The sequence below is a fragment of the Antennarius striatus genome, chromosome 11 (genome assembly GCF_040054535.1).
Source record: "Antennarius striatus isolate MH-2024 chromosome 11, ASM4005453v1, whole genome shotgun sequence".
Lineage (NCBI taxonomy): Eukaryota > Metazoa > Chordata > Actinopteri > Lophiiformes > Antennariidae > Antennarius > Antennarius striatus.
This window is the reverse complement of record NC_090786.1, coordinates 846287-915727: the sequence shown is the minus strand read 5'-3', so window position 1 is coordinate 915727 and position 69441 is coordinate 846287. Positions and strand designations below refer to the sequence as shown.

The 69441-nt window shown below is 42.4% G+C and overlaps 7 protein-coding genes and 1 long non-coding RNA gene across 12 annotated transcripts in view; 6 read left to right on the top strand and 2 right to left on the bottom strand.

The window, feature by feature from the left end:
• Positions 1–5383, bottom strand: part of LOC137604094 (high-affinity choline transporter 1-like) — an 8321-nt gene extending 2938 nt beyond the window's left edge. For all 4 annotated transcript variants that reach the window (XR_011037380.1, XM_068328030.1, XM_068328028.1 and 1 more), the window contains exons 1-5: positions 5284–5383; positions 4506–4661; positions 3687–3835; positions 3467–3610; positions 2813–2966 (exon numbers count right to left, since the gene is read on the bottom strand). Coding sequence is in view for 3 of the 4 variants with exons in the window: in XM_068328030.1 (XP_068184131.1) it covers positions 2813–2966; positions 3467–3610; positions 3687–3835; positions 4506–4661; positions 5284–5359 (679 nt within the window). In the remaining variant the exon portion in view is untranslated. The remainder of the gene's footprint in view (positions 1–2812; positions 2967–3466; positions 3611–3686; positions 3836–4505; positions 4662–5283) is intronic.
• A 3110-nt stretch (positions 5384–8493) lies between these two features.
• Positions 8494–16845, bottom strand: LOC137604080 (high-affinity choline transporter 1-like). The gene is made up of 8 exons (XM_068328015.1): positions 16632–16845; positions 15572–15688; positions 14332–14487; positions 13828–13976; positions 13598–13741; positions 13192–13345; positions 10545–10762; positions 8494–9366 (listed from the first exon to the last, which is right to left on the bottom strand). Exons 1-8 carry the CDS (start codon positions 16813–16815, stop codon positions 8845–8847), a joined length of 1644 nt encoding a protein of 547 aa, XP_068184116.1. The 5' UTR covers positions 16816–16845; the 3' UTR covers positions 8494–8844.
• A 7384-nt stretch (positions 16846–24229) lies between these two features.
• LOC137604069 (high-affinity choline transporter 1-like) lies at positions 24230–30678 on the top strand. The gene is made up of 8 exons (XM_068328003.1): positions 24230–24630; positions 25851–25967; positions 26324–26479; positions 26600–26748; positions 26861–27004; positions 27585–27738; positions 28645–28862; positions 29462–30678. Exons 1-8 carry the CDS (start codon positions 24447–24449, stop codon positions 29993–29995), a joined length of 1656 nt encoding a protein of 551 aa, XP_068184104.1. The 5' UTR covers positions 24230–24446; the 3' UTR covers positions 29996–30678.
• Positions 30679–35852: 5174 nt separating this feature from the next.
• LOC137604201 (uncharacterized) lies at positions 35853–37827 on the top strand. Its single transcript, XR_011037390.1, has 3 exons — positions 35853–36474; positions 37030–37101; positions 37180–37827. It is a non-coding gene; the product is annotated as an uncharacterized lncRNA (long non-coding RNA).
• A 400-nt stretch (positions 37828–38227) lies between these two features.
• On the top strand, positions 38228–44780 carry LOC137604134 (high-affinity choline transporter 1-like). The gene is made up of 8 exons (XM_068328071.1): positions 38228–38456; positions 39353–39469; positions 40594–40749; positions 40863–41011; positions 41106–41249; positions 41412–41565; positions 42657–42874; positions 44087–44780. Exons 1-8 carry the CDS (start codon positions 38273–38275, stop codon positions 44609–44611), a joined length of 1647 nt encoding a protein of 548 aa, XP_068184172.1. The 5' UTR covers positions 38228–38272; the 3' UTR covers positions 44612–44780.
• A 361-nt stretch (positions 44781–45141) lies between these two features.
• Positions 45142–51682, top strand: LOC137604139 (high-affinity choline transporter 1-like). Its single transcript, XM_068328083.1, has 8 exons — positions 45142–45354; positions 46251–46367; positions 47496–47651; positions 47765–47913; positions 48008–48151; positions 48314–48467; positions 49559–49776; positions 50989–51682. The coding sequence occupies exons 1-8, from the start codon at positions 45171–45173 to the stop codon at positions 51511–51513; spliced, it is 1647 nt and encodes a 548-aa protein (XP_068184184.1). The 5' UTR covers positions 45142–45170; the 3' UTR covers positions 51514–51682.
• A 361-nt stretch (positions 51683–52043) lies between these two features.
• Positions 52044–58597, top strand: LOC137603871 (high-affinity choline transporter 1-like). Its single transcript, XM_068327694.1, has 8 exons — positions 52044–52256; positions 53153–53269; positions 54390–54545; positions 54659–54807; positions 54902–55045; positions 55208–55361; positions 56453–56670; positions 57883–58597. The coding sequence occupies exons 1-8, from the start codon at positions 52073–52075 to the stop codon at positions 58405–58407; spliced, it is 1647 nt and encodes a 548-aa protein (XP_068183795.1). The 5' UTR covers positions 52044–52072; the 3' UTR covers positions 58408–58597.
• A 163-nt stretch (positions 58598–58760) lies between these two features.
• Positions 58761–65452, top strand: LOC137603872 (high-affinity choline transporter 1-like). 2 transcript variants are annotated; one of them, XM_068327695.1, is made up of 8 exons: positions 58761–59137; positions 60035–60151; positions 61254–61409; positions 61523–61671; positions 61766–61909; positions 62072–62225; positions 63323–63540; positions 64755–65452. In XM_068327695.1, the coding sequence occupies exons 1-8, from the start codon at positions 58954–58956 to the stop codon at positions 65277–65279; spliced, it is 1647 nt and encodes a 548-aa protein (XP_068183796.1). In that variant the 5' UTR covers positions 58761–58953; the 3' UTR covers positions 65280–65452. The 2 variants fall into 2 exon arrangements, with proteins under 2 accessions (XP_068183796.1, XP_068183797.1); XM_068327696.1 differs by having other exon boundaries at positions 59036–59176.
• Positions 65453–69441: the final 3989 nt, after the last annotated feature.

The following is a 69441-nucleotide window of genomic DNA, read 5'->3' as shown; positions in this document are numbered from 1 at the left end:
CCTCACCACGACTACGCCTCGATATCCTGTCCATGAAAATCACAAACAGAATTGGTGATAAAGCGCAGCCCTGGCGAAGGCCAACAGCTACTCGGAACAAGTCCGACTTACTGCCGATAACCCGAACGCAGCTCTCACTTTGGGCGTACAGGGATTGGATGGCCCTGAGAAGAGGCCCCCTCACTCCATACTCCCACAGTATTTCCCACAGTATATCCCTGGGGACACGATCATATGCCTTCTCCAAGTCCACAAAACACATGTAGACTGGATGGGCATACTCCCAAGCCCCCTCTAGGATCCCTGTGAGAGTAAAAAGCTGGTCCGTTGTTCCACGACCAGGACGGAACCCACATTGTTCCTCCTCAATCTGAGGCTCCACAATCGGCCGGACCCTCCTTTCCAGCACCTTGGAGTAAACTTTCCCAGGGAGGCTGAGGAGTGTGATGCCCCTGTAATTGGCACACAGCCTCTGGTCCCCCTTTTTAAAAAGAGGAACCACCACCCCAGTCTGCCACTCTTTCGGCACTGTCCCAGATTTCCACGCAATGTTAAAGAGGCGTGTCATTCACGACAGCCCCTCAACAGCCAGAGCCTTCAGCATTTCCGGGCGAATCTCATCAATACCCGGGGCTTTGCCACCGTGCAGTTGTTTAACTACCTCGGTGACTTCGCCCCGAGAGATTGACTCTGATCCCCCATCATCCTCCAGCTCTGCCTCTGCAACAGAGGACGGGTCAGTTGGGGTAGTTGGATTCAGGAGTTCCTCAAAGTGTTCCTTCCACCGACCGACAACCTCCTCAGTCGAGGTCAACAGTGTCCCATCTTTGCTGTATACAGCTTGGATGGTTCCCCGTTTCCCCCTCCTGAGGTGTCGGACAGTCCTCCAGAACAACTTTGGTGCCGTCCGATAGTCCTTCTCCATGGCCTCTCCGAACTCCTCCCACACCCTCTGTTTTGCCTCCATCACAGCCGAGGCTGCAGTCCTTTTGGCCTGTCGGTACCCTGCAACTGCTTCAGGAGTCCCCAGGGACAACATGCCCCTGAAGGCCTCCTTCTTTAGTCGGACGGCTTCCCTGACCACCGGGGTCCACCACGGTGTTCGAGGGTTACCGCCCCTTGAGGCACCCAAGACCTTGAGACCACAGCTCTCAGCTGCAGCTTCAGCAATGGAAGCTTTGAACATCGAGCATTCAGGTTCAATGCCCCCAGCCTCCACAGGGATGCACGAGAAGCTCCTTTGGAGGTGTGAATTGAAGGCCTCACGGACAGAGTCCTCCTCCAGACGTTCCCAGTTCACCCGCACTACTCGTTTGGGCTTACCAGGTCTATCCAAAGGTTTCCTCCGCCAACAGACCCAACTCACCACCAGGTGGTGATCAGTTGACAGCTCTGCCCCTCTCTTCACCCGAGAGTCCAAAACACACGGTCGAAGATCAGATGATACGATCGCAAGATCAATCATTGACCTCCGACCCAGGGTGCTCTGGTACCAGGTACACTTATGAGCATCCTTGTGTTCGAACATGGTGTTAGTTATGAACAATCCGTGACTAGCACAGAAGTCCAACAACATAACACCGCTCGGGTTCAGATCAGGGAGGCCATTCCTCCCAATCACGCCCCTCCAAGTGTCTCCATCATTGCCGACGTGTGCGTTGAAGTCCCCCAGGAGAACAATGGAGTCCCCTGCAGGGATCCCTTCAAGGACCCCATTTAGGGACCCCAAGAAGGCCGAATACTCTGAACTGATATTTGGTGCATATGCACAAATAACAGTCAGAGTTTTCCCCCCCACAGCCTTAAAGCGTAGGGAAGCGACCCTCTCATCTACCGGGGTAAACTCCAACACAGCGGCGCTCAGCCGGGGGCTTGTGAGTATCCCCACACCCGCCCTGCGCCTCACGCCTGACGCAACTCCGGAGTAAAACAAGGTCCAACCCCTATCCAGGAGTTTGGATCCAGAACCGAGGCTATGCGTGGAGGTAAGCCCCACCAGATCCAACTGGTAGCGCTCCACCTCCAACACAAGTTCCGGCTCCTTCCCCGCCAGTGAGGTGACATTCCACGTCCCCAAAGCCAACTTCTGCCGCCCGGGTCTGGTCCTTCATGACCCCCTGTCATCACTGCCACCCATATGGCAGCGCACCCGACCCCATCGGTCTGCCCTGCGGGTGGTGGGTCCACAGGGGTGGGAAGAATCCACGTTGCCTTTTCGGGCTAAGCCCGGCCGGGCCCCGTGGCAGCCCCGGCCACCAGGCGCTCGCTGACGGGCCCTCCGTCCAGGCCTGGCTCCAGACGTGGGCCCCGGGCTTCCTCCGGGCAGGGTCACAGTTTTCCCTTTTCCGTTTTTCATGGGATATTTGAACCACTCTTTGTCTGGCCCTTCACCTGAGACCTGTTTGCCTTGGGTGACCCTACCAGGAGTACAAGACTCCCGACAACATAGCTCCCAGGATCCTTAGGGCACACAAACCTCTCCACCACTATATAAATAAAACTTGATTGATTGAAGTATTTCCTTGACACCCAACTGAACTCAACTGAGCTTTGGTAGCTGATAGGTTTGATACCATTTTCATAGTATTGCAGTGTAATGGCTGGTTGTCAAAGTACAGTAATCTCTCATTTGTTCATGCTTCAAGATGCACAGCTTCACTATATTACGGATTTTTAGTAGATAGTTGCATGATACCATACGCACATGCTATTGGCTAACAGCGTCCGTGTGTGCGTTGCGTTCTGAGACTCAAGAGATACAACGAACACATGGATGCATTTGGGCCAGAAACATGAGGTTCATTACTAGTACCTGTGGATGCAGCAGCTGCTCCAATGAGTACAGGAGGAATTCCAAATATGAGTACTGCAAAAGCTGCAGCAAAGCAGGAGGTCTTTGCTGAAGCAGTAGAAGAAGCTGACAAGGTCCTCTGGTGGAAGGCCTGGTATCCCAAGCCCCCCAGGGCCTGAAAGGTAGACCAAATCATTTGTTAATTTGCATCTACATCCATCTTTATCTTTAAATATACAGTCAGTTAATAGTTAAATTTACTGTGACACTAAAGCAGTTCAGTCTTCAAATATATCTGACATTATTCACTATTGTACATACAGTGGAGAAGGCGAATAGACCATCACTATTCTACATACAGTATTCCCTCGCTTATTCACGCCTCAAGATTTGCGGCTTCACTACAATGCGGATTTTCAAATTGTATATAAGTGCAAATTTAAATGGATTTCCCAAATCCTCAAGAGGTGACACAGCGCGGGAAAGATGGTTTAATATCAGTATGGGGAGGTTTCATAAACTTTTAAATTATACGTAAATAATAAAATAAATATTTGGTGGCCATATCATGGATTTTTGCCTTTTGAGGGTTGTCCTGGAACGCATTAACCACATGTAACGAGGAAATAAAAGAGTGAATTCTATTCATTGAAGGACATACTGTAGTTTACTTACAAAATATAACAAGTCATCAATCATGATCCAGATGTTCTTCAGCTCTGGTTGACCAATCCAGGGAGCGTTTAAGGTGTTGTTCATCAGAGTCTGACTGATGTCCAAGGTGTGAGGATTGGTCAAGACGAAGGGGACACAGATAGACTGAGAGACAAGTGAAAATAAGACACACGTGTCTCTGAAGTTCTTTAATTTTCTGTTTGATTGTCTGATAACTTACTAAACCAGTGAATACGAGGACCAGCTGTATAATATCTGTGTAGGCCACAGAGTAGAGACCTCCCATCAGGGTGTAGATAATGATGACAGCAGCAGAGATCCAGATACAAAGAGAGAACGGCAAATCCAAGATCACACTGATGGTTCCTCCTGTCAGATGTACAGAGGAACACAAGTACATCAGCAGTGATACTTTGAGTAGTACCTTCAGATCAGAGTTGTTTGAGTTCTTTGTGATATGAGACATCGCTCTGTCCATGTTTTTGTTGGACATACAAGCAAAAATCTGAGATACAAGCCGTGCTTTGGGACACCACCACCAGTCTGTGGATAGATACTACATGAGGTGAGACCGGATCATTCTCATTCACGGAGTAAAGACGTAGCTCGTGGGTGTTTGACTTTTGCGTTTCATTTCATACATAATTAAACTTCCTCTAGTTGCCGGGAAATATTTCCGCCTGTCGATGTTTCCCAGAGACTATCAGTAGTCTCACTGCAAGATCTCTACACTCCAGCGAGAAGTACACCAATTAAAGCATCTAAGGTATTCCTTGATGTCACCTTGGACTTTTTTACCCTCCAGGCCATAGGAATGATGACTCTTTTTATTGACATTGGCATAATTAGCTCAAAGCATGTTTTTATGTCAATAATTCTGGTCACAGCAAAATCTTTGATACCAGGGCTCATTTTTGATGACATTTCCAGCAGCTGCCCTGCCCTGTGTATGTTTATATACATGTGTAATATACATACATGTATATCAACATGATATACGTACATGAGAGAGAGGGAGAGAGAGAAATAAATATCATACCCAATCCAGTGAGTGTTGTAGGTATCCAGGTGACGTCAATAAACAGTGAGAAGAGACTCATTCCAGCCATTGTTACTTTTCCATACTTGATGTGGAAAGAGTCCAGCATTGTCATACAGTTTAATTCTCTCAGTGGTTTTACAAACAGCAGACCTCCTTCATTGGAAAAAAACACAAGGGGAAGAAAAATCTGAGCATTTGGAAATTTTAAAATGTCAAAAATGGTGAAACTCCAAATTTCAGTAAATGACCTGTGTTTACAGAAGTCAGACCTTCAACTTTTAAATCAGTCTGTGTCTACTGCTGTATCCATCACACAATGTCACAATGATGTATACAAAACAATATTAAAGTTTGTTGTTTCAGTGGTAAAATTTGCAACAAACTTTCAGCTCATGCTCATTCATCTTATTGTAAATCATCTCTTTAGCTCAGGTCGAGGGGTTGCAGGAGCTTATCTTAGTTGACTTCAGGTGAGACGAGGTGGAAAATTCCGGGTGCGACGCCAGAGTCAGGCCAAAGATAAACAACCACTCACGCACAGTCATGCCTATGGGCAACAGGCAATCTATTCACTTGTAATGAATGTTTTTGGAGGAGGGAAAATCCTGGAGAGAACCTTCACAGAGACGTGGGACGAACATGCAAACCCCACACAGAAAAGACACCTGGAGCCTTCTGGCTGTGAGGTGTCAATGGTACCCACTGTGTCATTATGTAATCAAATATAAAAATTATATTGCCCTCACTTCAGCCTCCAGAGAACAGGAAATCTTACCAAAGGTCATAGTCAAGCTGTATGACATGAAAAGAAGAAGGACCCTGACCAGTCCCATGGATGGAGTACACATCATCTCAGCACTGCCAACGATGGAGCCTCCTCCAATCCACGTAGCTACAGGATGCATTAACAAACATCGAGTCAATTAATAAACATAGAAAGAAATATCAGAATGAACATCTAAGTTGACAGAAGTATTTTCCTTTTCTCTTGATCACTTCAAGGTCAGGGTTTAGTTTCCAGATCTGTAAAAAATTCTTTCTAAATGTAAAATGCGATTCCGTTAATTTTGCAGAATGGTCTCCTCACCTGTCATGGTGAAGACCCCCACCACCACGTTAATGCTCCGGTTTCCCAGCAGGGCCATCTCCATCCCAGTGGCTCCACTTTTCTTCTGTTTCCTTTTGGACTTGAAAGAAGCCCAGATTCCGGTCCCAAGAACCAGCAGGTAGAAAACCACCATCACTATCACTCCTGGGACGTTAACAGCCATGATGTCCTTGTTGAATGTCCTCACCACTGGCTGAAGTTGGAGTATAATTATAAAAGAGAACAAACTGGTTGAAAACCAATTAGATTGACCTGACATTACAACATGGTGTTAAAACTGGTTTTATGTTGACTTGGAAAGCACGTAATTTCTACATAATTTCTTCTTGTTGTTGCACTTGAGGGTAAGATATACAGTATTCAACAAGACTCACACACTAAGACATACACCATCTGCAACATAGTCACTTTAATATTGTTCAATCAATAAACATTTTTTCAGTCTGATTTTGGTCCCTATACCTTCAAATGAACCTGACTTACACACCTTAGATCAAAGGGGATTTTCATGTACCTGGAGAATACCTACAGTATACAACACAATGGGCGAGAGGCAGGGGTGCACTCTGGAAGTTTTGTCAGCACATCGCAGAGCCAAATGAAAGACAAACAACCACTCACACACACTTACACCAATGGGCAATCTGGAGCCGATAATCTGATAATGATAATAATTATAATGATAATATTGCTAATAGTATGTTATTAATTACCATATTTTCCACACTATAAGGCGCACCTAAAAGCCTAAAATTTTCTCATAATCCCGTAGTGCACATTATAATCCGGTGCGTTTTATATATGGATTAATATTCATATTAATATTGGTTAAAAACATGATCGTTGAAAAAAAGCCGGCAGTCTGGCCGCCAGTCATGCCGCACTCCGCCACCAGAGGAGCCCCCTCACAAGGCACTCGGGCCTACGCCCTCTAACAACGGTAGTCAAGGGGCATCACCTGAAGTCCCGGCTCTGACTGAGCTGCTCTCAGACGGTAGAGCAGACTGTAGGAGCACCGGTGGTTACATAGAAAAACATAAGGAACTTTCAACAATTCTATTAGTAAAGTTTGACTGACTGACTGATCTCAGTATTTCCTAACTATTTGGCGTCAGAAATAACCCACTTTAAAGTCAGTTCTAGGAGTAAAACAGCGTCACGTTTGACAGTAAATTATCAGCCTGACATTAAAAACTAGATAAAAATTGTTTAGGACACACAGTAGCAAATAGCTGCACCTCACCTCCGACTGGACTACCGATCGATCGAAACAATATTTAATTAATAAACGAAGACGAACGTCGGAGCTTAAATATCTGCTTCGAACTTCAGATCAGGAAATAATCCGCTCTGTTCACACTGACTGCACTCGTAATGAATTTAACCAGTTTTAATGTCAGGTTTTTAATATGTGTGTTGACTTCTTTCTATGATGGCAAAGTGATCAAGTGATCAGGTTTCCTTGATGAGGCTCAGAATGGCTTATTGACATAACAATAGGGGCCATTCAAAGGTAGTCAGGAAGTCATGAATGCAATCATGACTGTCTGAGCAGCGCGGCTCTATCTCGTGGACGGATTGCGCAACTACAGCCGCTGCAGTTTATCAAATAATTTTTATTTATTTTTTATTGTGTGCGCCTTATAATCCGGTGCGCCTAATATATGAAATAAATTATAAAACAAACAAATTATTGAGGGTGAGCCTTATAGTCCAGTGCGCCTTATAGTGCGGAAAATACTGTATTTGTAACACAATGGAAGTGATTGATTTCATGGTTGAGGCATGGCTAAATGTCAGCCCCAAAGACAAAAAGATATGGGTGCAGCTTGCAAAGACTTGTGCAGAACCCTGCAATAATCAATAGTCATAAATCAGTTTCCTATTATGTGTGGCTACAGTATAGCAAGCAAGGATTAACAACTTTATTTATATTCAGTTTTATTCCAAAATATATAGAATTCAGAAAACTCTAAAGCGCTGCTTTCTTGGGTCATCGACCTTCGTGTGGCTGCAGATCAGCCACCCTGCAGGACACCCACATTCTCAGTGACTGAAGCTTGGAGTATTGAACCAGTTATCTATCTAATCTATCTAATCTATCTATTGTGACTGACATAGTTGAGCAGAGGTGTGTTGTGGAAATTTTCCTTTTGATTAAATTATGAGGCAATGACCAACCCTGAAGCCAGAATATAAATTTAGAAAACTAACATTTAGTTTTGTAATTTTACTTACAGCTTTGGACTCAGTTCACAAAAGCAGCAGGCTGGTTGGCAGAAGTCAGTGAAGAGTGTAGAGTCTGTGTGTCCTTTATACAATTGTGGCATTTTGACCTCTGGCACCTATGCATACGTGTGGACTTGAGCCCGCCTCTGGACGAATGATTTGCTAAGGAAAACAGTTAAGCGATGGTACATTGGAGATAATTCAATGCTAATGGGGGTATTTAATTTTGATGACTGAAATAAATTACATTGTAAAGTTTCTCAACTAACCTCAAAGATTAACACAGGCTATCATAATGGTTAATATAGGCTTTTACAAGCAATAACAAGGTTTCCCAAACAAAGGCTTTACTCTCACAGAGGGGTGAGTGGAAAAATGTTAGCATGACATAGTGTAAATTAAGATGATTGGTAAGAAGTATTCACCGGTTACATCGGTATGTTTGCTGTTGTCTTGCTCCTGATATCAACAGAGTTTTGTGTTCTGTTTTTACCCGAGTTATTGATTAGTAATTTTGTTTTATTCAGATTATCTGAGTGATAGTAAGGTTACCAATAAAGTTCTTCATTGATGATTATGAATTAGGGTGGAAGAATTTGACATATACCACAGAAAAAAACGCTATGTCCTGAGAAAGATTGCTATTAATGGTTTCTTTAATGTCAACATAAGAAATAATCCCACATTGTTTTTCATGGAAAAGACCCTATCATGAGGATTGTAAGGGTTTTTCTCTGAACAAACACCTCTCAACAGACCTTAAAGAACAAAAAGGGTTATCTTCAATGGTGAGGTACATTGCTGTACCTCAGCAATGTACCTCAGTTGGGGTAATGTTTTGGGGCATTCACTGTCTCCATTTCAGCACCAAGTATTTTTGGATTAATTTCACTGTTTTATTAAGTCATGGAACAGTAACTGTCTGAATTACACACACCTGGCTTGACCTGCTATAGCCTCTTTATCCTGGCTTTATCAGTGTGCAACAACATGCACTAATTACATTAGATCAATTCTAGAGTCCTGCCCATTTATTGTCTCCATGGCGCCACCTCCTGGTGACAGTGGTACTGGTGAGTGCTGGGCTTTCACTTTGAACACATCCCACTTCTCAGGTAGAACACCTTTGTTGAAGAGGACAGAAGCCAGGTAGGAGAACAACAAGATGGCAGCAATGGTGGACAGCATGGAGATGGTCTTAACTGGAGCATACTGGACATAAACACCATCCTCCAGAGTGCATCCTGGGAAATGTAGGACTGGTTCTAATCCTATTGTTGGGTCTCCACTAAGCAGTGTCAACACCAGTCCCACGAGAATGCCCATAGTAGCTCCATAACAGTTGGAGATGTTAAAATAGAGGATACAAAGTAGTTGAGGGAAGATTATGATGAAGCTTATATCTGCACCAATGAACCAGAACAATATGACGCTGTTTCTCAGGCTGGTGAGAGATGTTCCAACCACACCCACGACCACCACGGAAACACGGATCACCCACTGAATCTCTCTGTCTGATGCCTGAAAAAGAAAGTAGGAGGAAGAAGATCATGACAAGAGTCAATGACTGAAACTACTATCAAAAACCTCTACACAAGTCGAGTGTTTGTGCTATTTCCTTTCTCCAAGTAAGTTGTTTTTTGACAAATATTATTTACCAGAATCATGACTGTGAGTTGTATGTTAGAGCGGTGCAGGACATGTATGAGGACTGTAAGACAGTGGTGAGGTGTGCTGTAGGTGTGACAGAGGAGGTCAAGGTGGAGGTGGGACTCGATCAGGGATCAGCTCTGAGCCCGTTCTTGTTGCTATGGTGATGGACAGGCTGACAGAAGAGGTTAGACAGGAATCTCCATGGACTATGATGTTTGCAGATGACATTGTGATCTGTAGTGACAGCAGGGAACAGGTGGAGGAGAAGCTAGAGAGGTGGAGGTTTGTCCTGGAAAGGAGAGGAATGAAGGTTAGCCGCAGTAAGACAGAGTACATGTGTGTGAATGAGAGGGACCCAAGTGGAAGAGTGAGGTTACAGGGAGAAGAGATCAAGAAGGTGGAGGATTTGAAGTACTTAGGCTCAACAGTCCAGAGCAATGGAGAGTGTGGAAAAGAGGTGAAGAAGCGTGTCCAGGCAGGATGGAACGGGTGGAGGAAAGTGTCAGGTGTGATGTGTGATAGAAGAGTTTCAGCTAAAATGAAAGGAAAGGTGTACAAAACTGTGGTGAGACCAGCGATGTTGTTTGGTCTAGAGACAGTGTCACTGAGGAAAAGACAGGAGACCGAGCTGGAGGTAGCAGAGATGAAGATGCTGAGGTTCTCTCTGGGAGTGAGGAGGTTTATGGATGTAGTGAAAGAGGACATGAAGGTAGTTGGTGTGAGAGAAGAGGGTGCAGAAGACAGGGTTAGATGGAGGCAACTGATTCACTGTGGTGACCCCTGAAGGGAAAAGCCCAGAGGAGAAGAAGAAGAACAAGAGGACTGTGAGTTGTGTGGCTGTGGTATCATGGCAAGTTTGCGTCACTGCAGTCTCATTGGTCCAATCTTGGTCCACCTTTACATGCTGGGTAAGAACCCTACCCTGGAAAGACCCTCATTAGATCTACATATTAAAGTACCCTTCACCCAGATTAAACCATTGAGATTGATGGCACTGTGCCATGGGCAAAAACATAGAGCATGTAACAATAATAGTTGTTCCTTACCCGGGGCCTCAGCATGTTCTTGTAAATGTTGGTGGTGAACACGGAAGCTGCTGAAAGCAACGGGGAGTCGGCTGATGACATCACAGCAGCAGCTACACATCCAATACCAATAATGGAGATGAAGGTGGGGGCGAGGTGCTGCAGGACGATGGGTAGAGCCATAGCTGCTTCTCCACGTTCATAAGGAGATGGAGAACCATAGGTGGTCTGGTTCCAGTCTGAGGGACAAACACAGAAGAAAGACGGTGTTTCTTTTTTATTTCTGGTTCCTGCTGACAAGTGAATACTGGTGCAACTGGCTTTTGCTGCTTGCCAGTCAAGTTCTTCACTCCTGCTTAGTTTTATGTTTTTATGACCAATCAGACCCTGCTTCTTGGGGAAACTAACGAAATGATGGGACAGGCAACAGTGACATATTTTCTCCAGTATGCAAATGCTCACCAGCTCCAGCTGCACTGTCACCTACCTGGACCTGCACCAGCGGTAATACACCTCCACCCATCATTTTCAAACTCTGCCAGCAATCCATCCATCGAGTCCTACCGGAATTTCCCCTAGCGGCAATACAATCTTTTGACACCACCCCCACTTCACCAGCTGGAATGTTGTCCACAGTGTGTCAGCCTGTCTAGCTCAGTCGACTAGCACCACTACCTGCGACAACACTGCACTCCACTTTGCTCTGCTCAGCTTCCGCTCACTGACAGGCAAACCAATCGTAAGCTAGACTTTCTCTTTTTAATCAAAAGATGGCAAAAACCCAAAGACTTCTCACAGCTGAACAAATCCACTGCACTTGGCTTGTTTACATGTGTCAACATGTGATTGAGGTAATTCACCACAATAAGTAGGAAGTCTCATTAATGTCCGTGCCCGTCTACTGCTTTTGAATCGACTGTCTGCGAGTTGTCTAGAAGCACTCCAACCATCATCGCCTCCGTCTACAGCCCCCCTAAACCATAAATTAGTATGATTACATCAAAGACGTTGAACTCTTTCTGTCATTAACCACTCGTTAAATAAGGACTATTTATGACGACTTCACGGTTTATACATTTTGTTGCCACACCAGAAGTGCCATCCTATTGGTTGTTTGTACGATCGTCTTATTGCCAATACTTGAAGACATCTGTGATCTTGCTATTGATACTGATGAAGCCTGCTATGAGAATAGAAATACATTTACATTAGTTGACATAAAAGTAGATTTCATATTACTAGGTCTGTTTTTTTTAAAGAAATGTCAATTGCTGTGAAAAGAACATTTTGCACTCAGAAAAATTTGTGTTCCAATCATCGCCTATCCACTTATCCACTGTTTCTTTGTCATTGAGATAAATTTCCTCCAGTTTTTTTTTCCTAACAATGAGTAAAGTCATTTACTGACTATTCTTGGAGCACCTTTTATTGTAATATACCAATTATTTTTGAAAGAATATCCATGTTACTAATTTCCCTGCGGGGATTATAATCAGTATATTAAAAACAATTTAAAAAATGCATACCTCTGGATTTGCAGAATGGAGTGGTGGTCCCTCTTTTCAAAAGCGGGGACCAGAGATTGTATTCTAACTATAGAAGGATCACAATCCTCAGCCTCCCAGGGGAATTCTATTCCAGGGTACTGAAGAGGAGGATTAGATCTATAGTTGTACCGCGGATTCGAGAGGAAAAATGCAGTTTTTGTTCCAGTCGCGCAACACTGGACCAACTCTACACTCTCTGCGAGTGCTCGAGAGTTTGTGGGAGTATAGCCAACCAGTCCATATGTGACTTGTGGATCTGGAGAAGGCATTCGATTGTGCCCCTCGTGGTATGTTTTGAGGAGTGCTCCCGGAGTATGGGGTTCAAGGTCCTCTACTGAGGGCTGTCCAGTTCCTATATGACCAAAGCCGGAGCTTGGTTCACATTGCCAGCAGTAAGTCAGACCTGTTCCAGGTCCATTTTGACCTTCGGGAGGTCTCCCGTCTATCACTGGACTGGTTCTCTACATAATCTTTATGGATAGAAGTTCTATATGCAGCCACAATCTGGAGGGCGTCCTAGGGGACCAAAGGATTTAATCTCTGCTCTTTGCAGATGATGTTGTTGTATAGATCTGTCGTGGTAAAGAAAGACCTGAGTCGTAAGACAAAGTTCTTGATTTTCTGGTCAATCTACATCTAAAGGATACCCGGATCCCGGATACAAGAGGCCGAAATGAGTTTCCTCCGTAGAGTGGCTGGGTGCAGGAGCTCAGTCACCAGGGAGGAGCTTGGAGTAGAGCCGCTATGCCTCCACCTCGAGCGGAGCCAGCTGAGGTGACTCGGGCATCTGTTCTGGATGCCTCCTGGACGCCTCCTTGTTGAGGTGTTCTGGGCATGTCCTACTGGGAGGAGACCTCGGGGAAGACCTAGGATACACTGGAGGGACTATGTCCCTCGGTTGGATTTGAAACACATCGGAATCCCCCCAGAAATGCTAGAAGTGGTGTCTGGGGAGAGGGACGTATGTGCATCCCTGTTGAGACAGTTTCCCTCGCGACCGAAACCCCGGATATGTGGTTAAAGATAGATGGATGGATGAATACCGATATACGTATTATTATGTATAATTCTAAAACAAGCTGTAAAAGATTAAGGACGCAAACAGAACATTTCATTATTACCTGTGGAAGAAGCTGCTGCCCCAATCAGTAAAGGAGGTATGCCAAAGAGTAATATAAAGAAGCAGGCAGCAAAGCACGAGAGCTTGGCCGTAACTGGAGAAGAAGCCGACAAGATCCTCTGGTGGAAGCACTGATATCCTACACCTCCCAGGGTCTTAGTAAAGCACATAGGAAATATAATGATTAATATGGCATCCTCTTGACTTTGACTAACACTTTATTTGCTGTCAGCTCAAAAGCACATGTTTAGTTTGGAGGTAGACTCCCTTTAACTTTACAGGTACGGGTCAATTCCTCACCTCAACCAGACACATGCTGTTTCACATGATTGGCTCTGTCAATAGTGTAAAGATGTATGATATGAAAGTACCATAAGCAAAAACAAATGCTCTTGTAGCTTCCTCACCAACAACAAGAAACCATCAATCATAATCCAGGTCTTTTCCAGTCCCGGCTGTCCAATCCAGGGAGCGTTTAAGGTGTTGTTCATCAGCGTCTGACTGATGTCTAAGGTTGAAGGATTCATCAAAACAAATGGAACACAGATGCACTGCAGACACAAACCAAAATGACAAATCATTATTTACAGGAATTGTTGGTGGTATTCTAAAAAATTAAACAGAAAAGAAAATTCACCATGCCAACGAATATGAGAACCAGCTGTATAATATCTGTGTAGGCCACAGAGTAGAGACCTCCCATCAGGGTGTATATAATGATGACAGCAGCAGAGATCCAGATGCAAAGAGAGAACGGCAAATCAAGAACCACACTCATGGTTCCTCCTGTTAGACATATCATGAAATTAATATTTTTTTTGATTTTGTGTTTGTGTAAAGTGAGAGAGAGACAGAGAGAGACAGAGACAGAGAGAGAGAGCAGTCGGATACGACAGCTTTAACACTGTCGTATCCGACTGCTATCCCACCGCTGAACACACATCCACCGCCGAGCAGCTGACAGTCAGTGCTGGTTTGATACCGGGTCAGCGGGTGAGCCGTTTGAGTTCGGCATCCTTGTTGGTTGCCCCTGTGGGATGCCAGATTGCCTCCTAATCTCTGCAAAATCCCCAGAAACTCCCGTGAGAGAGAGAGGGAAAGACAGAGAGAGAGTGTGTGTGTGTATGTCCTTGCGATGTACCTAAACAAATTAGTGTTGCGGGTACCCAGGTCAGGTCAGTAAGAAGTGAAGCCAGGCTCAGTACAGCTGTTATTTCTTTCCCATACTTGAAATGGAATGGGTCCAGCATCGTCAAGAAGTTCCTTTCTCTCATTGGTTTGGCAAACACCAGACCTCCTTCAATGGAAAAAAGATCAGATTTCATATAAAAATATTTATGGCTTTATATAGAGAATTGAAAATATATACAGTATATATGTGTATGGTGTAGTAATCAGATATGTAGTAGCTTTAAATTGAATTTGCAAGTTTTTCAACTTTTAACCTTATATTACAACTTTATTACAAAGTATAAATGATTGTAAGATACAGTAAATAATTATTAAATAATAGACCAAGTGTGGTGAGAGTGTTTTGTCCAGCAAAATACCAAAATAAAACCAAAGTACAACGAGGATGATGTTACAGCCAAAACGGGAATTCTTTTATTGATACGCAGATCATCAGTACAGATCAATCGGCAACAGCCCCTGGATGCATGTCTCCTGACACTTTTATAGTCACAGTCCTCCATTTGTGTGTGCGTGAGCTTTGTACGTGTCCTATTCATGAGAAAACAGGAAACCAATTGTTCCCTGCAACTGTCCAAACCTAAGTAACCAGCCCATGTCAGGTTGACCCGCTTCCTGTCTTCCTGTTTTTCGGACAATCTGGTTATTCGCTGCCAAACTTGAAAATGTGTTTCCTCTGATTTGAAATGTGACCTACACATACATTATTTTGCTTCCACACAAGTCATCCTCGTGAACAATCCATATCCTGCTTCTGCCTAAACAATAGCAGTTTCATTAGGGTGGCATGAAGATTCTCTCGTGCGAGGATGTCGGGTTTGTTCCATAAATCCTGTTGTCTGCGGCACACTGGCGTCGCGCCTGGAATGTTCCCTGCCTCACGTCCTCAGTCGACTGGTATAGGCTCCATCACCCCGCGACCCACGACAGCAGATGAAGCAGGTTTTAGAAGATGAATGAATGAATGAATCCTGCTGTCACTTCACATCATTTGGAATTCCATCCATCCATTTTGTTAAAGACTAGCCGACCATAATTGTCTCACCTTCTGCCTCTTTGCGGGTCACTAGTGAAGCTGAAGCTTATTCCAGCTGGCTGAAGGCGAGAGATGGGCTACGCTCTGAATGCAAGGCTATCTTTAGTTGTTTTTTAGATTTGATAGTTTTGTGTGATTTCATTTATTTTCTTACCAACGATGAAAGACGAGCTATAACCCATCACCACCACAATCGTCCAGGTGAGTCCCATGGAGGGGGTGTGCATCATCTCAGCTGTGCCAGCAATGAAGGCTCCTCCAACCCAAGTAGCTACAAGATGCACGAACAGTTTTTAAGGGACGAAAATCACTACACACATAATCATCGATGCTCTTTTACATTAGCAATTGTAGTTTCGGTTTCCTTTATAGCAGCTCTCTCTAATCACTGGCTCCATCAGCAGCTTCATTGTGTCCCTGCCACACTCCGTTTTCTTATTTCTACCATCTCTGTCCTTGACTCTGTCTCTCCATCTCTGCATTACCTGTCTGTCTTTCTACCTCACCCTCTGTTTCCTCGCAACCTGTCAAGGCAGATGGCTGTACACTATGAATCTGGGTTCTGCTCAAGGTTTCTGCCTCTTAAAGAACTTCCTTGACTTTGTCACCAAGGTACTTGCTCATATAGGACAATGTGAGTTCTAAAAAATCAGACCTTTCTCTGTTTTACCTGGAAATCTCCTTGACTTTTCTTGTGCTACACAAATAAAATTGAATTGATGAACCAGACAGGGAGTTCAGTCACAGGCAAGGAAATAACAGCAACTCGTCAGACACAGCAAAAACTGAGGTGTAAAAGTACTGGAAGGGCATGTGGGAAAGAGAAGCATCACAACATACTAAACCGCCAGTGGACCGAAGGACTGACCACAATGCTGACACACATTCTGGCTTTAAATAAGCTAATGGTAGACTCTGTGCACCAATACACCGTCAAGTCAGCTGAAATACTTCCACCAACTGACAGCAAATGTGTCACAGGTTACATGCAACACAGGATACCTGTCTAAAGGTGGATTGTTCATCAGGCAGTGGGGAGTTTAGCTAGAGCTTGGTGATAGGACAGAGAAAGAACTGTGGATATTCATGTACAGTTAGTGATGTCTGGCGTTTTGTTTGTATTTATTGGTCTCTCCTGCTCATACAGGGATGCCTACAGCCTTAAGATGAGGTCAGAACATTTACATACCAGTTCTATAAGCTTCTCTCCTCACCTGTCATGGTGAAGACCCCCACCACCCAGTTGATGCTCCGGTTTCCCAGCAGGACCATCTCCATTCCAGTGGCTCCACTTTCCTTCTGTTTCCTTTTGGACTTGAAAGAAGCCCAGATTCCGGTCCCAAGAACCAGCAGGTAGAAAACCACCATCACTATCACTCCTGGGATGTTAACAGCCATGATGATGAACTGGTTGACTGTCTGCACCGGTTTCAGACGAATGAGAGACTGAGTCAAAAGAGAATAATTAATTGGATATAAACCACTACCCTTCCAAGTAAAAACTAGTTACTTATTGACTAAATTCGTGAGCAGAATGACTTGTAATGCATGTGTGTACTTTTGGTGCACACATGTTTGCTGGAAGTATTTAAATAAAAGGACAAACACTTGACCTTGTTTTTCAGGAGATGTTTTACGGAGTCATGCAGTAACAGCGTAATGTCAGTGTGGGAATTTTCCATTTTCTTAGTCACTACTTAATATTCAAAGTCAACGTTGTTGTTGACTCTACCAGGTGTAAAACAAACTTTAAGTTGCTTCTCTGTGATCCACTGTGCAAACATAAAAGGAACTGTAATTCAGAGTATTCTGTTTTCTTAAATGTCCTGAATCCTATTTATATCATATATTTTGATCTATTTACAAAATGAAACTTGCTTAAACGGAAGAAGATATGAATCAGATCAGTTTTTTGTGATTATTCTGTACTATCATTTTTCTTTTTTTGCTGAGGATGGTGGTGCGTGCACAGCCAGCGGCTCCTCTCTCTCCTGATATAATGGGGGTTTTTTGGTGTTTTTTGTGTCTTGTCTTTCCATGTGTTTGTCCATCTTTGTCACGTCCATCTTCATCATGTCTACTTACCCCAAGGCGCTCATACTCCCGTAAGTTTCTGCTCGACAGGCGCAGAACATCTTTTTTGGACTTGGACCCAGCTGACGCATTAGTGCTGCACAAGTGCGGTCTGCTCCGGAGGCCTGCTCAACCACCGACCCCCCTGCTCAACCCCCGACCGCTACTCCTGCTCCCAGCTGGACCGGCTAACGTGCTACCGGGCTGACAGAGCGCTCTTTGGGGGGAAGACCCGTGGCGGGGGACCCTGTGTTTACATCAGGGATGCTGCTGTGATCTGCACAGACTGCTCTCCTCTGGTGGAGCTTATGATCATCAGATGCCGGCCATTCTACCTGCCCAGGGAGTTTTCAGCCATATTGCTGGTGGAAGTATACATCCCTCCCCCCTCCAGCAACAACAGGAGTGAGGCACTGAATGATCTCTACCATCTCATCAGTGAGCAGCAGACAGCCCACCCAGATGCCTTCCTCATTCTGGTGGGGGACTTTAACCATGCAAACCCCAAGAGTGTGTTTCCAAAATTCCATAGACATATCAACTTTGCCACCAGAGGAGCTAACATCCTGGACAATGTCTACACGACACATAAAGATGCCTACAAGGCCCGCGCCCTCCTCCACCTTGGGGCGTCAGACCAGACCACTGTTATGCTAACACCTGCATACAGACCGCTGGTTAGAGTCGTTAAACCTGTGAAGAGGCAGATCCGGGTGTGGCCTGATGGGTCGTCAGAGGCACTCCAGGACTGCTTTTTAACCACAGACTGGAGTGTCTGTGCTGATGAGCTCACAGATGTCTTCAGACATCTTCAACATCTCCCTGAACCAGGCTGTTGTCCCCACCTGCCTCAAAGCCACCACCATCATCCCAGTCCCGAAGAAGTCGCCCCCATCCAGCTTCAACGACTACCGCCCAGTTGCACTCACTCCCATCCTCATGCAGTGCTTCGAGCCGATAGTCATGCAGCACATCAAGTCTGCCCTCCCTTCAACCCTGGACCCTTTTCAGTTTGCTTACTGGTCCTACCGCTCGACCGAAGACGCCATCTCCACTGCACTACACTCAACCCTCACCCACCTGGAGACCAAAGACTCGTACGCCAGAATGCTGTTCATGGACTTCAGCTCAGCATTCAACACAATCATCCCCCAGCAGTTCATCCATAAACTGGACCAGCTTGGACTCAACACCTCCATACTCAACTGGCTGCTGGACTTCCTGACAGGGAGACCACAGGCAGTTCAAGTTGGTAACAACACCTCCAGCACCATCACGCGGAACACGGAAGCCCCCCAAGGATGTGTTCTGAGCCCCCTCCTCTTCACTCTGTTGACCCACGACTGTACACCAACTTCCAGCTCCAACCTCTTCATCAAGTTTGCAGACGAGACGACTGTGGTGGGTCTCATCAATAACAACGATGAGACAGCCTACAGGAATGAGGGGGGCCTCCTGGCTATGTGGTGCATTGCCAGGCCTCTTGCCTGGCAGTTCAAAACTCAGCATCCTTCTACCAATATATTCACTATCTCTCCTCTGGACATGTCCAAACCATCTCAGTCTGGCCTCTCTGACTTTATCTCCAGAACCTCTAACATGTGCTGTCCCTCTGATGGACTCATTCCTGATCCTATCCATCCTGGTCACTCCCAGAGAGAACCTCAGCATCTTCATCTCTGCTACCTCCAGCTCTGTCTCCTGTCTTTTCCTCAGTGACACTGTCTCTAGACCAAACAACATCGCTGGTCTCACCACAGTTTTGTACACCTTTTGTATTAAAGATGATATACAAAGAATTGTATCTGCTTTGTATGTTGGTGGATTTAGAGAAGATTTCTGACTGGGTAGCAAGAGAAGAGATGGTTGGACATCTGCAGAGGAGGGACCTATAGGTCATAGAGGGGGACAGATGTGGAGGATAGAGCCAAAAGGCAGAGAGAGGCGGCTCATGGAGTTAATGAGGCAGATGGCTGATGTGAGGAGGAGTTAGAGGACAGAGATGAAGATGGATGATCTGCAGCAGAAATTATTAACAAGAGCATCTGGAAGACAACCAACAAGTTAAAGTTGTGTCTTCAGCTGGGACTGACCACACACCTTCATTATTGATAACTTCAGCATACTTCTATCCAGATGTAAAGGGATGTGGCTCTTTTCTTGATCAGTGATTACCTTTTTTACACTTTCTCCTGTTTTGGTGTTTTCAGAATTTTTCGACATGTCCAGTCTCTTACGTAGTGTTGTTCTGTTAATGATATTTGGTGCAGAAATGCACATGTATATATTCACATTGACCACAATAATAATTGAGATAAAATCTGATCTTGGGGCATCCTTAATGTTCAATAGACTCTTTCACCCAGCTCATAGTGTGCAATATGGATAAGATGCATGCGTTATGACAGTGGATGTAGTGTTCATTGTAATTAATGCTGCTCAAAGGCTTTGGCTTTAATCAATTATCAGAACAACTGCCAGATGTTTCCAGTTGAATCATCAATCCTATCTGTAGAGTCAGCATCTCCATCAGCATCCTGTTTTCAGTTTGTTGTTTATTGGTTTGTTTTTAATTTTTCACCAAGAGCAGTTTCAGCACTTCAAAAAAAATCCATTAAATTTTCTGCACCAATTTCTCTGCCTTTGAACCATAAGAATGATCTGATCACTATGGTCACTGCAGACACGACAGACATATGTTAAGAGTTTGATGAACTAAAGATGCTTAGCAATCAATCAACCAGTGTCCAAACCAACCTCATAGAGACTTCCAACATGGTGCTGTCGATCTTGCACATACAGAATCACTGCCTGAGTGGAGGAGGATTATTTTTGAACAACCCTGCCCAGCCTGTGCCCAGTCACATGAGTATTTTCAGTCTACTACATGTCTGCCAGCTCTACCCCTCCTACTCAGTCAGCAGGAAGTCAGCTCCCCTCCAGCCAACCCAAACACCTGTGGGTTATCGGTTCACTTCAGGGCTTCTGTCTTTTCTTTAGGGGGTTTTCTGTTTTCTTTCATACTTCAGGTAAATATCCTGCAGTGGACTCTTTGCCTACAAGTGGTATATATTTTGTTCTTTTTAATAACTGGAACACAACACTATTCTTCTTTTTCTCTTTTTGTTATAGAGTATAGATAATTATATTCAGTAACAATTATCACCATTCAAGCTGACAGTAATAACCTCCCTCAAAAACAAATAAAAAGCTCTCCTTTCATTCTACTACTGCAATTATATTGTTGTATAGTGTCCTCATTGCAAAGTTGAAATTGATAGTTTGATTGTAAGTCATACTAGATGAGTCATATAAGTCATATAGATGACACTTGAATCAGGGTTAGCTTTGAGCTGCCTTATTGTATTGCCATGCCAAGTAACAGTCAATCATCAGTAAAATTGCAACACATAAGAAATATATTTAAATACAAAGCTCTGATTCATCATCAAAATAATGAAAGCAATCACATAATTTCAAAGCAAAAGTACGGGGCCAATCTATTGAAAGAAGAACTACCATTGCTGAAAAACATTAATCAATAAACAGAGTTTAAATCCATTATCAAGTACAAACTAATACTCTGTCTCATACTACTAAACAGTATTTGTAGTAATGTGACGTTCCGTATGGAGACTTACTAGCGTGTTTCGAGTAATCCAGGTAGTTCTATGTGAAAAGGGTATCGATGCCACATTCCGTGACATCCCAAGGCTCGCAGAGTGAACACACCCTCTGGCTGCTCTGGAACTGGTTTGTCAATTTATCTCTAGCTCATTGTATCAGTGTTCAAGGTGAAGTCTGTTTGGTGCCACGTCAGTCAGAAGTGAAGCCACGCTCAGTACACCTGTCATTAAATCCCACTGATGTAATGACAGGTGTCATTACATCCCGCTTCAAAGCGCTGATGTGTTGTGAGCGTCAGCGTTCGTGTGTTTGTCCGTCCGTCCGTCCGTCCGTCTGTCCGTTAGTCCACCAAATATCTTCACAACCGTTCAGATAGAAAGGTGAAACAAAAAGCACATGACTCAGGCAGCAGAGGGCATGAAAATGAGATGATGAAATCAAATTTCAACTTTTGTACACTCAGGAACCGGATAAGATAGAACGAAGAGGGAGAAGGCCAGTGTGAATAAGACCACAGGTCAAGGCACTAGCTTTGATCTTTGACCTATGCAAGTAGGTCAGGGTAAAATTTTGAATTCAGGGGTGTCGTGGGATGTTGCAGTCTGTGACTACATTGGTTCTAGAATAGAATACAAAGTCACTATACATGGTATAATGAGATTCGGGCAACTCCTCACAGTGCAATAATGTAACAGTAGAAATATTAAGAATAATTACAAATACAAGTACAGTATATACAAACGTTATGCTAAATACTGACTATTTACAGGTGTATACTTCGAAATACAATAAGCTGTTGTGGAGCCTGTTTGTCCTAGTTTTGATACACCTGTATCGTCTGCCTGAGGGCAGCAGGTCAAACAGGCCTGAACCGGGGGGGGGTTGTCCTTTACTATGTTCATTGCCCTGCTGAGGCGTTGGGAGGAGTAGATCTCCGACAGGGAGGGCAGAGAGCAGCCAATGATCTTCTCAGCCAGCTTCACGACTCTCTGGAGCCTCTTCCTGTCCTCCATGCTGCAGCTGCCGTACCACACTGTGATGCAGTAGGTCAGCAGGCTTTGGATGGACAAGCAGTAGAAGGCCAGCAACAGCGAGGGGTTCAGGTTGTATTTAAGAACCCTCAGGAGGTGGAGCTGCTGCTGTGCCTTCTTGACGATGGCAGTGGTGTTGTCAGACCAGGAGATGTCTACATTAAATTGTAGCTGACAGCTGCACTTGTTGAGTGTCTCTCTCTCTTTCTCTCTGTCTCTTTCTCGGCCTCGTTCTCTTGTCTTGTATTTATTTTTCTTATATTTTCTGTATAGTGTATGTTTTTGTGTTTATTTTAGACTTCCTCCCCACCCCCACACCTCTAAGAGTCACTGCTCTTAGCTCAGGCAGCATTTGTAAATAAGAACCTGTTCTTAATTGCTTGCCTGGTTAAATAAAGGTTAAATAAAATAAAAATAAATGTCTGAGGAGATGAGGACGCGGAGGAACCGGAAGTTTTGGATCCTCTCCACACACTCACCATCGATGTAGAGCGGGGCTGGGTCCGTGCTGAGCCTCCTGAAGTCGATGATGATCTCTTTGGTTTTGCTGGTGTTCAGAGCCAGGTTATGCTCTGAACACCAGGCTACCAACTTCCGGACCTCCTCCCTGTAGGCTGTCTCGTCACCTCCGGAGATGAGACCGACCACTGTGGTGTCGTCAGCAAACTTGACTATCAAGTTGCTGTCGTGGGTCGGGGGGCAGTCGTGGGTGTAGAGACAGTACAAGAGGGGGCTCAGCACGCAGCCCTGTGGGGAGCCGGTGCTCAGTGTCCGTGTGGTGGAGAGGTGGGGGCCGGGTCTCACAGTATGGGGTCTGTTTGTCAGGAAGTCCTTTATCCAGCCACGTGTGAGAGGAGGGAAACCGAGGGTAAAGAGTTTATTGTTGAGGATGTCTGGGATTATAGTATTGAATGCAGAACTATAATCCAAGAAGAGCATGCGGACATAGCTCTGCTGCTACTCCAGGTGCGACAGCGCTGAGTGGAGGGCTATGGCGATGGCATCCTCAGTCGATCTGTTTGCCCTGTAGGCAAACTGGTGTGTATCAAAGCCAGGGGGGAGAAAGTCCTTGATGTGCTGGAGGACTAATCTCTCGAAGCACTTGGTGATTACTGGGGTGAGGGCTACAGGACGATAGTCATTTAGGGTGGTGGCTGGAGTCTTTTTTGGTTCTAGTTTCATACTTGAAATGGAATGGGTCCAGCATTGTCAAGAAGTTTCTTTCGCACATTGGTTTGACAAACACCAGACCTCCTTCAATAAAAAAAAAATCACAACATTCTATAAAATATTCTATATAATATATATATACAGAATATACACTGAGGAAAAGACAGGAGACAGAGCTGGAGGTAGCAGAGATGAAGATGCTGAGGTTCTCTCTGGGAGTGACCAGGATGGATAGGATCAGGAATGAGTACATCAGAGGGACAGCACATGTTAGAGGTTCTGGAGATAAAGTCAGAGAGGCCAGACTGAGATGGTTTGGACATGTCCAGAGGAGAGATAGTGAATATATTGGTAGAAGGATGCTGAGTTCTGAACTGCCAGGCAGGAGGCCTAGAGGAAGACCAAAGAGGAGGTTTATGGATGTAGTGAAAGAGGACATGAAGGTAGTTGGTGTGAGAGAAGAGGATTCAAAGGACAGGGCTAGATGGAGGAAATTGATACGCTGTGGCGACCCCTGAGGGGAAAAGCTCAAAGGAGAAGAAGAAAAAGACGATACAGAATATATACGTATGTATACGTATACATACTGTATATACACATACAGTATATTGTATTCTGACAGGAAGTTGCAGGTAAAGGAAGTACTACTACCTTAATAGGGTCTAGTAGAAGAGTGATACTGTACATGACACTATCCAAACAGTCAAAGTCCCCTTTAATGATAATGAGATGAGAGTTCAGATCGGAAAGCATGCCCAAAACATGTTGTGAAAAAATTACTTTTACCTCATGTGAAACCTGTTGATATTTGCATGACATATAAAAATTAACCTTTTATTGTGTTCAATCTGGGGAAAGAATGTCTTGGAGGGACCAGGGCTTGTGGCTTTTTTTTTTTTTTTTGTGGGACAGGAAATATTCATAGCAACCTGACCAATAACAGTGTAACTGATTAACATAATTTCTAGTGAAACATCTCAGTGGGCTTTGGTTCCAAGAAAAATACAGAACTGGTTAAAATGAGTTTTCCTTCAGAGGACGTTGGTGTACATCAGGTTTATGATTCTCTTTTGACTCAACCAGCCTCTCAGACATCAGTAGCCAGTGCCCACAGTCAACCAGTCCATCATGGCTGTTAACATCCCAGGAGTGATAGTGATGGGGGTTTTCTACCTGCTGGTTCTTGGGACCGGAATCTGGGCTTCTTTCAAGTCCAAAAGGAAACAGAAGAAAAGTGGAGCCACTGGAATGGAGATGGCCCTGCTGGGAAACCGGAGCATTAACGTGGTGGTGGGGGTCTTCACCTTCATTGGTGAGGAAGGAATAGCTGACAGAACTAGTATCTAAAGTGAATGAGTGTAAATGCAGTCAACTCATGAATCTTTAAAAAAAAACATGTCTATACTGACTGCTGTAAAATGAAAATTTGTTAGTCACCCTCTCAAAGTACTCTATGTATCTCTATATACCGCTATGTATTATCGAGATCTGATTCACAACACCAGGTCCGACATTTTTCAGAGAATTATCAACTCTCATTCAACCAGGAAGAATTTCCCTGACAATCTTCAGCTTTGTAAAAATCCAATGTGTCCTCTAAAAGCTAATCCTGGTGTGTCATAGTTTGTGTTTGTGTGTCATAAGAGAACAAACAGAGTTAACATAGGTTTGTGTGAAACAACACAACAATTTTTTTCTTGGTCCATGTCCAAAGTCAAGTCATCATCAGATGATGAAAATGTCTCACCAGGGCATCAGTATGGTCACATTTAACAATGTGGATTGCATGTGAGACTGATCATGACAGCAGCCTCCTCCTGGTTACTGTATATAATCATCTTCCTCTGACAATCTTCATCTCAACATATTCAAAGCCTGTTGATTATTTAATGATTAAGGTAGCGTGAGGACAACATGAATATTTGACTGGACAGGTAGGATGGCATTGGCAGAGAGCAGAGCACCACTGAAACCTGAGGGTGGTGCACCAGGTGATCCAAATTAAAACAACTACACCCACAGGTGTAGCTTCGGCCTTCATAGGAAGTACCAACCTACTCAGACTATCATATGGTCTTTCTGTAAAGACTCTATCTTTCACAGTATCAGACACTTAACAAGCTAGGTGGGAGCATCTGGATCCTTCACAGGAAAGGAAAACTTCAACTGGTTATAGTTTTGGACTTGAAGAATCTCTGGAATATCTGAAACACCAGTTTGAGGGTTCTGGAAGTAAGTATGTGGTACTTAGTCCAGAAGTATTGGTAAATGTCACACTACACTTCATTATGACTTAATATCCATCATGAATTTAGAGACAGATGAAAATAAATGAATATTTATTTAACATCTGCCATTGACTTCCTGTTTTGAAGACCAGACATGACACAGTCATCCTAGCAGTCAACTTTATGCGATTTTTCCAGACAACTTATGTACAACTTAAATTAGGTGATGTGTGCTTGCTATATTTTTATTTTAGACAGGCTCCATTAATGAGTGTGAATGTCCTGGTGTTCATCTATCCTGTAGCAACATGGATTGGAGGAAATAGCGTTGTTGGCAGTGTTGAGATGATGTGCACACCATCCATGGGGCTGATCCGGGTAATAGTTCTGTTCCTGTCTTACAGCTCAACGTTTACAATTGGTAAGAGTTTTATGACACGTCATAGAGTAATGTTTGTAGGAATATGTAATTTAACTACTGTGGTTTTACAGTAACATAGTTAGTCAGTTGTTTTGTCTTCCCTTCAGGTGGTTGAGCTGCATGTTTTGCTCCAACGGTCACTTTTTTACATTTCCTCAGGCGGAGCGAGGGACTGTCTTATCACGTTATGATATTCTGATAGGAAAAACAGTCAGACAGTCAGACATTTAACTTCGGAATGTTTGCATTCAACAAGACTATTGATTAAGCTGCTGTATTATACGTCTTAAAATAAAATCCCCCTGTTTATGATTAATTTTTGCCTTCATAATTTTTTCAAATTTGTTCCAATGAAGGAGGTCTGCTGTTTGTTAAACCACTGAGAGAAAGAAACTGTGTGACTCTGCTGGACCCTTTCCACATCAAGTATGGAAAAGTAGTGACGACTGGAATGAGTCTCATTTTGCTTTTTCTTGATGTCATCTGGCTGCCTTCAATATTCACAGCTTTAGGTAGTGTGTATATTGTATCTTCAAATATTTGCATATGTAAAGCCTTTTATTTAACGCCATATGTCACACAGTCAATGTGTGCGTCCTAAAACATAGTAAAACAGTTGTTACATCTGACAGGAGGAACCATGAGTGTGGTTCTGGATTTGCCGTTCTCTCTTTGTGTCTGGATCTCTGCTGCTGTTGTCATTATCTACACCCTGATGGGAGGTCTCTACTCTGTGGCCTACACAGATATTATACAGCTGGTCCTCATTTTAGGAGGTTTGGTGAGTTATGAAACAGTTTAACAGGCATACTGTCCATATTTTGCAAAGGTATTAATATCAGTTGTGACAATTGATTTAAAATTATGTATCATTTACTTCATTTCTCTCTCAGTCCATCTGTGTTCCCTTTGTCATGACGAGTCCTCACACCTTGGACATCAGTCAGACTCTGATGAACAACACCTTAAACGCTCCCTGGATTGGTCAACCAGAGATGAAGAAGATCTGGATCATGATTGATAACTTCTTTGTTTTTGTGAGGAAACTACAGTATGACCTATATCGAAGAAAACTTACTTTTGTGTCTATATTTGTGTCTATATGGGGCGGCAGTGGCTCAATGGTAAAGCGGGCGGTAGAGCAGGTCGTCCTATGATTTAAGATCGGCGGTTCGATTCCCGCTCCCGCCCCCCCCAAAATATACCCGGAGGTGAGCTGACAGTGGGAGGTGTCAGCTCATCTCCGGAGCACTGCCGAGGCACCCTTGAGCAAGGTGCCGTCCCCTTTACAAATTGCTCACTTGAGGCGCACCAAGAAGGAGCTGCCTGCCACTCTACCTCCCCTGCATGCCTACAGGCCCCCTTGTGTGTGTGTGTGATACAGGGGCCTGTACTCACATATATGTATGCATGTGTTTGTAATCAGTAGCTAGAGTGTGCTTTCTTAATTTCCCTTCGGGGATCAAACCAGTATATAAAATTAAAAAATATATATATATTTGTAGAATAATAATCAGCTTTAGTGTCAAAGTGAAAATAATTACCTGCCTACTTAAAAATTTTAAATTTAAAATGGATCTAAATACAAACTATTGAATTAACTGGTTTACTTCTCAGAGCCTGGGGGGTTTGGGATACCAGTCCTTCCACCAGAGGACCTTGTCAGCTTCTTCTACTGCTTCAGCAAAGATCTCCTGCTTTATTGCAGCTTTTATTATACTCTTATTTTCAATTCCTCCTATACTCATTGGAGCAGCTGCTGCGTCCACAGGTAATTATGTGAACCTTAAGTTTCGGTTCCAAACCTTTCACAACCTAACATCATTTAGAAATCTTTGCAAAGCCTGCTCCATGGTTCTGGTCTGTCCTGGTGGACCCCGGTAGGGCCTGTCATTGTGCTACCATGATCAGCGCCTCTGTGCTGCCTGTCTGTTCAGCATTTGTCAGACATTGACGTTTTTGTGATCTCAGCTATGGTGTATCCCATTATGGTGCCTGGCCCTCCTTGTTGAATGCTCCCCTTCATTGTCACTTTCATTGGGTTTCTTGAGAAAACTACAGTAGGTTGAGGTCAAATTTTAACTTTTTTACATTCAGGAACCAGATAAGATAGACAGACGAGGGAGAAGGCCAGTGTGAGTACGACCATAGATCAAAGCTAGTGCTTTGACCGATGACATTATTTTGTTTTCATTTAAATAAAGTAGGTCAGAGCAGTAGCTTTTATCTTTGACCTATGCAAGTAGATCAGGGTAACATTTTGAATTCAGGGTTGTTGCAGTCTGTGACTGCATTGGTTCTTCTTTGAAATGTGATACATATGATAACCCACTTTCACAAACAAACCACATGTCGCCAAACATGACCGATTCAACCTGTTGCTAATAATCCACATACAAAAGTCCCCCCTGTCCAGATGAACTCCTGTAAATTAGCAGCGACCACACCGATCACTTTTCCCGGCAGGATTTAGGCCACAGTATCAGGGGCTTTCGTCCGGATTTAGACACTTTTTGTCAACACGGTTTATACCCAAATTGTACAATGTCCACATGAAAGGACGAGTTAGTATTGTGAACTCTTGTATTTTTTTAAATCTAGCCAAAATATTTTGAATGCAGATTAAAAACACATCATGTTTTTCCTTGTTTTTCCTCGTTTTTTGTCCAAATCTCAGACTGGAACCAGACCACCTATGGTTCTCTATCTCCATATGAACGTGGAGAAACTTCACAATGTCTCCCCATCGCCCTGCAGCACCTCACCCCATCCTTCATCTCCATCATCGGTATTGGATGTGTGGCTGCTGCTGTGATGTCATCAGCTGACTCTGCTTTACTTTCTTCATCTTCTGTGTTCACCAATAACATTTACAAAAACGTCCTGAGACCTCAGGTAAGAAAATAGCACCTGACCTCATGCTCCCCTGTCAGAGACCGACACGGCCAGATGTTTCAGGGTAATTCCTCTGACCATCTCATTCACAAGAAAAAAAGAGTATTTCTTCAGAATACAGGGGAATATCTACAAATTTGATGGAAATTTTAATTTGGACTCACAAAACATGACAAGTTATAATTCAGGGATTCATAATTCAAATATGATACAATTACACACAAAATGGGATCAAACAGACATTCTGAAACAGGACAGCTCCCCGACGATTCACTGTTTGTACCTGGTTCACCTTCCAGCAGTCTCCCATTCAACAGGTCCTGACTATGGTTATTCCAATGAGCAATGAAAACAAGAATATTTCAACCACTGCTTATCAAATGACTGAAACAAAACTGAAGTAAATCCAATTGATTTTTTTTTTACCTTCTTGAAAACTGAAGTTCTGTTATTTGTTTAAAGACACAAAACATGAGGCAGGAGAGTGTAAATTAAGTTAAAACCGATTAAATGGAGAAACAGCTTATGAAGAGAGCAGTGTGAGCTGTCAACACAATGATTCACTCAATGTTCAGGTTGATCTTTATCTTCTCCCTTAGGCTTCGGACCGAGAGAGTCAGTGGGCAGTCTGGGCTTCTGTGGTGGTGGTGGGTGTGGCTGGAACGTCGCTTGCCATGTTGAACAAAGGAATTGTAGTGTTTTGGTTTCTTACTAATGAAATGTGTTACACTCTAACTTTCCCACAACTCGTTTGCGTCCTTTTTTTTAACATCTCCAATGGTTATGGGGCTATCATGGGTGTACCAGTGACAGTGATGTTAAAGCTTCTGAGAGGAGACCCATTACTAGGATTAGAACCAGTCCTACATTTCCCAGGATGCACTCTGGAGGATGGTGTTTATGTCCAGTATGCTCCAGTTAAGACCATCTCCATGCTGTCCACCACTGCTGCCATCTTGTGGTTCTCCTACCTGGCTTCTGTCCTCTTCAACAAAGGTGTTCTACCTGAGAAGTGGGATGTGTTCAAAGTGAAAGCCCAGCACTCACCAGTACCACTGACACCAGTAGGTGGCGCCATAGAGGAGGAGAAAGAGAATGAGGAAAATGAACAGAAACAACTCTCAGTGAGATAGGCAACGATGAACACTGTTCAGTAGTGTGGTTATCCTTTGTAGTATCCATAATCAGTGAGGTATTTTGCCTATATTATCACTCTGCAAGCATGTAAATTATATTTGGACTGAATCCAAACATTCTTGGGTGAAACAAACTTGACGTGCTGAAGCTTATGCTGTCATCCACAGATCTGTAAATTTGCAGAGTTCTGACCTCAGACATGGGAAAACATTTAGACTTTTGATTCAGAAACTACTTTTAATGACTTGAAGCATATTTTATGAAGTTCCTTATTGTAAGATTTGCTGACATGACTTTATCATACCAATCCTGTCTCTAAACAGCAGTCTTTATCTATTACCATGATGGCTGAGAGCAACCAATGAGTACATTTTCACAAAGTCTGTCTAAATCTAAGCTGCAACACCATGTCTATGAGCTAAAATAGCTGATATTGACAGAGTTTTAACTAGAGCTGACACTATTTATATCTGTCCTCCTGTTCATGTCCCACATGCCGTCCTCTCCCTGATCCTGCAAGCAAAATAAAACTCTGTTCTGCCAAACTTCCGCACAACTGTTGCATGTAACAGTCAAATATTGCATTGTTTTCAAGCCACCAACTTTGTTCCCTATATGTGATGAATTACCTTCTTCACCCCCCACCAATCACACTGTTGTTGCTGTTGTTTTATTGTTGTTGTTGACAGGTCTCCTATAAGATATTGGTATATGAGTTCTTTTATGTGTTCCATATGTGTTTACCATGTCCAGCAGTTTGTTTTTTGTTGGTTTGAACCTTGTGTGAAACTACTCCCTGGACTTGAGTTTACTAGTTCTGTCCATAATAGTGTTTTTCTGTCGTCAACATATCCAGTGTTTCCAGAATTCCTCTCCACCTTCCTGGATACAGTCAGTTCATTCCTGTCACCTGTGTTACTCAGTCACCTGCTGCTCATCAGTCAATCAACCCTCCTACTTGTACTCTGTTCAGCTGTTTGTTCCCTGCCAGATAGTTACAGACTTGTTCTACTTTCCAGCTACTTGTCCAACTGCAGATCTGACATATGATTGGAGTCAATGAAATAGATTAGCTGTTTGTGAACTATTCATTTTAAGACTTTAGCTAGTCAGAATAGTTAATGTCCTGTAACAGTTGAGGTCAGAGATAAAGCATCCTCTCAAAAGAGGAAACGTTCTGGCAGATTTCCATCAGAGGAGAAGAAAGTCTGTAGATAGTTTAGGACTACACTGAAGGTGGCTGAGATCCAGGCTGAAGTAGCTGTAGGGTCACGCTAAAGCTTTTTGTGATCCAGGTTGTGGTCGGTGTAGGCCCTGGCTGGTATCACCTGAGGTCCAGGCTATAGTAGGTGAATGCCCAAAATGAAGCCAGCTGAAATCCAGGTGGCAAGTGTAGGCCCAGGCTGAAGCTGTCTTAATGCAAGCTGTAATGCGTGTAGGCCCGGGATAAAGTTAGCTGAGATCCAGATGGAGCAGGTGTGGCTAAGTAGGTAGCTTTCTGAATGTCTGGGGTATTCACAGAAGAGCAGTCAGGTCTCCACCTCTTGGAAAGGTATAAAAGCAAACCTGTGTTGGTAGACAATTTAGTAAAAATACTATTACTATGGTTCCTAGAATTATTGTTTAAAGAGTTAAACTAAAATACTGTTTTACACGTGGCAGAGTCCACAACGTTGACTATGAATGTTAAGTAGTGACTAAGAAAATTGAATTTTCCCATGCTGACATTACTCTGTTACTGCGTGACCCCTTCATACATCTGAAAGGCAAGGTCAATGTCCATTTTATTTAAATATTTCCAGCAAACATTTGCGTGTACCAAAAGTGCGCACATGTATGAAATGTCAGTCTGCTTCCAAAAAGAACTAGTTTTTACTTGCGAGGGTAGTGGTTTGGATCCGATCTGTGATTCTTGACTCACCCAGTCTCTCAGACATCGGCAGCCGGTGCAGACAGTCCATCATGGCTGTTAATGTCCCAGGAGTGATAGTGATGGTGGTTTTCTACCTGCTGGTTCTTGGGACTGGAATCTGGGCTTCTTATAAGGCCAAAAGGAAACAGAAGAAAAGTGGAGCCACTGGGATGGAGATGGTCCTGCTGGGAAACCGGAGCATCAACTGGGTGGTGGGGGTCTTCACTCTGACAGGTGAGGTGAGCATAGTTGACAGAGCTAGTGTCTATTGTTTATGACTTAATTCCATCAACTCATGGATCTTCAGAAAATTATAACAGTGAATCCTCTTCAGTTTGGTTCATCCAGATGAACAAATAGCACCACTTATTCCCATCTGTTTAAACCATATTAGACATTCCTTAGAAATTGTCGGCAAAGTTGGTCTTCAGATTTGTAGAAATCCCCATAGTACTATTATGAAAGCTTCTCGTGGGGTCAGCTTGTGAGGATGTGTCATAGTAGAGACAGAATTAAAATAGCTGTTTGTGAAATGAAACAAATTGTAAAAAATATTTCCTTGATCCGTGTACAAAGTTAAGTCAACATATGATAAACGTTCTTTTAGAAGACAGGCAAAAACAGATTCTCTAGCTTTACTGGATCCTGCTGGCTTCGCTCCCTCTGTGGCAATTGACACTGCAGATTGCAACCTGCTCTTATGTTGACATTTTTTTGTCCTGTCCTGCTCTAAAATGCTAACAAACATGGACAGTACTTTGTTGTGACACCATCTGGCTCTGCCCTGAGCCAGAGCAATCTTACATCCTGTCAAAATGTGTGCCATGGTGCTCCTTTGGCTTTAGAGGAGCACCATGGCACATTGAGTTGCCTCTGTTTCCCATCTGTATAGGTTCTCAGGACTAGGAAGGGTGTCATTGACAGCCCAAAGCAGGAACGAGATTTAGAATAGCTTGATCCTTCCAAAGATCAGCCCATATCACCTTCCTCTTGGGGAGGTCTCACCTTGTCTAGTTTTCTTGGGATCCTAGCTCCACGACTCTTGACTTTCTGTTTTCACTGTGGGTTCTTTATTTCTACTTGAACTATAGCTTTTCTCTCCAATGGATTGGCTTTCTTCTACCTTTGGAAGCGGCTCATTGCCAGTCATCACCTTGTGCATATATCTCCGATGATGTCCTTGAGCTTAATGTTCCATTCTGCTTGAGCTGGAGATACTGACGACTCCCGCTTTTGTACTGACCTGGATTTTATTCAAGCTTCTCAAACCATGTTGAGTTTTTATATGGCACTTAGTCCAAGGCTATCGGTAAAATTCAAACAACAGCTCATTATCTTGTATGCTATGAATTGAGAGATGGACCGTTTGCCTGGCAATTAAATTATTTGATGTGTTAGCTGTAAATTTATTTTAGCCATGCAACATTCATCATAATCAATTTGAAAAGTTGTGTGTTCATCTGTCTTGTAGCAACGTGGATTGGAGGAGGTCTCATTGTTGGCAGTGTTGAGATGATGTGCACACCATCCATGGGGCTGATCTAAGTAATGGTTCTCTTCCTGTCATTCAGCTCAACTTTCATAGTTGGAAAGACTTTTATTACACCTGGTAGGATGGTGTTGGTATGAATGTGTAACCTACGCGGTGTTTGACAATGGAATTACACTAATATTTCCCCCCCGTCAGTTGTTTTCACTTCCCTCCAGGGGATTGAGCTGCTTTTCACTTTTTTACGTTTCCTCAGGTGAAGCGAGGTAATGTTTTATCTTGTTATTATATTCTGAGAGGAAGAACAGTCAGACAGCTGTAGGTGAGGTGGAGGTGGACTCCTACCTCACCTGGGTCAGAGGCTACCAGACAGAGTGACCAATTTTTCAGGCTAGGGTCAGCGTCAGGGAGGTGGTTATGGGGCTCCAAAAAGGACAGTCTTGGCTCCCTCCTGTTTCCCCTCTGGACAACTGACTTTCAACATCTTTCAGATTCCTGTTTTGTAGCCACCACATGATTAATAGATTTAATGATTTCAAATCACTTTGGAAAACAATTACCATGTGATTCATGAGCAGACAGCGCAGGTAATGCAAACCATCAAACAAATGTTACTAAATCTCTTTGCAATGTATACATTCAAGAAATGGTTCAAGCTCGCATTTCCTCCATCTTAAAATAATTTCTTTGACATGCTTTTTCTTGCCCTCCATTTCTTTGTGTTTCAATGAAGGAGGTCTGCTGTTTGTCAAACCACTGAGAGAAACTGACGATGATGGACTCTTTTCACATAAAGTATGGAAAAGTAATAACGGCTGGAATGAGTCTTTTCAATTTTAACTGACATCATTTGGTTGCCTTCTACACTCACTGGTTTAGGTACAGTGTGTACATTGTATTTTACTATATTTGTATATGTATAACATTTCTAACCACTTCTATCAATTTCAATTTTAGTGATTTTTTTTATCGTATTTTAGTACACAATTATATCCTACAGGAGGAAGCATGAGTGTGGTTCTGGATTTGCCGTTCTCTCTTTGTGTCTGGATCTCTGCTGCTGTTGTCATTATATACACCCTGATGGGAGGTCTCTACTCTGTGGCCTACACAGATGTTATACAGCTGGTCCTCATTTTAGTAGGATTGATGAGTTATCAGACAGTTGAACAGGCATAAAATATTAAACGACTCCTGTATTCGTTTTTCTCTCTCAGTCCATCTGTGTTCCCTTTGTCATGACGAGTCCTCACACCTTGGACATCAGTCAGACTCTGATGAACAACACCTTAAACGCTCCCTGGATTGGTCAACCAGAGCTGAAGAACATCTGGATCATGATTGATGACTTCTTATATTTTGTAAGGAAACTACTGTATGACCTTTATCAAATAGAATTCACTTTTGTCTCTATAGATATCTGTAGAATAGTGATCAATGTCATATATATTTGTAGACTGAACTGTTGTTTGGTAACTGAAGAGTCAATTTTAGATTCACAGTGAAATAAACTACAGTAATCCCTCGTTACTTGCTGTTAATGTGTCCCAGGAACCACCCGCAAACACAAAATTCCACAATATAGCAACAAACTATTATTTACTCATTTAAACGTTTATGAACCCTCCCCATACTGATATTAAACCAACTTACCCTGTATATCTGTATTACCTTTTCCTACACTCTTATAGACTGTTTAAAGAACTTTTTTATCTCACAGGAGCGTGCTGCGTTTCGAGACTTATGGAATGCAGCACACTTCCGGATGGCGTCAGCCATCACGTAGAACGGTATCACGTGACTACCCACTAAGAATCAGCGATGTAGTGAAGCCACGCGTGTTGATTACTACAGGGATTACTGTACTTCTAAATTTGAAATGGATGTAGATGCACAACACCCAATTATCTGGTCACTTCCAGGCCCTGGGGCGTTTGGGACATCAGGCCTTCCACCAGAGGACCTTGTCAGCTTCTTCTGCTGCTTCAGCAAAGATCTCCTGCTTCACTGCAGCTTTTTGTCATACTCCTATTTTCAATACCTCTCATTGAAGCAGCTGCTGCATCCACAGGTAATAATGTGAACCTTGTGTTTCTGGTCCAAACCTTTCTAAAACTAACATTTCATGATCCATTCTTCACTCATCATTGTCCATTGTCCAGCAAGGCCGACAAGCGGGTGTAGATGAGCCAATTGCAACCGATTGTTTACAGTCGCTTGTCCACCTTGTTGATCACGGGTCTGCTGGAGCCTAACCCAGCTGGGTATGAGTGAGAGGCAGGGTAAACCCTGGGATGAGATTGCTGCTCATCACGGGGTCACTCATTTGATGGTACAAATTCTAATTGATTCAATGTTAACACATTTTAACAGTTTAACCGAAAAGACAACATCACGGATACAAGCGACTGAAATGAGTTTCCTCTGTAGAGTGGCTGGGCACACCCTCAGAGATAGGGTGAGGAGCTCGGAGTAAAGCTGCTGCTCCTCCACATCAGGTGAAGCCAGCTGAGGTATGTTGGACCACCGCCCCGGATGCCTCTTGGACGCCTTTAGCCATGTCCTATACCGGAGAGAACTCTGAGAAGACCTCTGATGGAAGAGGTGTCTGGGGAGAGGGAAGTTGAGGTTGGACGGATTTTAACACTAATCTTTGCAAAGACTTTGCACCACGGTTCTGGTCTCTGTGCTGCCTGTCGTTTTGCATTGTCAGTCATTGGTAAATCTTAGTGATGTCAGTTGCTTTCTCTGTCTGATGGTGGTACATTTTCCTTCTTTACACAAAATAATGGGACTGCAGATCAAAAATAGATCATGTGATGATTCTTTGAGTCCTCTCATTTGTCCTAATCTCAGACTGGAACCAGACCACCTATAGTTCTCCATCTCCTTAAGAACGTGGACAAGCTTCACAATCTCTCCCCATCGCCCTGCAGCACCTCACGCCCACCTTCATCTCCATCATTGGTATTGGATGTATAGCAGCTGCTGTGATGTCATCAGCTGACTCTGCTTTACTTTCTGCATCTAATATCTTCACCAACAACATTTACAAGAGCATCCTGAGACCTCAGGTAAGAGAATTCACCTGACGTTATACCTCCCTGTCACAGACATGTCCAGATATTTAAAGGGTGTTCCTTTAACCATACCCTTTACAATAATGAACAATTTCTCCAGAGCACTGTGAGGGAATTTTCACAAATTGCTGTAAATGTTCACTTGGACTTTGGCAAAACATGAATGTAACTACAACTCAGGAACTCACAAACAATGGGGTTAAACAGACATTCAGGAACAAAATAGCTCTTTATTTAAAAAAACAATCAGGATCATTTGGTATAATGCCTGAAACAAAATTATCAAATTGGCCCTGACCACAAGATGTATGAAATCTCAAACACAAATGCATGTACAATTAGCATTAGCAGAGATTTCAAACTTCTTGACAATGACTACAATCACAATATTATGAGAATTCTATTAGAATTATGAGCATATTTGTGAGCCTAACACAGGGCACCAAAAATGTTGGGTATATTGGTGACAATTTTTTTTATGAAAATATGATTAATTATAATAGAAATAAATGAAAATAAAGAGTAGCTTTATTAAATGCTTCTTTCAAGGCAGCATGGATGGCAGCAACACTGATGCACGTGAACTAAAACTCATACATGTGAGGCTGAGGCAGGCTGCTGGTGAGCTTATTCCTAAAGAACAGTTTAACCCAAAGACTAAAGATCACGGCCAATTAACATTCAGGACTCTTTCTCCAGAGGTTTGTTGCTGCATCTGCAGAAGAGCCAAGCGCTGTTGGTGTCTGTGGTGGCCGTAGGCGTGGCTGGAACATCTCTCACCATAGTGAATGACAGTATCTCGGTGTTCTGGTTCCTTGGTTTTGAAGTGTGCTCCATCATCATTTTCCCTGAACTCCTCTGTGTCCTTTTCTTCAATGTCTCCAATGGTTATGGGGCTATCATGGGTGTACTGGTGGGATTTATGTTAAGGCTGCTGAGTGGAGACACGTCACTGGGATTAGAACCAGTCCTACATTTCCCAGGATGCACTCTGGAGGATGGTGTTTATGTCCAGTATTCTCCAGTTAAGACCATCTCCATGCTGTCCACCATTGCCGCCATCTTGTTGTTCTCCTACCTGGCTTCTGTCCTCTTCAAAAAATGTGTTCTACCTGAGAAGTGGGATGTGTTCAAAGTGAAAGCCCAGCACTCACCAGTACCACTGTCACCAGGAGGTGGCGCCATAGAGGAGGAGGGGAATGAGGAATTAAACAGAAGCAACACTGCGAGTGAGATATAGCCAGTTAGGAACCCAGTGTGTCCCTGTGTGTTCAGTAGTTTGTTTCTTCTTGTGTAGTATTCATAAGTACTACTAAATCATTGAAAGTGAATCACTCAAATTTTAATTACAAAATAGTATCTGAATTCTGAAAAGTTGTTCATTGGTCTGAAATAAATCTCTTCCTGCATTTACATTGTTGTTTGCTGTTGAAAGACGGAAAAGAAAATATGTTAAATTAGAAAAGTTCAGGCAAATAATTGCCTGAACTTTAATATATAATAATATTGTTGTCCATAACGTGTGTGTAAAAGCCCCTACACGGCATGTACCACTGTCAAATAGTGGAAATGGCTGATACCAAGAAGACCTACCAGTGGCTGGATAAAGCTGCACTGACCATGGAAGCACAAGAACAGTCTACCCCCAGACTGAGGCCTCCTAAAACGATAAACTGGATGAAACTAGTTTTGCCTTCGGATGGCGTTGGTTTACATCAGGTTTATGATTCACTTTTGACTCAGCCAGCCTTTCTGACATCAGCCACCAGTGCCCACAGTCAACTAGTCCGTCATGGCCGTTAACGTCCCAGGAGTGATAGTGATGGTGTTTTTCTACCTGCTGGTCCTTGGGACTGGAATCTGGGCTTCTTTCAAGTCCAAAAGGAAACAGAAGAGAAGTGGAGCCACTGGAATGGAGATGGTCCTGCTGGGAAACCGGAGCATCAATGTGGTGGTGGGGATCTTCACCATGACAGGTGAGGACGAAACAGCTGACAGAACAAGTATCTAAAAGGTATGATTGTTTTTCCATCCAGTCATGACTCTTAAGGAAATTATCTTTAGGACTACAAATTAAGTTTGTGCGCATGCACAGACCAACTTTCATCTGCACTTTCAGAATTGTTCATCCAGATGAAGAGCAAACGGCACCACATTTTCCAGTCAGTCTAAATATCTGAAATAACGTTCCTTCTAAATTATTTGCAGAGTGGATCTTGAGAGAGAAATGTTTATTAGTTTTCAGAGTGTGCCTCTGGGACATGACAAGGTATTTATCACAACCTGAGCAGGAGGTCTATTCAGACAAGTCACAGGCAAGTCAATCATCCCAAAAACAGTTGTTTCCAGGACACCAGGTGTGGAATATCTGTTTAAAAAATGTTTTAATTCTTTAATTAAAAGTGACTAGTGCATTCCTATTCATAACACTATGATTCACTGTGGTGAATTATGTAATGATTAAGGTAAACATGAGGACAACATGACTGACTAAACAGGCAGGACGTCATTGGCAGAGTAGAGCAGCACTGAAACCTGAAGGGGTCTAAATAATCACAGATCACCAGGTGCTCTAAACTGAAGTAACTCCACCCACAAGTGGAACTTCTGCATTCGGAGGAAGTACCAACTTAATCGGGGGACTGTCACATGGTCTTTCTGCAAAGAGACTATCACTAATTTGGTCCGCACCCAATACCTGCCTCAGACCTCCTGTTTTGAAGGCCTGTCATGACAGTCATCATAACATTCTCCAAATATTATCTTCTCTAAAGACAGTTTGTCTGCAATTAAATTAGGTAGTGTATTGTTTTTAATCAGGTAATATTGATGACATGCAGAGTCAATAGTCATATGATCATCTATCCTGTAGCAACGTGGATTGGAGGAAGTGCCATTGTTGGCAGTGTTGAGATGATGTGCACACCATCCATGGGGCTGATCCGAGTGATAGTTCTGTTCCTGTCATACAGCTCAACGTTTGTAATTGGTAAGAGTTTTATTACCTCTGCTAGAACAGTGTTTGTGTGGATGTGTAACTTCACCATTATGGTTTGACAATGACATAGAATCACACTAATATGTACCCTCCATCAGTTGGTTAGTCGTTTTGTCTTCCCTTCAGGTGGTTGAGCAGCTTGTTTTCCTCCAACAGTCACTTTTTTACATTACCTCAGGTGAAGCGAGAGAACATCTTATCATGTTATAATACTCTGATCAGTACAACAGTCATACAGCTGTAGGTGTGAACAAAGTCAATGAGTCCACCTGTTTGTCATCACCTGGTATTTCCCTGCTCCTGAAGCCCCACCACTTTCTTGTAAACCACAACTTGAACTTGATGGTGGACTCCTACCTCACCTGGGTCACAGGTTACCTGATGGAGTGACCTTTTTGTCAGGCTGGGGGCAGCGTGAGGGAGGTGGTCATGGGTAGTATGGGTAACAAAAGGGACATATTCCTGTCATGTAGCCACATAATAATTATGATTTCAAATCACTTTTGAATATAATCAAAAAGATTAGTGAGCAGAGCGGGAATTACATTTCAAATTTTGCCAAACCAACTATTTTTGTCGCAGACATACGACGAAGTAAATCAAGACATTGGGCCGGTAGTAGCACAGTCCACTAAATCTTGGACTGTGGACCCAAGAGTGTTCTGGTTCATGACACATGTGGGCCACAACATTTGGAGTTTGAACTGATAGAGAGAGGTGCCAGTTTACCTCCTGAGCATTACCGAGAGCCTTTGAGCAAGGCATCTCATTGGGTGCATCGTGAAGGAGCTGCCCACCGCTCTACCTCGCCATCATTTGCATGCCTACAGGCCTCTGGTGTGTGTGTGTGTGTGTGTGTGTGTGTGTGTGTGTGTGTGTGTGTGTTAGGGGCCTGTACCAAAATACATACACATGTGATTAACAGCGACTAATGTGTGCTACAGTAAACAAATAATTTCTCCTACGGAAGATTAATAAAGTGATTTCACTTTTTTCATTTAAACTTTTTATACTGAACTCAAGATCATTACAGTTAGCATTTACTGCATTTTAAAATACTTTTCCTGTTTGTTGTCTTTCCCTTCATTTTTTTTTTTTAATGTGTTCCAATGTAGGAGGTCTCCTGTTTGTCAAACCACTGAGAGAATTAAACTGTGTGACGATGCTGGACTCTTTCCACATCAAGTATGGAAAAGTAATAATGGCTGGAATGAGTCTCATTTTGCTTGTAATTGATGCCACCTGGCTGCCTGGAACACTCACTGGTTTAGGTAGAATGTGTATATTGTATCTTCATTTGCTAATATATGTACAAGATTTTATTTTGCACAATCTATTAGTGTGTCACTAAACAGTAAGTCTTGAGTTTCATTATATCCTACAGGAGGAACCATGAGTGTGGTTCTGGATTTGCCATATTCTCTTTGTGTCTGGATCTCTGCTGCTGTCATCATTATCTACACCCTGATGGGAGGTCTCTACTCTGTGGCCTACACAGATATTATACAACTGTTCCTCATTTTAGGAGGTTTGGTGAGTTACCGGACAGTTTAACAAGCATATTTTGCAATTAAATGTAGTAATAATTATGTAAAATTATGAACTTTTCTCTTCTTTTGTCTCTCAGTCCATCTGTGTTCCCTTTGTCCTGACGAGTCCTCACACCCTGGACATCAGTCAGACTCTGATGAACAACACCTTAAACGCTCCCTGGATTGGTCAACCAGAGATGAAGAAGATCTGGATCATGATTGATAACTTCTTATATTTTGTAAGAAAACTTACAGTATGTCCTTTAATAAATAGAATACACTTTTGCTTCCATAGATAAATATAGAATAGTGATCAATGTCGGATATAACTATTGTATTGACTGTTTTAGAGATTAAGATGATGCAGATGCAAATTAACAAATGATCTGGTTTACTTTCAGGGAGTGGGGGGGTTGGGATACCAGGCCCTCCACCAGAGGATCTTGTCAGCTTCTTCTACTGCTTCAGCAAAGATTTCCTGCTTTGCTTCAGCTTTCTTAATACTCATATTTTCAATACCTCCTATACTCATTGGAGCAGCTGCTGCATCCACAGGTAATGGTGAACCATAAATTGATGGTCCAAATCTTTCTAAAGCAGACATTTGATGATCCATGTTGATTCATCGTCCATCGTTGTCCATTGTCCCACAAGAATGAAAAGCGGGTGTAGATAAAACAATTGCTATCGTCTTGTCAAAAGCCACTTGTGCACCTTATGGGTTACAGGTCTGTTGCAGCTTATCACAGCCGAGTACGGGTGAGAAGTGGGGTACACTCCAGATGAGATGTGAGCTCATCACATGGCCACTAATTTGGTTAAAGACATTTTGATTAACTTCAACACAAATCTTTGCAAAGCTTTTGCACCATAATTCCGGTCTACCCTGGCTTCCATGGCCTTTGTGTTGAAGGCCTGGTCTTGTGCTGCCGCGATCAGCACCTCTGTGCTGCCTATCTGTTTAACATTACCCAGTCATTGGTAGATCATAGTGATGTCAGTTACTTTGCCTGACGGTGGTACCTCCCATGTTGGTGTCCTGCCCTTCTTATTGTTTACTCCTCTTCCTTGTCACCATCATTGGGTTTGAGGTATACATTCAGCAACTGGTCATTTGGAGTGTGGGGTGGAGTTGATTGATATGACGTAGGTGGAAGTAGGCAGACCTGGTGATGTTGCTATTGTGTGACTTTTAGGATAGTGTACTGTCAAGGATGACAGATTTAGAAGACTGATTTAGCAGGGAGAATCTCCCTGACATACTTACCCGTGAGGATGGGATGGGCGTTCCGCTGTTCAATGCCTGAGACATGACTTGGGGTTAACAGCACGAGTTCCACTCCTACAAGACGAGGACAGGTTCTCACCTGACATCAGGTACAGGTGGTGAACAGCCAACGCTCCATCTATTCATACATGTGACGACAACATGAAAATTCAATTCTTGGTCAGGTCAATCTTAATTGGTTGTGCAAAAATAACATGTATGACACCCCCTTTTTATACCCCAATTGTGTAATTTCCACATTGAATTACTGCTTAGTGTTGTTAAACCTTTTTTATCTAGCTAAGATTTTGGAATGCAGATCAAAAACATCATGTGATGATTCTTTCAGTCTGTCTTTTGTCTTTCATCCAAATCTCAGACTGGAACCAGACCACCTATGGTTCTCCATCTCCATATGAACGTGGAGAAGCTTCACAATCTCTACCCATCGCCCTGCAGCACCTCACCTCACCCTTCATCTCCATCATTGGTATTGGGTGTGTGGCTGCTGCTGCGATGTCATCAGCTGACTCTGCTTTACTTTCAGCATCTTCTGTCTTCACCAATAACATTTACAAGAACATCCTGAGACCTCAGGTAAGAAAACACACCTGACTTCAAGCCCACCTGTCCATCTGTCTAGATATTTAAAGGCTGTTACTCTGACCATCTCATTCACAAAAATGAAAACGATTAGGTCACCCTCCAGCAGTTTCCCATTTAGCAGGTCCTGAGTATAATCATTCTGACTAATCCCTGAAGGCTACCAGACTTTGAAGCCTAATGTAAATGACATCTATCTCAGTTGAATTTAGGTTAAAGAACATTAGAATGTGAAATTATCCTTGCGAGGGAGCTCTCCAGATGTCTTGCAAACATAACGTGAATAAGAAGACATGTTGGTGAGGATGTCAAAACAATATACCAGAGGTGAAGGCAGGATGAACATAAACCAGACTATTTCTTTAGTGATTATGATCTGTTAATAATGGCTCTCAGAGCCCTGTAATAAGTGATAGTAAATAAATAAAATGAACAAACATATTCCATTGCTTGAAACATTGGGTAAGTTCGATTTTATTGAACCTGATTTGATCTCTTCCTCTGTCTTATTCACCTGAAATAAGTAACAAATCAGAGTTAAAGATTAACAAAGACATTGTTCACTTGCAAAAACGGTCAGTGTTGACTAGCAAGTATGTACAGATTGCTAACTTGGACAATCCAACTGAAGGCTTGCTACAGATTGGCCCCAAAAACTAATGCAAACCCAACCAAAGTGAGCTAAGACAGACTCTTTATCAATCATTTGACGAAATATCACTCACCAATACTTCATGAACGTGTGAACAACATCCCATTTGAAGTTAGTAACAACAAATACGTTTGGAATATAACTAGTCATGTGGGTGATGATATTACTTAGGCCATCTGAAAGTGATGTGGGTTCATAATCATAACCAATGGGGTACATTCATTACTCACTAAATCCAGGACAATTTTTGAAAGTAGTCTCAGGTTGTTGACATTCTGACAAAATATTGAATATAAAACTGAACATCTGTGTGGGTTAGGGTATCAGATTGAGGTAAATGAAGAAGAGCAGCCACAAAAAGGCTGATTCACTTAACCAACTTTAAGCAAGTCCAGTTGAATCTTTCTTTGATTATTATAAAGACAGAAAACATGAGGCAAGAGAGGACACATTTCATAAAAACTGGTAAGATTGATTAAAAAAAGTAGAAATAAAGCAGTGAGAGATGTCTACAGATTATATCATGTTTAGATGATCTTTATCTTCTCCTTTAGGCTTCGGACCGAGAGAGTCAGTGGGTGGTCTGGGCTTCTGTGGTGGTGGTGGGTGTGGTCGGAACGTCGCTCGCCATGTTGAACAGAGGAATTGTAGTGTTTTGGTTTCTTGCTAATGAATTGTGTTATATTGTTATTTTCCCACAACTTGTCTGTGTCCTCTTCTTTAATATCTCCAATGGTTATGGGGCTTTAATGGGTATACTGATACCACTGATGTTAAAACTGCTGAGTGGAGACCCTTTACTAAGATTGGAACCAGTCCTACATTTCCCAGGATGCACTCTGGAGGATGGTGTTTATGTCCAGTACGCTCCAGTTAAGACCATCTCCATGCTGTCCACCATTGCTGCCATCTTGTTGTTCTCCTACCTGGCTTCTGTCCTCTTCAACAAAGGTGTTCTACCTGAGAGGTGGGATGTATTCAAAGTGAAAGCCCAGCACTCACCAGTACCACTGTCACCAGTAGGTGGCGCCATACAGGAGAAAGAGAATGAGGAATTAAACAGAAGCACCACTGAGTGAGATATAGCCAGTTATGAACCCAGTGTGTCCCTGTGTGTTCAGTAGGTTGTTTCTTCTTATGTAGTATTCATAAGAACTACTAAATCATTGAAAGTGAATCACTCAAATTTTAATTACAAAATAGTATCTGAATTCTGAAAAGTTGTTCATTGGTCTGAAATAAATCTCTTCCTGCATTTACATTGTTGTTTCCTGTTGAAAGACGGAAAAGAAAATATGTTAAATTAGAAAAGTTCAGGCAAATAATTGCCTGAACTTTAATATATAATAATATTGTTGTCCATAACGTGTGTGTAAAAGCCCCTACACGGCATGTACCACTGTCAAATAGTGGAAATGGCTGATACCAAGAAGACCTACCAGTGGCTGGATAAAGCTGCACTGACCATGGAAGCACAAGAACAGTCTACCCCCAGACTGAGGCCTCCTAAAACGATAAACTGGATGAAACTAGTTTTGCCTTCGGATGGCGTTGGTTTACATCAGGTTTATGATTCACTTTTGACTCAGCCAGCCTTTCTGACATCAGCCACCAGTGCCCACAGTCAACTAGTCCGTCATGGCCGTTAACGTCCCAGGAGTGATAGTGATGGTGTTTTTCTACCTGCTGGTCCTTGGGACTGGAATCTGGGCTTCTTTCAAGTCCAAAAGGAAACAGAAGAGAAGTGGAGCCACTGGAATGGAGATGGTCCTGCTGGGAAACCGGAGCATCAATGTGGTGGTGGGGATCTTCACCATGACAGGTGAGGACGAAACAGCTGACAGAACAAGTATCTAAAAGGTATGATTGTTTTTCCATCCAGTCATGACTCTTAAGGAAATTATCTTTAGGACTACAAATTAAGTTTGTGCGCATGCACAGACCAACTTTCATCTGCACTTTCAGAATTGTTCATCCAGATGAAGAGCAAACGGCACCACATTTTCCAGTCAGTCTAAATATCTGAAATAACGTTCCTTCTAAATTATTTGCAGAGTGGATCTTGAGAGAGAAATGTTTATTAGTTTTCAGAGTGTGCCTCTGGGACATGACAAGGTATTTATCACAACCTGAGCAGGAGGTCTATTCAGACAAGTCACAGGCAAGTCAATCATCCCAAAAACAGTTGTTTCCAGGACACCAGGTGTGGAATATCTGTTTAAAAAATGTTTTAATTCTTTAATTAAAAGTGACTAGTGCATTCCTATTCATAACACTATGATTCACTGTGGTGAATTATGTAATGATTAAGGTAAACATGAGGACAACATGACTGACTAAACAGGCAGGACGTCATTGGCAGAGTAGAGCAGCACTGAAACCTGAAGGGGTCTAAATAATCACAGATCACCAGGTGCTCTAAACTGAAGTAACTCCACCCACAAGTGGAACTTCTGCATTCGGAGGAAGTACCAACTTAATCGGGGGACTGTCACATGGTCTTTCTGCAAAGAGACTATCACTAATTTGGTCCGCACCCAATACCTGCCTCAGACCTCCTGTTTTGAAGGCCTGTCATGACAGTCATCATAACATTCTCCAAATATTATCTTCTCTAAAGACAGTTTGTCTGCAATTAAATTAGGTAGTGTATTGTTTTTAATCAGGTAATATTGATGACATGCAGAGTCAATAGTCATATGATCATCTATCCTGTAGCAACGTGGATTGGAGGAAGTGCCATTGTTGGCAGTGTTGAGATGATGTGCACACCATCCATGGGGCTGATCCGAGTGATAGTTCTGTTCCTGTCATACAGCTCAACGTTTGTAATTGGTAAGAGTTTTATTACCTCTGCTAGAACAGTGTTTGTGTGGATGTGTAACTTCACCATTATGGTTTGACAATGACATAGAATCACACTAATATGTACCCTCCATCAGTTGGTTAGTCGTTTTGTCTTCCCTTCAGGTGGTTGAGCAGCTTGTTTTCCTCCAACAGTCACTTTTTTACATTACCTCAGGTGAAGCGAGAGAACATCTTATCATGTTATAATACTCTGATCAGTACAACAGTCATACAGCTGTAGGTGTGAACAAAGTCAATGAGTCCACCTGTTTGTCATCACCTGGTATTTCCCTGCTCCTGAAGCCCCACCACTTTCTTGTAAACCACAACTTGAACTTGATGGTGGACTCCTACCTCACCTGGGTCACAGGTTACCTGATGGAGTGACCTTTTTGTCAGGCTGGGGGCAGCGTGAGGGAGGTGGTCATGGGTAGTATGGGTAACAAAAGGGACATATTCCTGTCATGTAGCCACATAATAATTATGATTTCAAATCACTTTTGAATATAATCAAAAAGATTAGTGAGCAGAGCGGGAATTACATTTCAAATTTTGCCAAACCAACTATTTTTGTCGCAGACATACGACGAAGTAAATCAAGACATTGGGCCGGTAGTAGCACAGTCCACTAAATCTTGGACTGTGGACCCAAGAGTGTTCTGGTTCATGACACATGTGGGCCACAACATTTGGAGTTTGAACTGATAGAGAGAGGTGCCAGTTTACCTCCTGAGCATTACCGAGAGCCTTTGAGCAAGGCATCTCATTGGGTGCATCGTGAAGGAGCTGCCCACCGCTCTACCTCGCCATCATTTGCATGCCTACAGGCCTCTGGTGTGTGTGTGTGTGTGTGTGTGTGTGTGTGTGTGTGTGTGTGTGTGTGTGTTAGGGGCCTGTACCAAAATACATACACATGTGATTAACAGCGACTAATGTGTGCTACAGTAAACAAATAATTTCTCCTACGGAAGATTAATAAAGTGATTTCACTTTTTTCATTTAAACTTTTTATACTGAACTCAAGATCATTACAGTTAGCATTTACTGCATTTTAAAATACTTTTCCTGTTTGTTGTCTTTCCCTTCATTTTTTTTTTTTAATGTGTTCCAATGTAGGAGGTCTCCTGTTTGTCAAACCACTGAGAGAATTAAACTGTGTGACGATGCTGGACTCTTTCCACATCAAGTATGGAAAAGTAATAATGGCTGGAATGAGTCTCATTTTGCTTGTAATTGATGCCACCTGGCTGCCTGGAACACTCACTGGTTTAGGTAGAATGTGTATATTGTATCTTCATTTGCTAATATATGTACAAGATTTTATTTTGCACAATCTATTAGTGTGTCACTAAACAGTAAGTCTTGAGTTTCATTATATCCTACAGGAGGAACCATGAGTGTGGTTCTGGATTTGCCATATTCTCTTTGTGTCTGGATCTCTGCTGCTGTCATCATTATCTACACCCTGATGGGAGGTCTCTACTCTGTGGCCTACACAGATATTATACAACTGTTCCTCATTTTAGGAGGTTTGGTGAGTTACCGGACAGTTTAACAAGCATATTTTGCAATTAAATGTAGTAATAATTATGTAAAATTATGAACTTTTCTCTTCTTTTGTCTCTCAGTCCATCTGTGTTCCCTTTGTCCTGACGAGTCCTCACACCCTGGACATCAGTCAGACTCTGATGAACAACACCTTAAACGCTCCCTGGATTGGTCAACCAGAGATGAAGAAGATCTGGATCATGATTGATAACTTCTTATATTTTGTAAGAAAACTTACAGTATGTCCTTTAATAAATAGAATACACTTTTGCTTCCATAGATAAATATAGAATAGTGATCAATGTCGGATATAACTATTGTATTGACTGTTTTAGAGATTAAGATGATGCAGATGCAAATTAACAAATGATCTGGTTTACTTTCAGGGAGTGGGGGGGTTGGGATACCAGGCCCTCCACCAGAGGATCTTGTCAGCTTCTTCTACTGCTTCAGCAAAGATTTCCTGCTTTGCTTCAGCTTTCTTAATACTCATATTTTCAATACCTCCTATACTCATTGGAGCAGCTGCTGCATCCACAGGTAATGGTGAACCATAAATTGATGGTCCAAATCTTTCTAAAGCAGACATTTGATGATCCATGTTGATTCATCGTCCATCGTTGTCCATTGTCCCACAAGAATGAAAAGCGGGTGTAGATAAAACAATTGCTATCGTCTTGTCAAAAGCCACTTGTGCACCTTATGGGTTACAGGTCTGTTGCAGCTTATCACAGCCGAGTACGGGTGAGAAGTGGGGTACACTCCAGATGAGATGTGAGCTCATCACATGGCCACTAATTTGGTTAAAGACATTTTGATTAACTTCAACACAAATCTTTGCAAAGCTTTTGCACCATAATTCCGGTCTACCCTGGCTTCCATGGCCTTTGTGTTGAAGGCCTGGTCTTGTGCTGCCGCGATCAGCACCTCTGTGCTGCCTATCTGTTTAACATTACCCAGTCATTGGTAGATCATAGTGATGTCAGTTACTTTGCCTGACGGTGGTACCTCCCATGTTGGTGTCCTGCCCTTCTTATTGTTTACTCCTCTTCCTTGTCACCATCATTGGGTTTGAGGTATACATTCAGCAACTGGTCATTTGGAGTGTGGGGTGGAGTTGATTGATATGACGTAGGTGGAAGTAGGCAGACCTGGTGATGTTGCTATTGTGTGACTTTTAGGATAGTGTACTGTCAAGGATGACAGATTTAGAAGACTGATTTAGCAGGGAGAATCTCCCTGACATACTTACCCGTGAGGATGGGATGGGCGTTCCGCTGTTCAATGCCTGAGACATGACTTGGGGTTAACAGCACGAGTTCCACTCCTACAAGACGAGGACAGGTTCTCACCTGACATCAGGTACAGGTGGTGAACAGCCAACGCTCCATCTATTCATACATGTGACGACAACATGAAAATTCAATTCTTGGTCAGGTCAATCTTAATTGGTTGTGCAAAAATAACATGTATGACACCCCCTTTTTATACCCCAATTGTGTAATTTCCACATTGAATTACTGCTTAGTGTTGTTAAACCTTTTTTATCTAGCTAAGATTTTGGAATGCAGATCAAAAACATCATGTGATGATTCTTTCAGTCTGTCTTTTGTCTTTCATCCAAATCTCAGACTGGAACCAGACCACCTATGGTTCTCCATCTCCATATGAACGTGGAGAAGCTTCACAATCTCTACCCATCGCCCTGCAGCACCTCACCTCACCCTTCATCTCCATCATTGGTATTGGGTGTGTGGCTGCTGCTGCGATGTCATCAGCTGACTCTGCTTTACTTTCAGCATCTTCTGTCTTCACCAATAACATTTACAAGAACATCCTGAGACCTCAGGTAAGAAAACACACCTGACTTCAAGCCCACCTGTCCATCTGTCTAGATATTTAAAGGCCGTTACTCTGACCATCTCATTCACAAAAATGAAAACGATTAGGTCACCCTCCAGCAGTTTCCCATTTAGCAGGTCCTGAGTATAATCATTCTGACTAATCCCTGAAGGCTACCAGACTTTGAAGCCTAATGTAAATGACATCTATCTCAGTTGAATTTAGGTTAAAGAACATTAGAATGTGAAATTATCCTTGCGAGGGAGCTCTCCAGATGTCTTGCAAACATAACGTGAATAAGAAGACATGTTGGTGAGGATGTCAAAACAATATACCAGAGGTGAAGGCAGGATGAACATAAACCAGACTATTTCTTTAGTGATTATGATCTGTTAATAATGGCTCTCAGAGCCCTGTAATAAGTGATAGTAAATAAATAAAATGAACAAACATATTCCATTGCTTGAAACATTGGGTAAGTTCGATTTTATTGAACCTGATTTGATCTCTTCCTCTGTCTTATTCACCTGAAATAAGTAACAAATCAGAGTTAAAGATTAACAAAGACATTGTTCACTTGCAAAAACGGTCAGTGTTGACTAGCAAGTATGTACAGATTGCTAACTTGGACAATCCAACTGAAGGCTTGCTACAGATTGGCCCCAAAAACTAATGCAAACCCAACCAAAGTGAGCTAAGACAGACTCTTTATCAATCATTTGACGAAATATCACTCACCAATACTTCATGAACGTGTGAACAACATCCCATTTGAAGTTAGTAACAACAAATACGTTTGGAATATAACTAGTCATGTGGGTGATGATATTACTTAGGCCATCTGAAAGTGATGTGGGTTCATAATCATAACCAATGGGGTACATTCATTACTCACTAAATCCAGGACAATTTTTGAAAGTAGTCTCAGGTTGTTGACATTCTGACAAAATATTGAATATAAAACTGAACATCTGTGTGGGTTAGGGTATCAGATTGAGGTAAATGAAGAAGAGCAGCCACAAAAAGGCTGATTCACTTAACCAACTTTAAGCAAGTCCAGTTGAATCTTTCTTTGATTATTATAAAGACAGAAAACATGAGGCAAGAGAGGACACATTTCATAAAAACTGGTAAGATTGATTAAAAAAAGTAGAAATAAAGCAGTGAGAGATGTCTACAGATTATATCATGTTTAGATGATCTTTATCTTCTCCTTTAGGCTTCGGACCGAGAGAGTCAGTGGGTGGTCTGGGCTTCTGTGGTGGTGGTGGGTGTGGTCGGAACGTCGCTCGCCATGTTGAACAGAGGAATTGTAGTGTTTTGGTTTCTTGCTAATGAATTGTGTTATATTGTTATTTTCCCACAACTTGTCTGTGTCCTCTTCTTTAATATCTCCAATGGTTATGGGGCTTTAATGGGTATACTGATACCACTGATGTTAAAACTGCTGAGTGGAGACCCTTTACTAAGATTGGAACCAGTCCTACATTTCCCAGGATGCACTCTGGAGGATGGTGTTTATGTCCAGTACGCTCCAGTTAAGACCATCTCCATGCTGTCCACCATTGCTGCCATCTTGTTGTTCTCCTACCTGGCTTCTGTCCTCTTCAACAAAGGTGTTCTACCTGAGAGGTGGGATGTATTCAAAGTGAAAGCCCAGCACTCACCAGTACCACTGTCACCAGTAGGTGGCGCCATACAGGAGAAAGAGAATGAGGAATTAAACAGAAGCACCACTGAGTGAGATATAGCCAGTTATGAACCCAGTGTGTCCCTGTGTGTTCAGTAGGTTGTTTCTTCTTATGTAGTATTCATAAGAACTACTAAATCATTGAAAGTGAATCACTCAAATTTTAATTACAAAATAGTATCTGAATTCTGAAAAGTTGTTCATTGGTCTGAAATAAATCTCTTCCTGCATTTACATTGTTGTTTCCTGTTGAAAGACGGAAAAGAAAATATGTTAAATTAGAAAAGTTCAGGCAAATAATTGCCTGAACTTTAATATATAATAATATTGTTGTCCATAACGTGTGTGTAAAAGCCCCTACACGGCATGTACCACTGTCAAATAGTGGAAATGGCTGATACCAAGAAGACCTACCAGTGGCTGGATAAAGCTGCACTGACCATGGAAGCACAAGAACAGTCTACCCCCAGACTGAGGCCTCCTAAAACGATAAACTGGATGAAACTAGTTTTGCCTTCGGATGGCGTTGGTTTACATCAGGTTTATGATTCACTTTTGACTCAGCCAGCCTTTCTGACATCAGCCACCAGTGCCCACAGTCAACTAGTCCGTCATGGCCGTTAACGTCCCAGGAGTGATAGTGATGGTGTTTTTCTACCTGCTGGTCCTTGGGACTGGAATCTGGGCTTCTTTCAAGTCCAAAAGGAAACAGAAGAGAAGTGGAGCCACTGGAATGGAGATGGTCCTGCTGGGAAACCGGAGCATCAATGTGGTGGTGGGGATCTTCACCATGACAGGTGAGGACGAAACAGCTGACAGAACAAGTATCTAAAAGGTATGATTGTTTTTCCATCCAGTCATGACTCTTAAGGAAATTATCTTTAGGACTACAAATTAAGTTTGTGCGCATGCACAGACCAACTTTCATCTGCACTTTCAGAATTGTTCATCCAGATGAAGAGCAAACGGCACCACATTTTCCAGTCAGTCTAAATATCTGAAATAACGTTCCTTCTAAATTATTTGCAGAGTGGATCTTGAGAGAGAAATGTTTATTAGTTTTCAGAGTGTGCCTCTGGGACATGACAAGGTATTTATCACAACCTGAGCAGGAGGTCTATTCAGACAAGTCACAGGCAAGTCAATCATCCCAAAAACAGTTGTTTCCAGGACACCAGGTGTGGAATATCTGTTTAAAAAATGTTTTAATTCTTTAATTAAAAGTGACTAGTGCATTCCTATTCATAACACTATGATTCACTGTGGTGAATTATGTAATGATTAAGGTAAACATGAGGACAACATGACTGACTAAACAGGCAGGACGTCATTGGCAGAGTAGAGCAGCACTGAAACCTGAAGGGGTCTAAATAATCACAGATCACCAGGTGCTCTAAACTGAAGTAACTCCACCCACAAGTGGAACTTCTGCATTCGGAGGAAGTACCAACTTAATCGGGGGACTGTCACATGGTCTTTCTGCAAAGAGACTATCACTAATTTGGTCCGCACCCAATACCTGCCTCAGACCTCCTGTTTTGAAGGCCTGTCATGACAGTCATCATAACATTCTCCAAATATTATCTTCTCTAAAGACAGTTTGTCTGCAATTAAATTAGGTAGTGTATTGTTTTTAATCAGGTAATATTGATGACATGCAGAGTCAATAGTCATATGATCATCTATCCTGTAGCAACGTGGATTGGAGGAAGTGCCATTGTTGGCAGTGTTGAGATGATGTGCACACCATCCATGGGGCTGATCCGAGTGATAGTTCTGTTCCTGTCATACAGCTCAACGTTTGTAATTGGTAAGAGTTTTATTACCTCTGCTAGAACAGTGTTTGTGTGGATGTGTAACTTCACCATTATGGTTTGACAATGACATAGAATCACACTAATATTTACCCTCCATCAGTTGGTTAGTCGTTTTGTCTTCCCTTCAGGTGGTTGAGCAGCTTGTTTTCCTCCAACAGTCACTTTTTTACATTACCTCAGGTGAAGCGAGAGAACATCTTATCATGTTATAATACTCTGATCAGTACAACAGTCATACAGCTGTAGGTGTGAACAAAGTCAATGAGTCCACCTGTTTGTCATCACCTGGTATTTCCCTGCTCCTGAAGCCCCACCACTTTCTTGTAAACCACAACTTGAACTTGATGGTGGACTCCTACCTCACCTGGGTCACAGGTTACCTGATGGAGTGACCTTTTTGTCAGGCTGGGGGCAGCGTGAGGGAGGTGGTCATGGGTAGTATGGGTAACAAAAGGGACATATTCCTGTCATGTAGCCACATAATAATTATGATTTCAAATCACTTTTGAATATAATCAAAAAGATTAGTGAGCAGAGCGGGAATTACATTTCAAATTTTGCCAAACCAACTATTTTTGTCGCAGACATACGACGAAGTAAATCAAGACATTGGGCCGGTAGTAGCACAGTCCACTAAATCTTGGACTGTGGACCCAAGAGTGTTCTGGTTCATGACACATGTGGGCCACAACATTTGGAGTTTGAACTGATAGAGAGAGGTGCCAGTTTACCTCCTGAGCATTACCGAGAGCCTTTGAGCAAGGCATCTCATTGGGTGCATCGTGAAGGAGCTGCCCACCGCTCTACCTCGCCATCATTTGCATGCCTACAGGCCTCTGGTGTGTGTGTGTGTGTGTGTGTGTGTGTGTGTGTGTGTGTGTGTTAGGGGCCTGTACCAAAATACATACACATGTGATTAACAGCGACTAATGTGTGCTACAGTAAACAAATAATTTCTCCTACGGAAGATTAATAAAGTGATTTCACTTTTTTCATTTAAACTTTTTATACTGAACTCAAGATCATTACAGTTAGCATTTACTGCATTTTAAAATACTTTTCCTGTTTGTTGTCTTTCCCTTCATTTTTTTTTTTTAATGTGTTCCAATGTAGGAGGTCTCCTGTTTGTCAAACCACTGAGAGAATTAAACTGTGTGACGATGCTGGACTCTTTCCACATCAAGTATGGAAAAGTAATAATGGCTGGAATGAGTCTCATTTTGCTTGTAATTGATGCCACCTGGCTGCCTGGAACACTCACTGGTTTAGGTAGAATGTGTATATTGTATCTTCATTTGCTAATATATGTACAAGATTTTATTTTGCACAATCTATTAGTGTGTCACTAAACAGTAAGTCTTGAGTTTCATTATATCCTACAGGAGGAACCATGAGTGTGGTTCTGGATTTGCCATATTCTCTTTGTGTCTGGATCTCTGCTGCTGTCATCATTATCTACACCCTGATGGGAGGTCTCTACTCTGTGGCCTACACAGATATTATACAACTGTTCCTCATTTTAGGAGGTTTGGTGAGTTACCGGACAGTTTAACAAGCATATTTTGCAATTAAATGTAGTAATAATTATGTAAAATTATGAACTTTTCTCTTCTTTTGTCTCTCAGTCCATCTGTGTTCCCTTTGTCCTGACGAGTCCTCACACCCTGGACATCAGTCAGACTCTGATGAACAACACCTTAAACGCTCCCTGGATTGGTCAACCAGAGATGAAGAAGATCTGGATCATGATTGATAACTTCTTATATTTTGTAAGAAAACTTACAGTATGTCCTTTAATAAATAGAATACACTTTTGCTTCCATAGATAAATATAGAATAGTGATCAATGTCGGATATAACTATTGTATTGACTGTTTTAGAGATTAAGATGATGCAGATGCAAATTAACAAATGATCTGGTTTACTTTCAGGGAGTGGGGGGGTTGGGATACCAGGCCCTCCACCAGAGGATCTTGTCAGCTTCTTCTACTGCTTCAGCAAAGATTTCCTGCTTTGCTTCAGCTTTCTTAATACTCATATTTTCAATACCTCCTATACTCATTGGAGCAGCTGCTGCATCCACAGGTAATGGTGAACCATAAATTGATGGTCCAAATCTTTCTAAAGCAGACATTTGATGATCCATGTTGATTCATCGTCCATCGTTGTCCATTGTCCCACAAGAATGAAAAGCGGGTGTAGATAAAACAATTGCTATCGTCTTGTCAAAAGCCACTTGTGCACCTTATGGGTTACAGGTCTGTTGCAGCTTATCACAGCCGAGTACGGGTGAGAAGTGGGGTACACTCCAGATGAGATGTGAGCTCATCACATGGCCACTAATTTGGTTAAAGACATTTTGATTAACTTCAACACAAATCTTTGCAAAGCTTTTGCACCATAATTCCGGTCTACCCTGGCTTCCATGGCCTTTGTGTTGAAGGCCTGGTCTTGTGCTGCCGCGATCAGCACCTCTGTGCTGCCTATCTGTTTAACATTACCCAGTCATTGGTAGATCATAGTGATGTCAGTTACTTTGCCTGACGGTGGTACCTCCCATGTTGGTGTCCTGCCCTTCTTATTGTTTACTCCTCTTCCTTGTCACCATCATTGGGTTTGAGGTATACATTCAGCAACTGGTCATTTGGAGTGTGGGGTGGAGTTGATTGATATGACGTAGGTGGAAGTAGGCAGACCTGGTGATGTTGCTATTGTGTGACTTTTAGGATAGTGTACTGTCAAGGATGACAGATTTAGAAGACTGATTTAGCAGGGAGAATCTCCCTGACATACTTACCCGTGAGGATGGGATGGGCGTTCCGCTGTTCAATGCCTGAGACATGACTTGGGGTTAACAGCACGAGTTCCACTCCTACAAGACGAGGACAGGTTCTCACCTGACATCAGGTACAGGTGGTGAACAGCCAACGCTCCATCTATTCATACATGTGACGACAACATGAAAATTCAATTCTTGGTCAGGTCAATCTTAATTGGTTGTGCAAAAATAACATGTATGACACCCCCTTTTTATACCCCAATTGTGTAATTTCCACATTGAATTACTGCTTAGTGTTGTTAAACCTTTTTTATCTAGCTAAGATTTTGGAATGCAGATCAAAAACATCATGTGATGATTCTTTCAGTCTGTCTTTTGTCTTTCATCCAAATCTCAGACTGGAACCAGACCACCTATGGTTCTCCATCTCCATATGAACGTGGAGAAGCTTCACAATCTCTACCCATCGCCCTGCAGCACCTCACCTCACCCTTCATCTCCATCATTGGTATTGGGTGTGTGGCTGCTGCTGCGATGTCATCAGCTGACTCTGCTTTACTTTCAGCATCTTCTGTCTTCACCAATAACATTTACAAGAACATCCTGAGACCTCAGGTAAGAAAACACACCTGACTTCAAGCCCACCTGTCCATCTGTCTAGATATTTAAAGGCCGTTACTCTGACCATCTCATTCACAAAAATGAAAACGATTAGGTCACCCTCCAGCAGTTTCCCATTTAGCAGGTCCTGAGTATAATCATTCTGACTAATCCCTGAAGGCTACCAGACTTTGAAGCCTAATGTAAATGACATCTATCTCAGTTGAATTTAGGTTACAGAACATTAGAATGTGAAATTATCCTTGCGAGGGAGCTCTCCAGATGTCTTGCAAACATAACGTGAATAAGAAGACATGTTGGTGAGGATGTCAAAACAATATACCAGAGGTGAAGGCAGGATGAACATAAACCAGACTATTTCTTTAGTGATTATGATCTGTTAATAATGGCTCTCAGAGCCCTGTAATAAGTGCTAGTAAATAAATAAAATGAACAAACATATTCCATTGCTTGAAACATTGGGTAAGTTCGATTTTATTGAACCTGATTTGATCTCTTCCTCTGTCTTATTCACCTGAAATAAGTAACAAATCAGAGTTAAAGATTAACAAAGACATTGTTCACTTGCAAAAACGGTCAGTGTTGACTAGCAAGTATGTACAGATTGCTAACTTGGACAATCCAACTGAAGGCTTGCTACAGATTGGCCCCAAAAACTAATGCAAACCCAACCAAAGTGAGCTAAGACAGACTCTTTATCAATCATTTGACGAAATATCACTCACCAATACTTCATGAACGTGTGAACAACATCCCATTTGAAGTTAGTAACAACAAATACGTTTGGAATATAACTAGTCATGTGGGTGATGATATTACTTAGGCCATCTGAAAGTGATGTGGGTTCATAATCATAACCAATGGGGTACATTCATTACTCACTAAATCCAGGACAATTTTTGAAAGTAGTCTCAGGTTGTTGACATTCTGACAAAATATTGAATATAAAACTGAACATCTGTGTGGGTTAGGGTATCAGATTGAGGTAAATGAAGAAGAGCAGCCACAAAAAGGCTGATTCACTTAACCAACTTTAAGCAAGTCCAGTTGAATCTTTCTTTGATTATTATAAAGACAGAAAACATGAGGCAAGAGAGGACACATTTCATAAAAACTGGTAAGATTGATTAAAAAAAGTAGAAATAAAGCAGTGAGAGATGTCTACAGATTATATCATGTTTAGATGATCTTTATCTTCTCCTTTAGGCTTCGGACCGAGAGAGTCAGTGGGTGGTCTGGGCTTCTGTGGTGGTGGTGGGTGTGGTCGGAACGTCGCTCGCCATGTTGAACAGAGGAATTGTAGTGTTTTGGTTTCTTGCTAATGAATTGTGTTATATTGTTATTTTCCCACAACTTGTCTGTGTCCTCTTCTTTAATATCTCCAATGGTTATGGGGCTTTAATGGGTATACTGATACCACTGATGTTAAAACTGCTGAGTGGAGACCCTTTACTAAGATTGGAACCAGTCCTACATTTCCCAGGATGCACTCTGGAGGATGGTGTTTATGTCCAGTACGCTCCAGTTAAGACCATCTCCATGCTGTCCACCATTGCTGCCATCTTGTTGTTCTCCTACCTGGCTTCTGTCCTCTTCAACAAAGGTGTTCTACCTGAGAGGTGGGATGTATTCAAAGTGAAAGCCCAGCACTCACCAGTACCACTGTCACCAGTAGGTGGCGCCATACAGGAGAAAGAGAATGAGGAATTAAACAGAAGCACCACTGAGTGAGATATAGCCAGTTATGAACCCAGTGTGTCCCTGTGTGTTCAGTAGGTTGTTTCTTCTTATGTAGTATTCATAAGAACTACTAAATCATTGAAAGTGAATCACTCAAATTTTAATTACAAAATAGTATCTGAATTCTGAAAAGTTGTTCATTGGTCTGAAATAAATCTCTTCCTGCATTTACATTGTTGTTTCCTGTTGAAAGACGGAAAAGAAAATATGTTAAATTAGAAAAGTTCAGGCAAATAATCTGTATTGTTGTCCATAACGTGTGTGCGTGTGTGTAAAAGCCCCTACACGGCATGTACCACTGTCAAATAGAGGAAGTGGCTGATATCAAGAAGACCTACCAGTGGCTGGATAAAGCTGCACAGACCATGGAAGCACAAGAACAGTCTACCCCCAGACTGAGGCCTCCTAAAACGATAAACTGGATGAAACTAGTTTTGCCTTCGGATGGCGTTGGTTTAAATCAGGTTTATCATTCACTTTTGACTCAGCCAGCCTTTCTGACATCAGCCACCAGTGCCCACAGTCAACCAGTCCATCATGGCCGTTAACGTCCCAGGAGTGATAGTGATGGTGTTTTTCTACCTGCTGGTTCTTGGGATCGGAATCTGGGCTTCTTTCAAGTCCAAAAGGAAACAGAAGAGAAGTGGAGCCACTGGAATGGAGATGGTCCTGCTGGGAAACCGGAGCATCAATGTGGTGGTGGGGGTTTTCACCATGACAGGTTTAGGAGGAAACGGCTGACAGAACAAGTATCTAAAAGGTATGATTGTTTTTCCATCCAGTCATGACTCTTAAGGAAATTATCTTTAGGACTACAAATTAAGTTTGTGCGCATGCACAGACCAACTTTCATCTGCACTTTCAGAATTGTTCATCCAGATGAAGAGCAAACAGCACCACATTTTCCAATCAGTCTAAATATCTGAAATAACGTTCCTTCTAAATTACTTGCAGAGTGGATCTTGAGAGAGAAATGTTTATTAGTTTTCAGAGTGTGCCTCTGGGACATGACAAGGTATTTATCACAACCTGAGCAGGAGGTCTATTCAGACAAGTCACAGGCAAGTCAATCATCCCAAAAACAGTTGTTTCCAGGACACCAGGTGTGGAATATCTGTTTAAAAATGTTTTGTCACTTTTAATTAAAGAATTAAAAGTGCATTCCTATTCATAACACTATGATTCACTGTGGTGAATTATGTAATGATTAAGGTAAACATGAGGACAACATGACTGACTAAACAGGTAGGACGTCATTGGCAGAGTAGAGCAGCACTGAAACCTGAAGGGGCCTAAATAATCACAGACCACCAGGTGCTCTAAACTGAAGTAACTCCACCCACAAGTGGAGCCTCTGCATTTGGAGGAAGTACCAACTTAATCGGGGGACTGTCACATGGTCTTTCTGCAAAGACACTATCACTAATTTGGTCCGCACCCAATACCTGCCTCAGACCTCCTGTTTTGAAGGTCTGTCATGACAGTCATCATAACATTCTCCAAATATTATCTTCTCCAAAGACAGTTTGTCTGCAATTAAATTAGGTAGTGTATTGTTTTTAATCAGGTAATATTGATGACATGCAGAGTCATAGTCATATGATCATCTATCCTGTAGCAACGTGGATTGGAGGAGGTGCAATTGTTGGCAGTGTTGAGATGATGTGCACACCATCCATGGGGCTGATCCGGGTAATAGTTCTGTTCCTGTCATACAGCTCAACGTTTGTAATTGGTAAGAGTTTTATTACCTCTGGTAGAACAGTGTTTGTGTGGATGTGTAACTTCACCGTTATGGTTTGACAATGACATAGAATCACACTAATATTTACCCTCCATCAGTTAGTCGTTTTGTCTTCCCTTCAGGTGGTTGAGCAGCTTGTTTTCCTCCAACAGTCACTTTTTTACATTACCTCAGGTGAAGCGAGAGAACATCTTATCATGTTATAATACTCTGATCAGTACAACAGTCATACAGCTGTAGGTGTGGACAAAGTCAATGAGTCCACCTGTTTGTCATCACCTGGTATTTCCCTGCTCCTGAAGCCCCACCACTTTCTTGTAAACCACAACTTGAACTTGATGGTGGACTCCTACCTCACCTGGGTCACAGGTTACCTGATGGAGTGACCTTTTTGTCAGGCTGGGGGCAGCGTGAGGGAGGTGGTCATGGGTAGTATGGGTAACAAAAGGGACATATTCCTGTCATGTAGCCACATAATAATTATGCTTTCAAATCACTTTTGAATATAATCAAAAAGATTAGTGAGCAGAGGGGGAATTACATTTCAAATTTTGCCAAACCAACTATTTTTGTCGAAGACATACGACGAAGTAAATGAAGACATTGGGGCGGTAGTAGCACAGTCCACTAAATCTTGGACTGTGGACCCAAGAGTGTTCTGGTTCATGACACATGTGGGCCACAACATTTGGAGTTTGAACTGATAGACAGAGGTGCCAGTTTACCTCCTGAGCATTACCGAGAGCCTTTGAGCAAGGCACTATCTCCATACAAGTTGCTCATTGGGTGCATCGTGAAGGAGCTGCCCACCGCTCTACCTCGCCATCATTTGCATGCCTACAGGCCTCTGGTGTGTGTGTGTGTGTGTTAGGGGCCTGTACCAAAATACATACACATGTGATTAACAATGACTGTGTGCTACAGTAAACAAATAATTTCTCCTACGGAAGATTAATAAAGTGATTTCATTTTTTTCATTTAAACTTTTTATACTGGACTCAAGATCATTACAGTTGGCATTTACTGCATTTTAAAATACCTTTCCTGTTTGTTGTCTTTCCCTTCATTTTTTTTTTAATGTGTTCCAATGTAGGAGGTCTCCTGTTTGTCAAACCACTGAGAGAATTAAACTGTGTGACGATGCTGGACTCTTTCCACATCAAGTATGGAAAAGTAATAATGGCTGGAATGAGTCTCATTTTGCTTGTAATTGATGCCACCTGGCTGCCTGGAACACTCACTGGTTTAGGTAGAATGTGTATATTGTATCTTCATTTGCTAATATATGTACAAGATTTTATTTTGCACAATCTATTAGTGTGTCACTAAACAGTAAGTCTTGAGTTTCATTATATCCTACAGGAGGAACCATGAGTGTGGTTCTGGATTTGCCATATTCTCTTTGTGTCTGGATCTCTGCTGCTGTTGTCATTATCTACACCCTGATGGGAGGTCTCTACTCTGTGGCCTACACAGATATTATACAACTGTTCCTCATTTTAGGAGGTTTGGTGAGTTACTGGACAGTTTAACAAGCATATTTTGCAATTAATAGTAGTAATAATTATGTAAAATTATGAACTTTTCTCTTCTTTTGTCTCTCAGTCCATCTGTGTTCCCTTTGTCATGACGAGTCCTCACACCTTGGACATCAGTCAGACTCTGATGAACAACACCTTAAACGCTCCCTGGATTGGTCAACCAGAGATGAAGAAGATCTGGATCATGATTGATAACTTCTTATATTTTGTAAGAAAACTTACAGTATGTCCTTTAATAAATCGAATACACTTTTGCTTCCATAGATAAATATAGAATAGTGATCAATGTCGGATATAACTATTGTATTGACTGTTTTAGAGATTAAGATGATGCAGATGCAAATTAACAAATGATCTGGTTTACTTTCAGGGAGTGGGGGGGTTGGGATACCAGGCCCTCCACCAGAGGATCTTGTCAGCTTCTTCTACTGCTTCAGCAAAGATTTCCTGCTTTGCTTCAGCTTTCTTAATACTCATATTTTCAATACCTCCTATACTCATTGGAGCAGCTGCTGCATCCACAGGTAATGGTGAACCATAAATTGATGGTCCAAATCTTTCTAAAGCAGACATTTGATGATCCATGTTGATTCATCGTCCATCGTTGTCCATTGTCCCACAAGACTGAAAAGCGGGTGTAGATAAAACAATTGCTATCGTCTTGTCAAAAGCCACTTGTGCACCTTATGGGTTACAGGTCTGTTGCAGCTTATCACAGCTGAGTACGGGTGAGAAGTGGGGTACACCCCAGATGAGATGTGAGCTCATCACATGGCCACTAATTTGGTTAAAGACATTTTGATTAACTTCAACACAAATCTTTGCAAAGCTTTTGCACCATAATTCCGGTCTACCCTGGCTTCCATGGCCTTTGTGTTGAAGGCCTGGTCTTGTGCTGCCGCGATCAGCACCTCTGTGCTGCCTATCTGTTTAACATTACCCAGTCATTGGTAGATCATAGTGATGTCAGTTACTTTGCCTGACGGTGGTACCTCCCATGTTGGTGTCCTGCCCTTCTTATTGTTTACTCCTCTTCCTTGTCACCATCATTGGGTTTGAGGTATACCTGTACATTCAGCAACTGGTCATTTGGCGTGTGGGGTGGAGTTAATTGATATGACGTAGGTGGCAGTAGGCAGACCTGGTGATGTTGCTGATGTGTGACTTTTAGGATAGTGTACTGTCAAGGATGACAGATTTAGAAGACTGATTTAGCAGGGAGAATCTCCCTGACATACTTACCCGTGAGGATGGGATGGGCGTTCCGCTGTTCAATGCCTGAGACATGACTGGGGGTTAACAGCACGAGTTCCACTCCTACAAGACGAGGACAGGTTCTCACCTGACATCAGGTACAGGTGGTGAACAGCCAACGCTCCATCTATTCATACATGTGACGACAACATGAAAATTCAATTCTTGGTCAGGTCAATCTTAATTGGTTGTGCAAAAATAACATGTATGACACCCCCTTTTTATACCCCAATTGTGTAATTTCCACATTGAATTACTGCTTAGTGTTGTTAAACCTTTTTTATCTAGCTAAGATTGTGGAATGCAGATCAAAAACATCATGTGATGATTCTTTCAGTCTTTCTTTTGTCTTTCATCCAAATCTCAGACTGGAACCAGACCACCTATGGTTCTCCATCTCCATATGAACGTGGAGAAGCTTCACAATCTCTACCCATCGCCCTGCAGCACCTCACCCCACCCTTCATCTCCATCATTGGTATTGGGTGTGTGGCTGCTGCTGCGATGTCATCCGCTGACTCTGGTTTACTTTCAGCGTCTTCTGTCTTCACCAATAACATTTACAAGAACATCCTGAGACCTCAGGTAAGAAAACACACCTGACTTCAAGCCCACCTGTCCATCTGTCTAGATATTTAAAGGCCGTTACTCTGACCATCTCATTCACAAAAATGAAAACGATTAGGTCACCCTCCAGCAGTTTCCCATTTAGCAGGTCCTGAGTATAATCATTCTGACTAATTCCTGAAGGCTACCAGACTTTGAAGCCTAATGTAAATGACATCTATCTCAGTTGAATTTAGGTTACAGAACATTAGAATGTGAAATTATCCTTGCGAGGGAGCTCTCCAGATGTCTTGCAAACATAACGTGAATAAGAAGACATGTTGGTGAGGATGTCAAAACAATATACCAGAGGTGAAGGCAGGATGAACATAAACCAGACTATTTCTTTAGTGATTATGATCTGTTAATAATGGCTCTCAGAGCCCTGTAATAAGTGCTAGTAAATAAATAAAATGAACAAACATATTCCATTGCTTGAAACATTGGGTAAGTTCGGTTTTATTGAACCTGATTTGATCTCTTCCTCTGTCTTATTCACCTGAAATAAGTAACAAATCAGAGTTAAAGATTAACAAAGACATTGTTCACTTGCAAAAACGGTCAGTGTTGACTAGCAAGTATGTACAGATTGCTAACTTGGACAATCCAACTGTGAAGGCCTGCTACAGATTTGCCCCAAAAACTAATGCAAACCCAACCAAAGTGAGCTAAGACAGACTCTTTATCAATCATTTGACAAAATATCACTCACCAATACTTCATGAACGTGTGAACAACATCCCATTTGAAGTTAGTAACAACAAATACGTTTGGAATATAACTAGTCATGTGGGTGATGATATTACTTAGGCCATCTGAAAGTGATGTGGGTTCATAATCATAACCAATGGGGTACATTCATTACTCACTAAATCCAGGACAATTTTTGAAAGTAGTCTCAGGTTGTTGACATTCTGACAAAATATTGAATATAAAACTGAACATCTGTGTGGGTTAGGGTATCAGATTGAGGTAAATGAAGAAGAGCAGCCACAAAAAGGCTGATTCACTTAACCAACTTTAAGCAAGTCCAGTTGAATCTTTCTTTGATTATTATAAAGACAGAAAACATGAGGCAAGAGAGGACACATTTCATAAAAACTGGTAAGATTGATTAAAAAAAGTAGGAATAAAGCAGTGAGAGATGTCAACAGATTATATCATGTTTAGATGATCTTTATCTTCTCCTTTAGGCTTCGGACCGAGAGAGTCAGTGGGTGGTCTGGGCTTCTGTGGTGGTGGTGGGTGTGGTCGGAACGTCGCTCGCCATGTTGAACAGAGGAATTGTAGTGTTTTGGTTTCTTGCTAATGAATTGTGTTATATTGTTATTTTCCCACAACTTGTCTGTGTCCTCTTCTTTAATATCTCCAATGGTTATGGGGCTTTAATGGGTATACTGATACCACTGATGTTAAAACTGCTGAGTGGAGACCCTTTACTAGGATTGGAACCAGTCCTACATTTCCCAGGATGCACTCTGGAGGATGGTGTTTATGTCCAGTACGCTCCAGTTAAGACCATCTCCATGCTGTCCACCATTGCTGCCATCTTGTTGTTCTCCTACCTGGCTTCTGTCCTCTTCAACAAAGGTGTTCTACCTGAGAGGTGGGATGTGTTCAAAGTGAAAGCCCAGCACTCACCAGTACCACTGTCACCAGTAGGTGGCGCCATACAGGAGAAAGAGAATGAGGAAATGAACATAAACTACTCTGAATGAAATATTATAGCCAGTTATGAACACAGTATGTTCAGGAGTGTGTTTATCTTATTGAATATTCTAAAATGCTACTAAATCATTGAGAGAGAAACAACATCTGTGTTTCAAAGAGTTGCTCTGCCTGTCATAATTTTTTCCTACATTTACATTCTGACGTTAGCTGTTTCTGGTGAAAGCAGTAAAAATGAATTACAAAATCAATAAAATTCTGATTTATTATATATAGTTGTCCACGATTCAAAATGATCCTGAATGACTTCCATTCAATGTGAACTGAAATAGTACAAAAGAAAGTGTTTATTTTTTTGTCCCCGAAGGTAAAATTCCCATCTTGGCAATTGTATAAAGGTTCCGTGTTGTCAGTCCCGTCCATCTTATTGGTGATTGAACACCACGGTATTCGTATCTCCATCACTTCTATGTCTACACCATGGACATTCACCCATATAATCTGTGTTGGTTCCCTGCTGAAGTTGATGACCATCTCCTTTATCTTTACTGGGTTTGTGTAGAGACAGTTTAGCTCACACCAGCAAACTAATTCCTTGATCGTCTTCCTGTATTCCTGGTCCCTCCCCTCAGATCCATGCCCTATAATTCATGTATAAAAATAGAACTTCTGCATGTGACAGTTTACTGCTTTATTTCTGCAGTCAGAGGTGTAGAGGGTGTAAACGAAAGGGTAGAGCACTGTGTTCTGGGGTCCCTGATGGCACATCACAACATCCAACACACAGTCTGCCAGCTTCACATACTGTTATCCATTTGTGAAGTAGCCCACTGTCTACGTCACCCACACTTCCAACTTTATCCCTGTAAGCCACAGTGTCCCCCAAGGCTAGGTGCTTGGTCCCCTCCTCTTCATTATCTCTATATTACACCTTGGGCACATCTTTTGCCACCATCTACTTGAATTTGGCTATGGTGATGACAAGCAACTCTACCTGTCAATGAAAACTCACTGCTGCCACAAGCTCCACCCTCACAAACACTAACCCTACTAAAAGCATCACTTCTAACCACATGGGACCGGGCAACTGCACTGGGGCCACAGGTGTCGCCATGTTTTGATCTTATTTACAGTTGACTTTGAGTATTGTGGTCACCTTATATTTGGCTAACTTCTTAGCTCTGCTTCGGTCATGTCTGCTATGTCCTCAGAATTATTGCCAACACTCACACACACACACACACACACACACACACACACACACACACACACACACAAATAGGATGGATGTAACGTCAGCTGAGTCCATATCTCGTTCTTAACCTCGTGTTGGCAGATAGGTCAACTGACACCAGATCTAGTTCTCGTTGGTAAAGATGTTGTTTGTTTGCAAGGTAAACTGAAAACCAGTTTTTATTCAAAGAAGTCAGCTTCTATTGGTTGAGATGGTTGGTAATTATCTTCAATTCATGAATATTGTTCTCTGCACGGCTGTCTTTTATAATTATATGGTCAGACTTCAGCGAGTTGGGAAGACATCAAAACAGACATCATGGCTGTTAACATCCCAGGAGTGATAGTGATGGTGGTTTTCTACCTGCTGGTTCTTGGGACTGGAATCTGGGCTTCTTTCAAGTCCAAAAGGAAACAGAAGAGAAGTGGAGCCACTGGGATGGAGATGGTCCTGGTGGGAAACCGGAGCATCAACTGGGTGGTGGGGGTCTTCACCATGACAGGTGAGGAGGGAACAGCTGACAGAACAAGTTTCTAAAGTTGATGATTGTGAAGTCAACTGACTTTATCAGTGTTTTCCTGTAGCAACATGGATTGGAGGAAAAACCATTGTTGGCAGTGTTGAGATAATTTGCACACCATCGATGGGGATGATGCGGATAATTGCTCTGTTCCTGTCATACAGCTAAACTTTTATTATTGGTAAGATTTTTATTAAAACTTGTAGTACTCTGTCTACATTTTTTACTTTACATTTTAACACAATCAGAAAAAAACGATATCACTATCACGTTGTTAGCTGTATTCACTTCCTTTCAGGTGGTTGAGCTGCATGTTGTGTTCCAATAGTCATTGTGTTACATTTCATCAGATGAAGCGAGGGACATTTTATCATGTTATCATATTCTGATAGGAAGAACAGTCAAACAGCTGTAGGTGTGGACAAAGTCAATAAGTCCACCTGTTTGTCATCACCTGGTACTTCCCTGCTGCTGAAGCCCCACCCCTCCCTTATAGACACCAACTTGAGCTTGAGGAGATGAGCGTGGAGTCCTACCTCACCTGAGTCACAGGTTACCTGATGGAATAACCAGTTTGTCAGGTTAGGGGCACCATGAGGGAGTGGGTCGTGGGTAGTATGGGCAACAAAAGGGAGTCTTTCCACCATCCTGTTTCACCTGTAGAATTTTATCGTCTGTCATATTTCTGTCATGTAGCCAGCACACGATTTAGAAATTTTATAAAGAATATAAATCACAATTCTTATGATGTCATTAAAGACCATTTGGAGCAGGAATTACATAACCGAAAGTCTCAAAGATTGGTTTTATGACATAGACACTTTTCAAAACATTAGTATACAATGGAAACATATTTATTTCCAGAATTCCATTCAAAAAGATAAACTTTCATAGCAGATAGATTCAGGTCTCACCAACAATTTCGAGTATTTCTATATTTTTAAATAATATGGTCTTCAAGCTCATAAAATCCACACAAACAGGAATTCAAAAAAAATACTATGGGAAAGAAATACGCCCAAATTTTGTATGAGTAAATATGAGTATGAATGTTTTGAACTGAGTGTCACACACTAATCATGTCCTCAAGTCAGAGCATCTGCACAGGTTTCTCCAGGTTGTATTGCTTCATTGCTTGTTGAATTTCTCAGTTTGGTTAAATAGGGGAGAGACTGCAGACTACAATTGGGCAGAAGACCATCAATGTGAAAGATACAGTAATCCTTTATTTGTCCCTACATTTGGGACCCTACCTCCCCACAGTGATACCCTCCATAGGATGGGTAAGCCACAGAAGTTCATAGGCAAGCAGGTTGACTACTACAGAGTGCTATGTCCAGTGGAAGGGCAAAATGTGACAGAAGAAGATGCACCAGCAAAAGAGATTACTGTGGGCTTCAGCAAATTATCAAACAGAAGATTCAAGGGTCTGGTAGAGATCTAGAAATAGTGGAATGAGGTGGGAATCACAGCTTCAAAAACTACCACATTCAGCTGCATCAGGGAGATGGGTTCCAATTGTCGGGTTCCTTGGGTCAAGATATTTCTGAGCCTTAGCCAATGTAGGAAGCGTCTCAACTGATCCAAAGAGAAGGCCAACCGGACTGTTGGCCAGTGGTCCTGAACATGTCCTCTTTTCTATTGAAAATAAAGTGTGCATTTCATTTGGGATTCAAGAAGATCTGTGAGTAACGTAACCAAAGCTGTTTGAGGTCAAGTGTCCACAGTTATAATTTAGGGTGCAATGTCTGGTGCAGGTGTTGGTAAACTGTTTTATTAAATCCAAGGTCACCATAACAGTGTACCAGAATACTTTAGAGAACTTCATGATTCCTTCTGCTGAGGATCTGTTGGGACATGCAGATTTCATCTTCCAGCAGGACTTGGTCGACCAGTCCAGTCTGTTATCAAGGTGCAGTCCCAGGTATTTGTAGGTCTCTACCACCTCCACGTCCTTACCCTCAATGACCACCGGCTGTGCCAAAATAGGTGCCCACCAGAAATCCTGGACCGTCTTGATCTTGGAGATGTTCAGCTGGATCTTGTTTCACTGACACCAACACTTCTCTCCTGTACTTCCCCTCGTCACCCGTCCTGATAAATCCCACAACTGCCATATCATTTGAGAAATTCTGCATGTAAGAGAGAGCACAGTTCCTTGAAAAGCCCTGGAGCTGCTGGCCAACACAGATGACAAACAGTATCCCATATGGACTGGGGTCTATTTGTCAGATCGTCTGTGATCCAGCTCACGAGGTTGGAATCTACAGCCATAGAGGCCAATTTATCCCACAGGAGTCAGGAATGGATGGTGCTGAAGATGCTTGAGAAACCAAAGAAGAGCACCCTGACAGCACAGCCCCCAACATCTGGGTAGGACAGCACACGGTGGAAGAAGAACAGGACGGCGTCATCAACCCCAACCTGAGGCCGGTAGGCAAATTGGAGAGGCTCCATT

What these genes read in the sequence shown, in the direction of transcription:
- LOC137604134 (XM_068328071.1), top strand. Translation starts at nt 38,273, where the DNA reads ATGGCCGTTAACGTCCCAGGAGTGATAGTGATGGTGTTTTTCTACCTG. An exon ending in TTGATAACTTCTTATATTTT is followed by an intron (nt 41,250 to 41,411) that starts GTAAGAAAACTT and finishes GTTTACTTTCAG; the next exon opens with GGAGTGGGGGGGTTGGGATA. An exon ending in AGCAGCTGCTGCATCCACAG is followed by an intron (nt 41,566 to 42,656) that starts GTAATGGTGAAC and finishes TCCAAATCTCAG; the next exon opens with ACTGGAACCAGACCACCTAT.
- LOC137603871 (XM_068327694.1), top strand. Translation starts at nt 52,073, where the DNA reads ATGGCCGTTAACGTCCCAGGAGTGATAGTGATGGTGTTTTTCTACCTG. An exon ending in CAGCTCAACGTTTGTAATTG is followed by an intron (nt 53,270 to 54,389) that starts GTAAGAGTTTTA and finishes GTTCCAATGTAG; the next exon opens with GAGGTCTCCTGTTTGTCAAA. An exon ending in AGCAGCTGCTGCATCCACAG is followed by an intron (nt 55,362 to 56,452) that starts GTAATGGTGAAC and finishes TCCAAATCTCAG; the next exon opens with ACTGGAACCAGACCACCTAT.
- LOC137604139 (XM_068328083.1), top strand. Translation starts at nt 45,171, where the DNA reads ATGGCCGTTAACGTCCCAGGAGTGATAGTGATGGTGTTTTTCTACCTG. An exon ending in TGGAACACTCACTGGTTTAG is followed by an intron (nt 47,652 to 47,764) that starts GTAGAATGTGTA and finishes TATATCCTACAG; the next exon opens with GAGGAACCATGAGTGTGGTT. An exon ending in TTGATAACTTCTTATATTTT is followed by an intron (nt 48,152 to 48,313) that starts GTAAGAAAACTT and finishes GTTTACTTTCAG; the next exon opens with GGAGTGGGGGGGTTGGGATA.
- LOC137604080 (XM_068328015.1), bottom strand. Translation starts at nt 16,815, where the DNA reads ATGGCTGTTAACATCCCAGGAGTGATAGTGATGGTGGTTTTCTACCTG. An exon ending in TTCTCATATTCGTTGGCATG is followed by an intron (nt 13,742 to 13,827) that starts GTGAATTTTCTT and finishes TTGTGTCTGCAG; the next exon opens with TGCATCTGTGTTCCATTTGT. An exon ending in GGCAGCAGCTTCTTCCACAG is followed by an intron (nt 10,763 to 13,191) that starts GTAATAATGAAA and finishes TTTGTCCCTCAG; the next exon opens with ACTGGAACCAGACCACCTAT.
- LOC137603872 (XM_068327695.1), top strand. Translation starts at nt 58,954, where the DNA reads ATGGCCGTTAACGTCCCAGGAGTGATAGTGATGGTGTTTTTCTACCTG. An exon ending in CAGCTCAACGTTTGTAATTG is followed by an intron (nt 60,152 to 61,253) that starts GTAAGAGTTTTA and finishes GTTCCAATGTAG; the next exon opens with GAGGTCTCCTGTTTGTCAAA. An exon ending in AGAACATCCTGAGACCTCAG is followed by an intron (nt 63,541 to 64,754) that starts GTAAGAAAACAC and finishes CTTCTCCTTTAG; the next exon opens with GCTTCGGACCGAGAGAGTCA.
- LOC137604069 (XM_068328003.1), top strand. Translation starts at nt 24,447, where the DNA reads ATGGCTGTTAACATCCCAGGAGTGATAGTGATGGGGGTTTTCTACCTG. An exon ending in GGGGGTCTTCACCTTCATTG is followed by an intron (nt 24,631 to 25,850) that starts GTGAGGAAGGAA and finishes TCTATCCTGTAG; the next exon opens with CAACATGGATTGGAGGAAAT. An exon ending in AGCAGCTGCTGCGTCCACAG is followed by an intron (nt 27,739 to 28,644) that starts GTAATTATGTGA and finishes TCCAAATCTCAG; the next exon opens with ACTGGAACCAGACCACCTAT.